This window comes from Enhydra lutris, unplaced genomic scaffold, assembly GCF_002288905.1.
Source record: "Enhydra lutris kenyoni isolate GAN:26980312 unplaced genomic scaffold, ASM228890v2 scaffoldscaffold2, whole genome shotgun sequence".
Lineage (NCBI taxonomy): Eukaryota > Metazoa > Chordata > Mammalia > Carnivora > Mustelidae > Enhydra > Enhydra lutris.
Genome location: NW_019154086.1, coordinates 2793834 through 2865922, shown reverse-complemented (window position 1 = coordinate 2865922; position 72089 = coordinate 2793834). Strand labels below are relative to the sequence as shown.

Below are 72089 nucleotides of genomic sequence, written 5' to 3'. Positions count from 1 at the left end.
GCGCCTGGGTGGCTCAGTGGGTTAAGCCTCTGCCTTCGGCTCAGGTCATGATCCCAGGGTACTGGGATCGAGCCCCGCATCAGGCTCTCTGCTTGGCAGGGAGCCTGCTTCCCCCTCTCTCTCTGCCTGCCTCTCTGCCTACTTATGATCTCTATCTGTCAAATAAATAAATAAATAAATCTTAAAAAAAAAAGATCTGTAATGGTCTATCAGCTATCATCTATCGCCATCTATATTCATGAAAGCATATCTTTTATCACTGATAATTTTGGAACATGCTCTCCTGTCCATATACTTGACCATGATTACTTTTTTTACATTTTTTTTTAAATGGTTTGAGTCTAGAAGTAAAGAATGTACAGGATGAGATAAGGTTCTAAGTTGTTTTTAATCCAAATTGTAACCATTAATCCCTACTCTCTATATTGATTGGTACTGTCTCTACTTTTGATTTTTAGTGCCCCTCTCTCTGTCTATAATGGGTTCTACTGCTGGGTAACATATTATTTTTACTGAACTATGTATTCTTTTTTTTTTTTTTTAAGATTTTATTTATTTATTTGAGAGAGACAGAGAGCTTGAGAGGGGAGAAGTCAGAGGGAGAAGCAGACTCTCCATGGGGACTCCAGTCCCAATGTGGGACTCGATTCTGGGACTCCAGGATCATGAACTGAGCCGAAGGCAGTCACTTAACCCACTGAGCCACCCAGGCACCCTGAACTACGTGTTCTTATGCTGATATCATATTGTGGCTTTATAATGTATTCTAATAATTGGTAGGGATTTTTCCTCTCTCACTGGTTTAATTATTCATAGTTTTAAAAACTATTTCTGATTTTTTTTTTCTTCTAAACAAGCTTAAGGAAAAAGTTTGCCCAAATAAGATATGGGGTTTGGTTTACCATAAGTAATAAACAAACCTATGCAATATAAATAGAAGTAGAAGTAAGCTCTAGTTAGAGAGAAAATAAGTAGAAGTAAGCTCTAGTTAGAGAGAAAATAAGTAGAAGTAAGCTCTAGTTAGAGAGACCCAAAGAGTAAAGTATCATTTGCAACTTTAAGAATTACCAGGAGTTTCCCAGGCAGAATAGGACACAGTTTTAATGAAAGTCTTTAACATAGCATGTAAGTCTCCAGAACAGTAAGGTATCAAAAACAATGATACAATGCAATTAATTAGGCAGCGTTCTTAGATATATAGCCAACTTTGATGCAAGAATTAAAACACTTTATGATGTCTCCAATAATAATTTACAATAATAATAAAAATAATTTTTTAAAAGAGAAATTGTATTATATTAAACAAATCTAAAATAATAGCACATAGAGAGATGCCTGGGTGGCTTAATCAGTTAAGCATCTGCCTTCGGCTCAGGTCATGATCTTGGGATCCTAGGACTGAGCCCCATTGCTGGGGTCCCAGCTCAGGGGGAGTCTGTTTCTTTCCCCATTCCCCCTACTCAGGCCGTGGGTAGGGTCTCTCAAATAAATAAATGAAATCTTTTCTAAAAAATAGCATAAAACTCTTACATAATTCAGTATTAGGTAAAGGAGAAAGAAGCGATTTATAAAAAATGAAATCCTACATAACAATATTTGTGATGTAACCCAAAGTACTCAGTCACACTGCCAGCTCTGTGTGTATGGGTGTGGGAGCATTGGTGTGGGTGTATATGTGTGAAAGTCTTTACTTCCAAGTCCTTAAAACAAGATTCCTTTTTTCCCTTTTGTGACAGAATACTTTCATAACTCCTAAGTGAATTTATTTTTCTATTTGCCAGTCCTTAAGACAAAGAGAAACTTCTGTGGTTAAGAGAAACAAGGTGGTTAATATGTGGGCAAAAAAAAAAAAAAATAGTATGATTTGAATTTAGTAGTTACAAACATCAGTAATTGGTTGGTTGATTTATGGAGTCAATATATATGAGTAAGAATGAAGAAAATATATGAATGGATGAGAATAAAAATATCAAACAACTTTGGGGGAAGATTTCTCAGAAATATTTTTCTATATTTTAAAGTGTGTATATACACATTGAGCTTCAAAGTGGAGCAAAGACAGTATAAAACCCATGTGAAGTACCCTGAATAGATGAGTTCAAAAGTTATAACATTCTGCTTCCCCACCTCCCACCCCAACACTCAGTATTCTCACCTGAGAGGCCACTAACTGGATGATTTTTTTATTTTATTTTATTTACTTATTTGACAGAGAGAGAGAGAGAGAGAGAGAGCACAAGTAGGCAGAGCAGCAGGCAGAGGGAGAAGGGAGAAGCAGGCTTCTTGGTGAGCAAGGAGGCCAACGCGGGACTCGATCCCAGGACCCTGGGATCATGACCTGAGCCAAAGGCAGACTGCTTAACCAACTGAGCCACCCAGGTATTCCTGGATGAATTTTTTAAAGCAAAATTCCTATGGGATATTTCCAAAATATTCCATTTAATTTTCAGAGAGAAACAGAACAAACTCTTTTGTTTACACTTGTATTTCATTAGTTACCTATTATTTAAATTACACCGAAAAGAAGAGAATCATCAACACATTGAGGAGCAATCATATCTAATTGCTAACCCCACTGGAGGGAGCTGCTCCATGCTGGTGCCCTAGGAGAGGGTCTCTAAGTGCCAGCAGCAGCCTCCCCTGGGAACTAGTTAGAGACGCAGATCTACCAAGTCAGGAATTCTGAGGAGACACTCAGGAGTCTCTGTTTAGTTTGCATTTGTATATTTCTACATGCTTATATATTTTTATTTTAACATTATCTTTTTGTCGCCTGCCTTTTAAAACTGATTAAGCTCATCCTTGCATCTTTGTATATAGTTAATTATGAATCCCTATGTGTAATGGATGCATGCTAACGTTTGAGAACCAACTGTCCTAGAGTAGCCCAGCAGCTGAGAAATCTCAGTGTGTAGCAGACGGGACCGTCTGTGGTCCTGAGGGGAGGTCCTGCTTAACCTTCCAGACATCTCAATCCCCCTGAGAGTTGGCAGACCACTCCCCCCCCTTTACAGACTGACACCAGAGGCCTCAATGTTGTGCATGTGCTTAGCAGAATTCTCCATGTTTGGCAAACGATCACAGAGTACTAGTTCCTATGCTTATCACGAGATGTTTCTCCAGGCCTCCAGGCAAGAGAAAAAGCTTCCTGCCAGGGGTTACTGTCTGCAGAAGGTCTGGGGATGTTTGCAAGGGAGCAGTTCTCGCCTTTTGGTCTCCTCTTCACACGGTCCTACCACCACAGAAGAAGCAAAGGCATCAGGCTCCTTCCCTACTCTTCTACTCATTTTTTTTCTTTTCAGGTTCATAAAGGTTTGCTAGTCTGAAATCGAGATTGCCCCTCCTCCCTGCGGCTAGAGAAGACAAAGGACACCGACATGCAGAGGAAAGGGAGCTTATAGTCTGTTCACTAGGTCAAGGTGAAGGGCAGTGCCCTGAGGCCGGATGCCCACCTTACTTTGTACTTGTTTCCTGGCTGGGATGGCTCGGTTCAAGGTGGCAGGTAACATGACTACGCACTAGAATCTCTTGAGGAGCTTTTAAGACATACTAATGCCCTGGTCCACTAGATCAGCATCTCCAAGTTGAGACCCCATCAAGGGTCTTTCTGAAAGCTTCCCCAAGTGCTTGCGATGGGTGGCTTGGGCTGAGAACCTTATTAAAGGAGCACAGCTATCAGATTTCATGAGAGGTCTTGCGTCTCCAATTCATGGATTAGCAAACTGAGACCTGGTGAGGTTCCATTGGCTCAGGCCACTAGTAAGTGGCAAGTTTGCAATTCAATGTCCCTCTGACTAAAATGCCCTGTTTCTTGCAATTCACAGAAAGGCTTACTGATTTGTGCATTCACAGTCCTGTGAGTTAAGACGGGTACAGGGATTGACTGTCAGAAAGTGTTGCATGAGCACTGAGAAAGGAGCAGTTAGCGATAAATATCAAGTCCAAAGGGAAGGTGGCATGCGCAGAGGAGAATATATTCAACGCAACGTTTCTAGTGCATCCTGGGCTTTAACTCCAAAGTCTCAAAGGAAATGGGAAAGTATTGCCCATGGGCTAATGTTCCTTAATGGCCGGGAAAATTGAGTCACTTTTAACCGAGGGCCAACTAGCAAGTGCTTGTTTGTGATCTGATTTCATTATTTCCGGAGAGGACTCTCTTAGCAAAGTATTGCCCTGAATTTCATGAATTTGTGATTTTTTGCAGAACTAAAACTCAGTGTTCCACCTCAGGAGGATTTTCTTGTAGCTTTCCTTGTCCTCTTTTCTTAATGGAAATTCTGGTTCCTGAGACAACTTATTATTGAAATAATTATACCCTCTGCCTTTGTAATCAGGGCCTGGTTTTCCAAAAATCTCCCCTCCCTGGGAAAAAAAAAAAAAAGTAAAAAACATTTTCACACTCTCAAAAGTAAAGATTCTCTCTGTCTCTCTCAAAAAAAGTTGGTTCTGAACTTGGAGTATTACACTGGAATTTCTCCAGAAGTCTATAAATCTTTTGAAGGTATGGGTTTGTTGTCAAAAGGCTGGTGTTTCTTTCCTGAATGAGGTGAGGACAAGGTATGCAAGAATGAACATTCTCAGTTCAATTTGCTCAGTGGACAAGGAATCACCTCTTTCTCCTGATTAGCACCCTTTGATGACTTCCTATTGCCCCCAGGCATCCTTAGGATTAAAGGTTTCTGCTTTGTCCTCTGTCTGCCTCTGCAGCCTAACCTTTTGGCACATTCCTTTCCCTCTCAAACTCCATTTCACTTACTGAAATCTGTACATCTCCTTGTCTTCATGTAAGTTTCTCTGCCTTTTGCCTGAATGACTTTCACCTTCACATCTGCATGATTGATTGCTCTCTTTCCTACAAAATCCAATTCAGTCATTATCTCTTCCTGGAATTCTTTCCTGCCTTTTCTAATTCTCTTTTACCTTCCCCCATGCCCAAAAAACAAACAAATAAACAAAACACATCTATTTGACTTAGGACCCCTTCTCTGTGCCTTCATAAGACCCTTACTACTATTATTATTTTTAAAAAAGATTTTGTTTATTTATTTGACAGAGAGAGGCACAGCGAGAGAGGGAACACAAGCAGGAGTTGGGGAGGGAGAACAGAATTCCCACTGAGCAGGGAACCCTATGTGGGTCTTGATCCCAGAACCCTGGGATCACTACCTGAGGCAAAGACAGACACTTAAACGACTGAGCCTCCTAGGTGTCCCGACCCTTACTACTATTATTATTACTATTTAACTTTTCTTTTTGTCTCAATCATTGTAAAGAGTGAGAGATGGCACTTTCTTTGTTTACCATTTCTTCCAGGTAGCATCTTGTCTGACACTAGCTCTAGACTTACAAAGACTAACATTGTGGAAGAATTAAGCCCATATTCCCAAAGTGTTTCACTGGCAATGATCAAAGAGCTAGACCATTCTTACTTCCACTCCTTGGTTCCTATACCCTAGTATTTTACCTACTGGTGACAGTTCTGTATAATGGTCATTCATTTAGGTACACACTGCTTCCTCAAGGATACCATTCCAACCTCACAGATACCATTTCTAACCTGGTACATTAGCTCTGACTTCAAAAAAACCACTTTACGACTCTTCTATGCTAGCAGTGTTTAGGTCATGCAGTATGTCAGAAGACCACAGATTATGTGACCATTACTGCTTTTCATTTGCTGCAGATTTGGATTCTTGGTTCTTTAATAGTTTGATGCTATCTGGGATCCTGTATCTGTGCATCAAATGCTCTATTTAGTCCTTGGTTAGTGATGTGGCCTACAGGAAAGAAAAACATACCTAAAAAATGTGTCAGTTCCAACCAATACCAATTTTTGCCTTTTCCAAGATGGAAGAGGTATAATGGAATCAAGTTATCACCAAGCAATGATTTGGTCTTCTCAAGGAGATGCAGTTATATTTGGGTTTAGCTTTGGTCTTTTTTTCTACGATGTTAGGTACTAGACAGTGACAATAGTTAGATCAGTCTTGGTGAGGGAGAGACCATGGTATTGGGTTTATCCATTGCCTCCAAGATTACTTCCACAGTTTTTTGTTGTTGTTGTTCCTTTTCCCCCCAGAATCCTTTTATGCCACTGGGCAGAATTGGGAGGGTACAATGAATGACAGTGACCTACATCAACTGGCCAGGTAATTTTATCTACTTGGTTGTTTACTGACTCTTTTGTTATAAGTACTCCCTGGAATTAACATACAATACAGAATTCTTTACACTTCTTGCCCTTTCCCCTATGCCTATCTATAAGCTTCTTCTCTAGACCTCCTCGATCTTCTATTCTGTCTCCTTCTAGGCCTTTGCCCAACCAGACAAACTTTTGCCACTGACCATGAATCTCTGTTTGTTCTTACTTCAGACCACTTTCTAGCCCTAAGCTTTGTCCTTTAGAAAGACTTTTCCAGGCATCTGGGTGGCTCGGTGGGTTAAGCCTCTGCCTTCGACTCAGGTCATGATCTCAGGGTCCTGGAATCGAGTCCTGAATCGGGCTCTCTGCTTGGCGGGGAGCCTGCTTCCTCCTCTCTCTCTCTCTGCCTGCCTCTCTGCCTCTTTGTGATATCTCTCTTGCAAATAAATAAATAAAATCTTAAAAAAAAAAAAAAGAAAAGAAAAGAAAAACTTTTCCTTACAACTGTCTTTCAGGGCTACTCCTGATTGGAGCTTTAGTGCAGCTGCTTTCCATTTTCAGCTTGTATCCACATATGGAGCCAACCTATCCATAACCTAAGCTCAGCTTTTTCTCTTTTCCATCAGATGGTCATATAAGACTCCTGTGCAACCAGTGGTAAGAGTGGAGAGAAAAGTATTAGTGCAAGAGTGGTAAATGGCATGGACTTCTGAGATACTTGCCAATGCACCTTATTCATGTCCTCTAGCCCTGCTTGTGTCTAGTCACAAGTACAAAATCTCTATGTGACGATGGGTCATTACTGAATCTAGCAGACCATATGATTTGGTGAGTCTGATGGAACCTTGTTCATCATGGGCAGCTCTGGCTGTATAATCACATGATGTTGTGTGCTCAGGCATCCCATCTTTGCCAGGCTCTAGAAGTATTACAAGAGTGTGGTCTGGAAGGATAAGTTGTGGAGTTACAAAAAGACAATAAAAATGTACTAAAACAGTAGCATAAACGTCAAGGGTATGGTGAAAGAAAAATGTTAAGGTCCTAGACTATTCAGGAAGAAGGTAAGGTAAGGGTATTAATTAAATGTAGACTTTGATATGTTAACTGTGTTATACATATTTCAAAAGAACAGAAAAATAATACATTACCCCTAGACAAGTAAATGGTGAAGATAATTTAACAAAATTCCAAACGAAAATAAAGAATGAGAGGCAAAGAATTTAGAATAGTAAACAGAAGTTTACAAATAGAAAGGATGAAGGAAGATATTAAAGTGGATTAGTAAAAATATTAAAATGTAAATGGGTGAAATTATGAAATTACAAACAAAGGTTGTCATACTAGACAACTAACTAATATTATTTGAAAGCTATGCATATAACATAATAATATAGATGGGTTAAAACTAAAAGAATGGAAAAAAGATATACTGTAAAATTACCAAATGAAAGACAATGATACTAATATCAGACAATGTATAAGGCAAAAATGATTATTAGAGCAAATGGAGTCACCTTATAATGATAAGCCTTTTATTCACTAGGAAGTTATAATTTGTTATTCATATGCAGCTAATAACAGTTTCAAAATATGTAAAGCAAAAATTCAACAGAATTGCAAGAGAAATAAAAAAAAATTACACAATCACAATAGGAGATTTTAACGTATTTCTTTGTGTAATTGGTAGATCAAGCAGATCAAAACTCAGTAAGGATAGAGTATAGCTAACCAATATTATTACAAACTAGACCTAAGGTACATATAGAATATTGCATTCCAATAACTGCTCAATACTCACTCTTTCTGACTACATATAGATATAGCTCTTTATGAAAGTTGACCTGAATTTTGGTAGCAGGTTTTAACAATTGTTGAAGGATTAAATACATGATATATGAACACAACATAATTAATCTAGGAATAATTACCTTAAAGATAACTAGAAAATATCTACTAATACTATAAAATAATATGATAAACCTAAGAATAAAGGTAGCAAAAGACATATAAAATTTCTATGGAGAAAATTTCAAAAATTGTTGAGAGACATGAAAGAAGACCTCCACAAAAGGAATAATACACCATACCCTTGGATTAAAACACTCAGTATTATAGAGAGTCAATTCTCTAAAACTGATCTGGAGCTTTAATGGGATATAGACAAAATTACAAGTTTACACATATAGAGCTTAAAAAGCAATTTCTAAAATTTGTATAGAAGTAGAATAGACAAGAATACCTAAGACACTCTTGAAAAACAAAGAATAAAGTGGGTGAACTTGTTGTACCAGATATTAAAGTCTTAATATCAGAAAAATTAAATCAGAAAGCTATAGTAATTAACACAGTGTGATAGTGGTACCTGGTTAGACAAGTAGACCAATGGAACCAACGTGTTGGGAATTCCCACAAAGGAACTAGGAAAAGATTGATTGTTCTACAGCCCTGGTAACAAATTGTCATCTGAGCCAGTTTTAAGCTTGCTCAAATAATCAACAGTAACTGGCTGCAGCAAACACAATTTTGCAAACCAATCAATCGGTATCTTCCCTCTTTTCTGAAAGTCAGCTAATCCATGCTAGACTCATTTCAATAAACACAGTTCTAATTCTGAGTGCCAATCAATGAATAACTGTTTTGTCTGAATTAACCATATTTCCAGATAATATCATTCAAATTTCTCAAAATGTGTGCTTTCTAAAACCTTAAAGAAGATCACCTATTCTTTTCAGAGACAGGTCTTGATGAGCAGACTTCTCCCTTATTCTAGTAAACAATAAATAACAGCATTGTCTATTTATTTTATGGTAAGTGGTGATCTCATCATCCTTTAATAAACAGTGTGAGGAATTAAGAAACAGATCTCCACATAAATGGATGCTTGATTTGAAACAGAAATGGTTATCAGAGGTAAGTGAGGAATGAATTGTGCTGAGATAGTTGGCTGATCTCTATCACATAACATGTTACAAAATGAATTTCATGTGTATTAAGACCTTAAATGTAGAAGTCAAAATTTTGAAACTTTTCTAACATAATGTAGAATATCTTTATGATCTCAACTGAAGGAGGGATTTCTTAAACCAGTACACACAGAAGAAGCTGGTTATCTAGTTTGGATGGAACCTGGCTGGGAGATTTAATAATTACAGACACTGCTAGGCCTAGGCATATCCAGAGTCATTGCATTCCCCACTCAGAACAAACATTCTGTGACTGGTTTTCTCTGGATGTGTTAGGATTTCCAGATGCGTACCATAAAGGACTTCTTAGCAGTGTATTCAGAAAGGCAGCCCATCTGAGCAGGGGTCCTACTCATCTGTGTAACCCTGGGCTTGTTGACAGAAATAGAAGTAATGAAGTCTTACTGGAACTGAGGAGGTTAAAAAGATGACAGTTAAGTCATCCAGGTCCCCATGGGCATAAAGAAACTGGGGACTGATTCCTAGCCTCTTTACTGTGGTCAGCTTTCTGATTTCCACTGGAATATGTTAGGACTTTTAAATTCTCCTCATGGAATCTATCTACCCTCAGGCCCTGCCCCAATCCACCACACCTCCCCTTTGTTAGAGATGTAATATAGCTGGCACTGTAACTCAGAGGACCCCTGGGAGTCAGGAACCAGACAGGGAACTGTATAAGACCAGGATCTCATTCCATCCCCATCCTAACCAACCTTGGCAAGTCAGAGGACCACTCTGCTTTGCTCACGAAGTGGAAGAAGGGACTGCCAAACAGGTTTCTTGTGGGCTACTCTAAGGCTGATACCCGGAGATCCAGCAATTGTTTGTAAACTGAAGCAACTTACACCAAACTGAAGACTAAGTTGAACAATAGAACAAATGTTTGCATTCCCCATGTAACATGAAAGTTATCTCTATTTAAAAGAAATTGCCTCCAAAGTAATAGTAACCACACAGGAAAGGATTTGAGTGTATTTGACTATATTTAGTAGGAACCAAATACCATAACAAAAATAAAGGGAAGACACATATATGTAAGAGGATATTTGCACCACAGATTCAGGAGCCAGTACCCAGAATAGATGAGGAATTCCTACAAAAAAATTTTTAAAAATGGACAACTCAATAAAGAAATGGGCAAAATATTTGAACAGGCAAATCACAAGAAGACAGCCACATTGCTCATAAATATATGAAAAGATCTTCAACTTAATTAGTAAACATAAAAATGCTAATTAAAACCACAATAAGATTACCTTCTCAATTGTTCAGCAACAATTAAAAAGTCTGACAGTATCTAGTGCTGCAGAGAATGCACTACAATGGGTCATCTCATTAACATTTAGTGGGAGTATAAATTGATATGCTATTTTCTGGGGAAAAAAACTTGGCATTTGTAGTAAAGTTGAAAATATTCATAGGCTGTGATCTAGAAACTCCGTTTCTAGGTATAGTACCTAAAAAACACTTGGGAAAGAGTATTCAGATACCTTTACAAGAATGTGGATGTGAGGATTTTATTCTTTGTCCCAAATAAAAAACAACCCAAATACCTACCAAAGTAGTATGGATAAATAAATGGTGGAATATTAAAGCAATGGAAGAGCAGGCAGCAATGCAAATGAAATAATGAAAGCTTTGCAGGAAAACATGATGGATGTCACACAGAAATTGGCAAAAAAGCCTGATAAAAATACATGAAATATGATTCCATTTATAGAAAGTTCAGAAGTAGGCAAAGCCAACCTATATTGATTAGGGAGACATACTTAGTGGGTAAAGCTATTAAAAAGGCTGGAAAGTGTTTATGACAAAATTCTGAAGGGTAGTAATCTCTAGAAGGACACAGATGGATTGTGATTTCGGAGGAGCCTCTGTGTGTGATGCTGTGAATATTTTATTTACTTAATATGGGTAGTGATTTTGGTTTACTTTATTTTTAATTTTAAAATTTTACTTATATGTTTTATGCTCTTTTCTGTGTGTATATCATAACAAGAATTAAAATAAAATAAGATAATTGGTGATCTGTGTCACCGTAGTTGTGAAGTCTGATTGTAGCGGGTCAAAGAAGGAATGCGCAGTGAGTCAGTAGGAGACATGGCTCAGAGGCCACTGTATCAGCAGGGTGAATTTGGATCAAAGTAAACAGAAGAACCTGAGGCAAATTGCCATAAACAATAAGGACATACATTCTCCAATACAGTAGTGGTTGAGTGGCTGCAGTTCCTGGAATCAGGGCTGGTTCTTTTCCTCTGTAGTTTTGTTCCCATGTTTTTACAGGTGTGGTTATTGTCACCCTCCAGGCTTTGAAGCAAGGTGGCTAAAAGTGTTACAAGCATGACATGTGCCACTCTCTTTCTGGTTGATTTATAAAGATCTAGGAAGCCTTCTCCCATACTTCCTCTCACATTGCTTTGGCGAGTTCAGCATCACCATACGCATATTGTAAACCAGTCTTTATCAGAAAAGATTGATATTGAACTGATTCTGTTTGATGGGAGGCATGTTGGTGAATGAGTCACCACTACCACTATTGAGAACTGCAGAGGGTCTGAGATTTACTTACAAGTGAGCAAATTAGCCTGCCACAGTTTATAGAGGTTGATATAAGACATGAGATTATTCATTAGAGAGGAAGGACAGTTTCTTACTCAGAGTGAGAGAATAGCCTGTGTCAGAAATTTTGCACCAGTTCTTCTGAGGCCCAGCCCCTTAATGTGCAGTAGAAAGAGGGCCGGTGACACCTGCCCACACAATGAGTACATTACAGGAGAAGGTCTCAGAGTTTAGGGAATCTGAACATTTTATCTTGGCCTATAGAGCATGCCCTCTCTTAGTTAAAACAGAAACACTATCACTATCTTCCAAGGCTATTAACTCCATGAACTTCCTTGAAAGTATATTCTAAAATAAAGGCTAGTTAGTGTCTTTGCTCAGAAGAAGAACAGAAATGTGGGAGACTTCTGGATAGCAAAGTTGTCTATGAATGAAAGCAGTTTGGAAATGCCTGATTTGGCTTAAAGGCAGGCAGTTTCCCTAAACAGTGCCAAGATATTAATCTTGCAAGGGTAAAAGCTTAATGGAGGCTGCAGGAAATCTACAATCATTGAAATTCAGAAGTCTGGATATTTCTAAAATATGTATTTACAGGTTTCGATTTTTAAAATAATACTTAAAATATATATTTACAGACTTAGATTTAAAAAAATTAATGGTATATCTCATTTAAAAAAATTAATGTTATATCCCTTGAGAGATAGTTTGCCCTGAAAGAGAGTGCTTTTAGGGCATAAAACTAAATCTGGAAGGAATTACCTAGTAAATTAGTAGTGTGTACAAATACTCACTGTAGAAATAACAAAACATAAAATAAAACAGAAATCATTAAACAAGTCACTGTCCTAAACATTTTTGAACTTATGAAATATTTGTATGACTAATTGTTACTTCTAATTCTTAGTACTTGGCTAGACTATGTGGCCCTACTTCTGTCAGTATGCAAGTATGACAAAGCACAATTCTTAATCAGACCTTCCTCTAATGAGCTTTGTTCTTCATCTGTAGAGTGAGGCTATGGGACTAAGTTATCTCAGAGACCCTCGTAGCTCAAACTGCTGTGGCTATGTTATTTACTGAAACTTCCCATTCCTAACATTCACTACTCTTTCCCATTTTACCTCTCCAGATATACACCCCAATCTAACATGTGTGAACCTCTTTAAAGGCTGCAAGCATTTTGAATTTCTCAATCTTCCTAGGTGGTAAACAAAAGTGATCACCATTTTTCAACTGCAAAACAAAAACAAAAAACCTTGTTGGTCAGAGGGATCAAGTGACTTGCGTAGGGTCAGTTTTTTTTTTTTTTAGATCAGACATATATTTAGTAAGCAGCAGAGTCAGTACTCTGCTTAGAGGCTCAGTCTGAATCCTGGACTTGCTAGTCTCTGGTGTGATTGTTTTTAGAGAATCTTCAAAATTCTTCCTGTATACGAGGAACACAGTCATCAAGGAAAGTCATTCCCTGGTTGTTGGGATAACAGAAGACATCCCAGAGCGGACCTCTGCCTGAGAGTTCAGTTGGCTTCAGAAAGGACCCAGGAATTATGAAACTAAGTGGAAACATTTTTTTCACTAAGGTTTGCTCAAGTTCTTCAAGCCTTTTACAAACCTCTCATAATATGGACAAAGTTACTATAAATGAAATCCAATGAGTAAAGATCATTCTTATATCTTCTGTGATAGTCCTTTAATTAACAGTCCTGTGGAGTCTGTCTCTGCTTTAACTTTTCTGCAATTAATTTGGTCACGTATGAGGCTGTATGTACCTGTGTGTGTGTGTGTGTGCATGCGCACATGCATGTGCTCACACAGACACCTTTATGAGAAAAAGGGGGACATATTCATTTGGCTCATAACTAGAAGAGCCATTAGACACATGATATTGAATTATTATTATTGGTTTATGTCTCTCTCCCCTACCAGATGATGCAACCCTTGAAGCAGGGATCATAGTCTCACCTGTCTCTAAGCATAGGACTTGGCGTTTGGTAAATTCCAACAAATGGTGGTTAAGAAACAAAGTGCATGAATTAACCCGTCCAATCTGCTCACTTTATAGATGAGAGAAAATGAAGTCCAGGAAGATGAGAAGCCTGAGTGCATACAACTAGTTAGTAGCAAAGTCATGTAGCAAACCTAGGTTTTGACTCTTATGGTACACTAATAACCTAAACACCTTACCATTTTCAAACTATACAAGAAGTGTTTCTTTAAAACACCATCCCATATGACAGTGATGTTAACTGTATGTAGTTAAATTAAGGTGTGGTACACACTAGGTGCCCTTAGTCTGGAAAAATAGAACCACCTCATCTAAGATTAGCCTCTGTGAGTAGGATGGGATAGGTTTGTGAGACACACCGTAAACTGATTTTGTATTGCTCTTTATCTTCACATTGGACTTGAAACTGAACTGTAGTCCCAATGCTGCTTTGAAAGGTTGGTGACTACATCAAAGAAAAATAAAACTCCTACTCAATTATGAGAGAGATGGATTAAACAGACCGATAAAACTTCGTATTTCTGTATGCTTTTAGCAAAATATTCTCACTTGCATCCCATTATCTCCTTTGATCTCAAACAGCCTGTGGAATGGGCAGGGCAGCTCTTAACAGCCCTCATTTAAAGATGAGGAACTTGAAGATGGGAATAATTAAGTAATCGTCTTACCTTAAGTTCTTATAAATAGTAAGTGGATCTCTAACATTAAGATCGGATATTGCATCTGGTTCTACTACTAACTAGTTGTATGACTTTGGACAAATTCCTTCTCAACTAGACTCAGTTTCCATTCCTTGTCTGTGTTGTCTGTGTGCTGATATCCAACTGTGAAGATTAAAAGAGAATTGCCTGAAATGCACGGGGTATGCACAATAAAATGTGCTCTAGTTTATGTCCTTAGTATTGAGTGAGGTTATATTGTTCTTAATAATGTTTGCAAGAATATTTTATGTTCACCAGAAGAAAGATGCCATTTTATCAATTGATGGTATTATTTGAGATGGAATTCTCACAAGTACCTTCTGTTAGGACAATTGTTTTTGAAACAAGTACATTGTGGGGGTGGAAATGGTAAGAGTGAGAGCAGAGGATTGCTGGTGGCCCAGATGATGAAACTACACATTTGCATAAGAACACTTGAAATCAGTTGCAAAGTTAAAGCAAACTCATAAGGAAGAAAAATGAAGTTTGTAGCACTAGCAATGGCCTTCAAACAGTGTTTTTCATAACGTAGCTCCCAAACTGAGCTCTATGGGCAAACAAGCAGAAGACAGCAGGATTTGCTAACATTTATTCATAGTGGTAGATGGGTCATGGTGACCAACTCAAGCAACACGAGAAAATAATGCCATGGAAGACTGCTTTACTTCATGATCCTGGGGTGAAAGTAATTCATTTGGACACATCCTGGTTCTCTGACTTGCCAGATATACGATCTTAGCTGAGCTTATAACTATCTCTGAGAGCATTTCTTCATTTGTAAAATAGGAACTAGTACTTCAAACTTAGAATCTTTTTTTTGAGAATTAAATGCAACAAGGTGTGCAAAAATACCTGCAATTCCTGGTAGACAATGGTTTCTATAAAACGTTTCCTAAAACTGCCATTGTCTGTCCTTAAATTTTATACCAGTTGCCAAATCTTTGGATATCAGAGATCTTCCTTTTTCACTCATTAGTATCAATATGAAAAGTATATTTATAGTCATTTAATTTCTACCAAATGTTAATAAAAATGTAGTTTTAAAAATTACTCATTACTCATTATAACAAATAAGATATTATATCAACATATATATTATTGATACTTATTAATTATGGTATATAGTATATAACAATATAGCCTTTATATAGTGAAATATATTCCATAAATTTATATTTTATAATACTTTAATAATATAAATTTTATTTTACATATTTTAATAATAGACTATTTTGATACATACATTATTTTAATGTATTTTAATAATACAAATATAATAGAAGATTAAAACTTATTTAAAGTTATAAAATCATGAATGAATACATTAAAATGAATGTTCCAGTACAAAATTTAATGAAATACATGGAAAATTATGCAGAGCTGACTAATGAGCTAAGCCAACTCCTTGGCTCTTAGTAAATGTCATAGAAAGCAGACAATTTATTCCCAGATGCTGTGATCTCTGTTACTTAATTGTTGGAATAATGAATTTTGAAAATAAGGAAAAGACAAATATCTAAGAAATAAAATATGAAAATGATCAGTGTAATTACTAAGCTGAATAACTAATCATGGGTGATCAAAGATCTAAAGCTTTTCTCATTTGTATGAAACATTCTCTAGCAAATAACAGTAGTATAGGATAAATAAAATCATTTAGGGGCGTCTGGGTGGCTCAGTGGGTTAAGCCTCTGCCTTCAGCTCAGGTCATGGTCACAGGGTCCTGGATCAAGTCCCTCATCGGGCTCCCTGCTCAGCAGGGAGCCTGCTTCCCCCTCTCCCTCTGCCTGCCTCTCTGCCTACTTGTGATCTCTCTCTCTCTCTGTCAAATAAATAAATAAAATCTTAAAAAAAAATAGTTTGGAGCCCTGTGTAATCTAGAGCAAGTGAAAAAGAATCTGACTCAGTTTTGCTTTTAATCTGGTGTGGTTTGGTTTGTTTTTATGGGAAAGCTAGAGAAAGTAATATCAAACCTACCAACTTTTTATTGAGCTTAAAGTACTGTGTATGAATAAGCTGGTAAACTCTAAGGAGAATACAGTAATTATTGTCTTCTCCTGCAGTAGCTCACACTTCTGTGTCTTATGAATCTCATATCACTAGAATTTGACAAATTTTCTCACTCTTTGTTGATACTTACCAAACATCCATGAAATAAGACCAAGTAGAGTCCAAGTTCATTGTTATAAGTGGTGTTACCTCAAGATTATTGTTGCCACTTTAATTCTATATCGTTTAGCAACTTGACTTGACCTACAAAGAAAGAAAAGCCTAGTATCCTCCCATTTTCCTTCCTGAAACCCTGAAAATTATCTATTTCAAAATATGTTGACCCTTGCTACTTACATAATTCCTTGAACAACTGCTTATTCACCATTTCATGTATCAGTCTATCATTAATCTAACCAGATTATAATTCCTGGAGTTTTGCTTAAATGTTAAATGTCTTTGCACCCTCCATGAGACTTTGGTTGCCCATGTTTTTTAAATAAATTGTTGTTCATGACAACGAAAATCTGGGTCTTGTCCTTTTCCTAGTTTGAATCAACAGAGGCAAGTCACCAATAACCAATAATCCTTGCTTTCTGTAATGGAAGACCAATCCTCTTGTCAGATAGTTAGTTTACTATTTGCCAGCCTCCTCAACTAGTTCTACTTCTCAATAATGGAGATTTTCGTCTTCAATTCATATTCCCTCTAGGAACTAGCACAGTGTCTGGCTTGTCCAGCTTCAGTAAATATTTGAGGAATGGTTAGGTGATGGGACAAACATTGCTAACACTCAGCTCTTCATCCTGACCTGCCAAATAGAATCCTGTACTCCCCTTCCTACTTTTCTTTCTTCCAGTGAGGAATGATTCTTCCTGCTAGGAAGGAAATTAAGTTGATCTACATACTGAAGAGCCTACTCCTGTTGGAGTAGCTGCAAGATTAAGGAAAGTGGCTAGAATTTTTTGAAGTGTTGCTGCGTATTGGTTATTCAGGCCTCTTTTAAGTCCATATGGATAAGTCCATATGGATAAAAATTAAGAATGAAATGCCTGTAATTACTTTCACCTGTTGAATGATGTTGGTGAACTTGACGTGGCTCATGTACTGATCCACACAGGTCTCTGTGCTTTAGGACTGTAATTAATGGGAGGAATGAAACTATGGATCAATTAAAGTCCGAGAAAATCTTGGGGTCGGTTGTTTAATAAGCAGAGATTTTGACATCAGTAGCCTGTAGATTCTAATAAGCCCCGAGGATGGGTGGTTGCCGTAGTAGTTCTTTATTTATCCCCAAGCTGCCCAAACCTCCCACAGTCCAATCTTAGTCTATTGGCTAAATTTGAGAATCCAAACTTGGTGTCATATCTCACAAAGTGGAAAGGGAGCTTGGTCTAAGAAAATCAATATGAATATACACAACAGAAGAAGATATTGTACAAGTTATTTATTGCTGTGTTGTATATAGCAAACAGGAAATAGATCCTAATGTCTAATAATGTAGAACTAAATACATGTTTTGGTCTATGATGTGTCATTATGTGACCAAGTAATCAGGCCGTGAAAGAAAATTTACTAACATGAAAAAATATCTGTACTATAATGTCTAGGTAAGAAGTTGTAAATTGTTTTTATCAAATGATCCATTGAATATGTGCATATTTATATAATGTACACATATATATATATGCAATATAATTTCCAAAATTTCTAAAATTACAAAATTATAAAATTCAAAATTACACAAAATTGCTTTTGTGTACACACACACACACCCCCCTCGAGTTTTTTTTAAAGGGAGGGGGGAGGGGCGCCTCAGTAGCTCAGTTGGTTGAGCTTCCGACTCTTGATTTCAGCTCAGGTCATGAGCTCAGGGTCCTAAGATAGAGCCCCCAGTCGGGCTCTGCACTCAGTGGAACGTCTGTTTGGTATTCTCTCTCCCTCTCTCCCCTCCCCACTGTGCTCTCTTTCTGTGTCTCTCTGTCTCTCACTCTCTCTCTCTCAAATAAATAAATCTTTTTAAAAAAATCAAGGGAGGGGGAATGCACTGCATCTTTATTTCTAAAGATCCAGTGGTGAGAACTTGGTATTGAAGAAAGCCCATGTTATTGACATTAAATCCATTGACTCTGTTAACAATCATTTTACCCTCCAGAAAAAACAACGGTGCCTGGGGCCAGGAGAAAGAGAGGTGAAAAGAGGAAAGGAGGCCACTGCTCGTATGTCCTGTTACATGGAATCTGCCTGAGCATGCTGTGTGGAAGCTGCCAAACATCTTTTCTCAGAGAAATATTGATGCCGGCTGCTGGCTGATGAAATCTGCCTGACCCTCTCTTTTTGTCTGCCTTCCTCCTCCGCCTCCAGTGCATTGTGCAAGAGAAAGCTTAAACCATCTTCCTGTCAGGTGGGACCAGAGGGTAAGGACCAGGTGGCCTGCTCCTTTGGCTCAAGTACAGCTGCTGAGGTAGCGGGCCAGGCCCTGGCCCAGGGCACACACTGTCCCTCAGTAAGGGCTGGCTAGTTAGGCACCATGTGCTCACTTCATGTCCCCAAGCCAAGAGTTTCAGGGTGGAGGAGCCAGATTCTTCTGCTAAGGGGTTGAATGACTATTGGGAGTGCATGGAGCAGATTAATTCATTTGTAAGGGGAATCTTGCCTCACAAGTTCTGATCAGAGACCCTTTAGCAATTATAAAAGCTGGGGCATAGAAAAGAATTGTGGAACAGCAGGAGATTATAGCAATTCCATTGATAACTTACTGGATATTTAATAAGGCAAAGTACTTTCTAGGTGCTATGAGATGAACAGGGCAGTCAGAGTGCCTCCGTCCACCAGAATCTTCCAGTTCCTGCCCGGGTGGACACACGTATAATTAAGAGTCGTATGACTTGTCTATGGTAGGAGAACCTGGGATGAGCTTTGGAAATCCAACCAGTTATACATTGTCCCAAGGTCAATATTACTTAAATATAGACACTCTGGCCTTCTGCATTCTGGTGCAGTTAAGTTGGTAAAAGATAGCTAGAAGATAACAGTAGATAGAGTACAGCCTAGGTACCAGGATAAATGGTTCCAGTCCTAGTTCAGCGGCTTACTGAAATTTGTGGTTTGAAGTAAGCAAACTTGCACCAAACTTCATCTTTTCCTAAGTTCCACCAGTTCTAGCGTTTTGTGATCCTCATAAAAACATCATTTCTGTGGAAGTCAGCGAAGGGTACCCATGTTATAACTGTATCCTTCTAGCTGAAATCATGGTTTCAATCGCAGATAAAAGACCACGATGACTCTTGATGACTTTTTTCATCTCTTTCTTGTTCCTTATCTTTTTGATTTCTCGCTGCAACCCCACTCAATCGAAACTGTAATGTGCTCTTTGCTGTGTCAAATTCCACAGCAGTGCACACTGACATGACACCTGGAGTGACCACAACAGCAACAAAATTTGGAAGTGAGCTCTCACACAGATGGCCAGATAATGAGGCAAAATAAGATTAGTGCCTTGTCTTACAAAGAAAAAGACAAGAAGACAGCTTCAGAAGATGGAGAGGATACAATCTGGCCTGAGAAAGGTGTAGTAGGAGAGGGGCCATTCCAGCTGCACCTCAAAGAAGGCGGAAACATGGAATTTTGTGTTAATGAGAATGGTGGGGAGAAGAGGGCTGGGCATTCTGATCAACTTTACAACATTACAGAAGTATGGGCATGGGAGGGCGTGCATGGAGAAGAGTGCACAATTCACCGAGTCGCAGGACCTATGTCTGCAATCGCTGATTACACCAGATGACAGAGGCCTTGAACACTAGTGTTGAAAAAAAATCCACTGTGCGGTGGGCATTTGAGGCCCTCTAAGTATTTCCGATTAAAGGTGTGGCATGATTAGAAACGAGTGTGTGCTGGCTTCATGGCCCAGGCAGAATGGTTTCAAAAGTTAGGACTTTGTCAAAAATTAGAGAAATAAAATAAAATAAAAGTTAAGAATTTGTCTAAGGAAGCAATGAGGAGGCCTAAGTAAGATGGCGGTATTGGGGGGTGGGGTGGTGGAGGCAGAGGGTAGATACAGCCAGGGAAAAATCTGCCGGACTCTGCCGCTGAGTAGCAATAGAAGGACATGACAGACATCAGAGCTGAACCAGAAATTTTGAGCCAAGTTCAGCAGGCAGGTGCTGCAGGAGCCACGGAGGTCAGGAATAGGGGCTGACATGATGGAAGTCCATGAAGACAGAGTGGATCACATCGAGCTTCAAGGACTCAATACTGACGTTGATTAGTTAGAAAAGTGGGTCAGGGCTGAGACCCCAGTCCAGGTTAGCCTTCCAGGGTTGGTGATCATCACTGGTAGGTGATGACTGAAGCCTTAAGTGTACATGAGAAGTAGGCAGAGAAGACTGAATAAGGGAAAAAGAAGAGAGGAGGGTCTTCTGCCCCATGCCTTCCTGGAGCTCTGGTTGGTGGGTCTGGCCAGTGCACAGAGAAGCACAACTTTGTGGGTTTCTGGGATGCATTCACAGCAGTGCCTAGTCCACTCCAAAGCTCCACCAATTGGTTTGGATCAGAGTGTGACCACAGAAATCTGATCTAGGCCAGACTAAGCTCAGAGGTCAAGTCTGCTTCAGAGAGGGCACGGACCACGGGACTAGGTAGCTTAACTTGCTCCCTCTTCAACAGATATTAGAGAATGATGAATCTACAAACGCTTTATAAGTCTAGTATTATCAGACCACGATTATTGCTGCTGCAAATGTGTAGAGAATAGTCATAATTAAGATGATAGATCACTTAAAATAAGTGAAGTCTTGGCAATCAGCCTGCTCAGCCGTGTTGTCTCTCAGCTGAGAAGGTTGAGGCTCAGGGAGGGGAACCACATGCCCGCAGGCAGACAGAGTCAGGGCAGAGCTCAGACCTCTGGGCTCTCGCTCAAGTCCTCTTTCCCTTTTTTATCCAAGTTAATTCCTCCCCTCACCCTTGCTTTTTTGCAATCTATTTTACACAATGCAATATTCAGTAGAGAAAGGTCTCATGTATTCCCTCTCACTTTTAACTGTGCGTTTGAAGGTATTTTGGAAAAGTTGCCAGCAAGTTGGGAAATGGGAAAGAGTTAAAGAAATAGCAGAAGGGTCAGTTCAAGTCAGCTGAACTTGAGTGGTTATTTAATGTAATAAAGATTTCCCTGGGTGCTGTGGGAGCTGAGGTGAGTCAGAGGGCTCTGTCCTCCAGAACCTTACAGTCCCTGTCGGTGAGACAGACCTGCAGACAGCTAAGGCAAGGCTGAATGAGATAAGAACTACCCTGGAAAAGTAAACGAATTTCATATATTTGGTTTTGTTCACTTCCTGAATGGCTAGGAAATGGGGAGGCTCTGATGTTTGCCACCTTCCCACACGCTTGGAAGAGAAAAGAGATGTCACCTTGAAATAGCCGTTTTTCCACTGGGCCAGGCATTCTAAGATCCTATTTTAAAAAGTAGAACAAAGCTCTCTCTCTACCTGTCTTTATTACACTCTCCAATCCAGGGGCCTTCACAGTAGACCCAGGAGAGGCAGGGGAACATCCTATGACCCAGCACACCCAGGACAAGAAGCTACAGGGTTTTGGGACCATTGCCAAGCCGTGAGATGAACCTGATAGGGTTCCTAAATAACAGCATGGCCTCAGCCTCAGGCCTGACTTCATGCTATTCCAGTCGTGTGACCTGTCTCCTCCACTGATCTAAGATAACACTTATCACATTCTGCCTTGGAATCAGGTTACTCTTGTGTGTGCCTTCTTCCGCCACCAGACGAGAGAGCAGTGACCATGCCTTACTCAACCCTCTCCCCCAGAGCACTTGGCCCAGACACTGGTACTTTTTGCACACCCCTAAGTGTGCAGGGTTGGCTGGAATTTTGGCAGGCCTTGTCATTTTTCGTTGGTAAAACCTATGGCTCTTCTTGCCCGGTTTGAGGAGGATAAAACACACATTGTGTCGAAAGCCTGGATCTGATTTCAGAGACCAGGGCTCTGAGAGAAATACTGACTGCAGTTGACTCCCTGTGGAACTCGGGGCCAGCCTTTTCCTTCCACACCTAGATTTCTGTCAGTAGTGAGAGGGATTCACAGGCGTTGTTCTTACAGTACGTGCTTTTTATGATTCTATGATTTTGTAAGGTAAATTCAAATGGAAAAATCCCGTTTGGTTCTGTTTCTCTTTATCTCTGCTGATCCTTGACCTAACAAGATGTATTGCGGTCAGTCAGTCGTTCTGATTTGAAAAAGATTTATTTTATTTTTAAAAAAGATTTTATTTATTCGACAGACAGAGAGACAGCGAGAGAAGGAACACAAGCAGGGGGGAGTGGGAGAGAGAGAAGCAGGCTTCCTGCTGAGCAGGGAGCCCCATGCGGGGCTTGATCCCAGGACCCCAAGATCATGACCTGAGCCGAAGGCAAATACTTAAAGATACCCAGGCGCCCCGAAAAAGATTTATTTCAAAGGAAGAGCAAAGGCAATGAGGCTGTAAGAGCAAGCAACTGCACCGTCCCTCAATGAGAATAACCATTCATTAACTGACTGCTCCCTTTCAAGCTTGGAACAAAAACTCCTTTATACAGATCGAGGTATTTATTGCTTATTACAACCCCGAGGTGAACTTTGATTGGCGGGTGAGGAAGCATCTTGGGATATTAGGAAATTCTCTGACATAACAGAACCCCTCAGTGGTAGAGTCAGAATTCCAAATGAGACTGACCTTCTTTATCTACCACTCTGCTCTTTTCCATCCACATCGAGCACATCACTTAAGATATTAGGGTCTCAGTTTGGCTATCACATGGAATTAATAATATCCCATAGCATTCACGGAAAAGTTAAATCCTATATCTAAAATGGAAACAGCTTTGGAGACCTGCAGGACCTAAGCAAATCTAACAGACTATTGAATGGCCGAGTAGTCAGACTAGTAGCCCAAGTAATCAAGCCTGCTTCCTAGTGACACTGCGATCCGCAAGCTGTTGATCTCAGTAACAAAAATCTCTTCGTCCCGGTTTTGCTCAGTGCCTCGTCATTTTGTATCCCCAGATCAAGGTATTAAATCGCGTCTTTCGTGAGTTCAAGTTTATGTGCCTACAGAATTAGAGGTTAGAATTAGAGGTTAGAAAACTAAGGAAATCTAAGGGCGCCTGGGTGGCTCAGTCGTTAAACGTCTGCCTTTGCCAGCAGTCTCGTCTGGTCATGATCCCAGGGTCCTGGGATCGAGCCCCATATGGGTCTCTCTGCTTGGTGCGAAGCCTACTTTTCCCTCTCTCACTCCCTCTGCTTGTGTTCTCCCTCTCATTGTGTCTCTCTCTGTCAAATAAATAAATGTTAAAAAAAAAAAAAAGAAAAGAAAACTAAGGAAATCTAAGGATTATTCCTTGATTATTCTTTGATTTTAAGGTATCAAAAATTTTCAAAATGATATTGCTTACAAGGATACTGTGAAACCAGTGCTGTCATTTATAGGGAATTATTTTACAATTCAATTTGTCAATATTATCTGATGACGTTCATACATACATACTTTCGACCCACTAATTATTTCTCCAGTAACATATTGCAAGAGGGAGTGATAATTTGGGAGATACATGGATATGCTTGTCTCTTCTGCATTTTTATAGGCCTGACTTCCATCCAAGTCAGCACAAGCATTCATTTACTGTTTGGGGGGGTGCAGGGTGGGCAAGCAGAAAAAGTAATTAGGATAGGTACAACAGCAATGCAGAGAGAGTAGAAGTTAATATTCGGTTTCTGGCAACCGAAATAGGAATTTTATGTCCACAGGGAAAGAGTGAGACGTAAAGCAGGCTCACAAAGAGAGAGAAAGTTTTCAGCATTCCCTTTCCCCTACTCTAGCATTAAGTCCTGGAAGACTCGGCAACAGATTTTTATTTAAGGAAGATAGCGGTCATTTAAAAAGAGAAAGAGGGGAAACCCAACCCTGCCAGCCCCAATGGCTGCAAGAAGAAGAGGGGACCCAAGAGCAGATACCAGTCTTCTCTTACCCATCCTGGAGCCAACGGTATTGTCCTGTGCAAAGAGTCGTGGGGGATTACTTTAGAAAGGCCCAACTAAGCAGGGGAAGATCCAGAGACAGCTGGAATCCTGGTCTGCTCTCATGTGCAAAGCATCCAGGAGACTAAAGCACTAGAGATCTCCAGCCCTCAGCTTGGTGCCTCTCCCACCACCGTGCCCACAGAGAGGTTGAGACGGCCCAGGGAGGTGGAGAAACGTCCACAAAGCTTACACATCTTATGATGAAGAAATGTTTAATTGAAGTGCCCCCTCTAGACAGAGAATTTTGTGAGGAAGCTGACATAGAATCTAAAAAAAAAAAAATACGGTGGCATGAAATTCTGAGCTTTTCTCTTTGCACTGCTTGTTACCCCTTGATTTTTGGAATGTTTACATTTTTAAGAACTATAGTTTAAGAAACTATTAAGTTTATTTTGCAAATAAACTAGTGTCCTGCAGTGGCATTGAACTTTTTATAAATGAGGCCTATACATTTTTTTTTTTTTGCACTTCATTCAAAATCAGTTTGAAAATTCCTCATCTAAGTATGCAGGGAGGGAAGCTTTAAAAAACTTCAGCTCTGAAACTTTTGGAATAATGTAATTACAGAAAATAAAGTTTACAAAGGGGAAGATGTTGAAATTTATCCTTATAAGAGCAAAACAAACCAAGAAAGTACAAACTTTATAAAAAAAAATTGACTCTGGGATTAGGTAATTTTGTTTTAGAATATGTAAACTTGTGGAAAGAGATTTTTATTTTTCAGGAGGCTCTTAATTACGTTGAATACATTTACATTCTGTTTTAGAATAAAATGAACTCAAGAAGAAACTTTATTTTGTTGTATCTAAGTTTGGTGAAACTTTCAACCAATAAAGAAAGAGGCCACTTTTTAATAAGTCTTGGCTTGTAAAAATATTTATTGATGAAAGGTATTCTAAATGGAAAAGACAGTATTTTTGAAGGTATATGGCTGAAATGTTAACATATTTTTATATGAAATAGAATAGAATCTGTCTCCTATTTTGTGAGTTTTGCACTGAACTCATGAAATATTTGAAGTGCTATGAAGAGTGTTTTGTCCATAAAAACTTGTCTGTACAGAAGATCAATTAAAAAGCCAACAATTTCAACTGTATTAATAGTTAATTGCAACTTTGAAGAAATATTTTAGCTAATTGTCTGAAAAAGTTAAAATAATGTCATATTGAAAATAATATGTTCTTTAAGAAACACCAGTATCATGTATTAGAAGCAGATATAACTAAAACATTAATAGTTTGTGAACTTGCAGAAACAATAATCAATTATTAATTATTATTTAATTAATAAAATGAAAATTGATAAATAATAATAATTATTGCCTTTGGCTCAAGTCATGATCCCAGGGTCCTGGGATTGAGCCCTACGTCAGGCTCCCTGCTTAGCTGGGAGCTCGCTTCTCCCTCTCCCACTCTCCCTGCTTGTGTTCCTGCTCTTGCTGTCTCTGTCAACTAAATAAATAAAATCTTAAAAAAAAAATTATTCCATAAGGTTGTTGAATTCAGATAATATGAAGAAATTAAAAAAAAATTTCAATGTAACTTTAAATGCTTCAATGTACGTAAATACATGTTACCTAAGTTTTTTAGGGTGAATTTTATTTTTGAAAGTAAGTTTTGAATAGTACTATTTAAGGTACATCTATATCTTAGAACTAATTTCTCTGTCAATAAATAGAAATTTCAAAAATTTGTATAATGAATTTTAGCTCCCTTTTACTCTCAAAATTGTCCTGAATCAAACATATTCTATGATCCCTCTAGATATCACATAGACATTTTTCCGTATTGCTGTTTCATGTTCAGAACAAAAGCTAGAGATAAAATAAAATTTAATTTTTAAGAACATAGGGAGAAGACTGTAAGGGTTTTTTGTTTTTTTTTTTTTTAAGTGCTAATAGGACTGTGCTAGGTGGGAAAGATGATGAATTTCTTTCTCTTCTTCCATTTGCATTTTAACAATTGAGATCTTGTTATTTTAACAGGGAACAAACTACACTAGAGGAAAAAAACAACAGAAAGTGTTGGGCACTTCCTGGGGCAAGAGGCACCTGCCAGCAGGCCTGTGAGGGCAGCAAAGGTGAAGATGCAGGCCGGCCCAGCATGCCATTTTCTCCACATCTCCAGCACACATGGCTCTCCCGCATCTGCTGGAGCATCAGCTGGTCAAGATGTTATTTCCTTGCACTCCAGACCCAGCCAAGGTAGCACTGACAAATGAGGTCAGATTTGGGGGCCGAGGTGAGTGAAGCATTTTATATTTATATCCATAGACACACACTCTTGTGTATGTTCCAGTGACTTCAGGGGACTTCCCACAGCCATGGGTGTCCTGTGTCTAGTGTGAGCTTACTGGCTGGCCCACTGAGTTCTCTGGACACCAATCCTTGGGTGAGGCGGACATTTCAGGGCTTATGGATTGAGGGGAGAAGCGTATCTTTCTCAATGTCATTTGGCTCTCTTCTGTACTATCTGTTCACTATCATGGTAACATACATGCAGGATTTTTTTGGCAGGGTGTTTGTTTTTCCTCTCTCTGATAGTAAGCTCCAAGTTTAAGGACGCACAGAACACAGTGACTCCACAACATCCAGGCCGGGGCTTTTCTGGTTGATACTCTGATTAATTTAATGCGGGGATGGGGGGGGATAAACATACAGTATAAATAAAATACTTAGGAGAGTGCTTGGTACAAAATCAGTGCTAGAGCAGTATTGGTTGTTACTCTGACACTTTACAGAGGAATCAAGCTTTCTATCTAAAAGGGAGAATTTCAGGGGTGCCCGGGTGGCTCAGTTGTTTAGTGTCTTCCTTCAGCTTGGGTCATGATCCTGGGGTTCTGGGATCAAGCCCATATCGGTCTCCCTGCTTGGCAAGAACACTGCTTCTCCCTTTCCCAGTCCCCCTGCTTATGTTCCCTCTCTCCATGTCTCTCTCTGTCAAACAAATAAGTAAAATCTTAAAAAAAGAAAAAATAGAAGGGAGAATTTCGGTGGAGACAAAAAGGAAGTGATGAGAAGTGGTAAGAAATAACAAGATTTAATAGTGTAGAAGACATGTTGAACACATATTACATGCAATACACTGGCTGAGGCTCCAGGAATAAAATGATGGACAGTTTAAACTCACTGCTCTCACAGAATTCACAATCAGGGGATGAAATTTAACCGAGCTAAGAGAGTGTGAATGTCTCCCATTCTTATGCAGAATTCTAGCCTAGCCCTGCTAGTATGTATACAAACTGTTGTGTTTTCAAAGGGGCTAAAGAAAGTTGAACAAAATTCAAGGAGTTCCAGGGAATGGTGCATATCCTCTCCTCATTAACATTTGCATCATGGATTTTTTTTTCCTACCTTACCGGGTCACTTAGCACAAAAGATGAGTTTACGTAAAGTAAAAAAGTACATTGGGTCATTGTGGAGGACACTGTGAGGTGTTCCCCTAAAGGCCATTTCTATTTCTTTATCTGTAAGAGAATTTGTTTTGTTTTGGTTTGAGGTAACAGTGTGCTCAGGAAAAGTGGCTTCCAACATGCAACAGAAAATGGACCTTAATGAGTTCCGAGCTAAGATTTTTGCTGGTGTCTCTCCCTTTTGCCAGTGATTGGTTTGGAGTGGCATACAACCCTGTTCTGGCTAATGAAAGGTGAGGGAAAATGTGTTGGGACATTTCACATGAAGGCGTTTGAGAATCAAGGTCAATACAAAAAATGTATTTGATCTCTCCATGGAGAAAATAACTTGTTCTGTGGCCTTGGGCATTTATCACTTTACCCCCAGGGCTCAGTTTCCCCACCATACGTATCATATAATAACCTGTGTCCTACTAATTAACAGGGTTATTGTTAATGATATAGAAAACCATAGATTTTAACACAATTTCCAAATTTTAAATACCTGTAAGATGTAAATAATTACCATTAGTTGTAAATTACTTTGAAATCTTTAGATGAAAACTGATAATACAAGTACATCAGTAATGCATGAAAGTGTATGCTAATACGCCACCTCTGGGAAAATATGCTTCTTTACTTCAAGAAAATTCAAGTAAATATAATAGTGTGTAAAAGACCTGCAATGCATTCATTTATGCATACATATTTCATTTTCATTGTCTTCATTTCTCTCAAAATCTATGTGTAATTAGAATTATTTAATAAGTCTCAATGAACTTAAGTTTATAAAGAAAAACACTGATACTTTCACCTCTCTCCTTGGAGAGCATAATGGCCAGCGCGGTAAGTAGAGTCAGGCATTTTGTGCTGGGATCCCCAAAAAACATTCAATTCTTTTCATAAAATATTCGAATATATGGAAAATAACATAATAATCACCAAGAACCCACTATGCATATTTAATGAATGTCGATTCTTTGTCATATTTTCCTCACTTAAGGATGAAGAAAATAATACAGATACACTTAAGGTGCTCGTCTACCCTTTCCCAATTACGGTTTGTGGTGGGTGTATATTTCCGGATCACGTTTCTACTTCGCCTATGTATCTGTTTCTTACATAAGATATTAACTAAGCCGCTCTAACCAAGAGTTCCCAAACACAGTGGCTCAAAGGAGATTGGAGCTTATTTCTCCCTCAAAGCAGTTCGTAGGATGGTGAAAGGGACAGGGTAGACAGTCTGCTTTGAACTGTGAGATTTGGTTGTTTCACCAGCTTTTAAAGGAATAAGTTTTAAAAGTGCAATCTCAGGGCTCCTTGGGTCACTAAGATTCTTTCAAGGTGCCTGTAATCTCCTCCTATTTCCAACTATGTATCTGTGTGAGGCCAAATTTTCTTCATGTACAGCAATAAGAACAATATTAATAAGGACTGTTGAAGCAGACGAGACTCCTACTTGTCTTGAATCAAGTCATACATTAAAAAGATTTTCAAAAATGTTTTTTCACCAAATTTATTTATAAAGTTATTTATCATCAAAGAATATATTTATATAAACGAATATTATCCTTTTATAATGAAATTATATTTTAATGCCTCAATTTTAAATTTGAATTTGATAAATATCAATGGATATTCCAACATAAATAAAAGCTCTTTGGAGTCCTAAATAGGGAAAGTAGAAAAATGTAGTGTCTAGTTGGAAGCTATATTCAACTAAAAGTCTTTCCACTATGAGGAAGGGAGAATGAATTTGGAGGAACAACTAGCAATTCAGTGCAATCTGTGTGTTCATAAGCAATATATAATGATTGTGTAATTTAAGAATTTACATGAATGATATCTTTCTGCATGAATCCTTTTACTGCATGTTACTTTTTTGTAACTCAAAATTATGTTTCCAAGATTTATATATTCTAATACATACAGATCTAGTTCATTCATTTTAACTGTTGAATACTATCATACTGCAGGATTATAGCATAATTTATTTATATATTTCTTTGGTGAATATATAGAAACTTTCCAATTATTTACAATAAACATCTTTCTGCATCTCTCCTCACATCAATATGAGAGTGTTTCTCTAGAGAATTAAAGATTAATTTGTGTGTTGTAGGATATACATGACTCCAAACTTCTTTATTAAATTGGTGTTAAACTGTTCTCCAAATGGTTGTGCCAATGTGTAAACCACCTGCACAGCATGAAAATCCCTTTGCCTTTTCTGCCTCTCTCTTTGGAATGATCAAGCTTGTGAATGTTGTCAATATGGTGCCAGGGGAATTGAAAGTTACTGTTGTTTAATTTGCACCTCTCTTTTTAGATATTAGGATGGTTAGAAATAGGTATGATGGCAATCAAAAGAATTCTTGATAACAGTGATTACATAATTGAGGTTTATTTTTTTTTTTCTACATAAGAAATGTGAAATTAAGCAGTTGCTAGCATTGGTTTTGCAGATCATTAATGTAATCAGGAAAATTAAGCTCAGGCATCTTTCTGCTGCATTATCCTAAGTATGTTGGCTTTTCTTCCTCATGCTTATCATCTTAAGGTTGCAAGATGATTGCCGCTATATCACTTAAATGTTCAATAGAAAAGGGGACAAGGGGAGGGATGGCTTATAGGACTTTCCTCTTGAATCTGGTCCCTTTTATCAGCAAAGAAAAAGTGTCTAATCCCCACTCTAGTGACTTCTTCTACCATAGTTTTTGCTCAGAATTGGCTTAATTAACCAATACTAACACGTTGTTCTTGCAGCTTTAAATAAGCTGGAAAAAAAGATAGGGTACGTCTCTCACACTTCTTATTTCAAACTGTCGTGGCTTTTCAAGGCTCTTTATATATATATATACATATATATGTATATATGTATATATATATATAATATTTACATATATTTACATTTGGGATAAAATTAAACTTTATAATGTTGTAAACTGAAAACAAGGTATCTTACATTTTAAATTCAATTTGGCAATCTGCTTTTTTAATTGACGTGTTTATTCCTTTAAATCTAATATAATTATTGATATAGATGTGCTTAAGTCTATTATCTTTGTCATCTGTTCTTGATTTTCTCAATATTTTCATGCCTTCTTGGGGAGAATAAAAGTATGTGTTATAAAACCTACAATACATTATCATTATTTTGGCTGTATAAGAAATGATAGAAGAATAAGTTCTTCAGGAGAAAAGAGGAAAGCTCAGATCTTCAGGAGGGAATAAAAAACATCAGAAAGTTAAATATCTAGGAAAATATATAAGATCTTTATTATTTTTATTATATAAACATTTATCTTTAAATTTATTAGAGGACTATTAACAGTTTAGACAAAATTTACATATATTGCAGTTTAAATAGCATATATATGTGTGTGTGTGTGTGTGTGTGGTGTGTGTGTACACACACACATCTCCTCTTGGTTCTGGTTCTCTGGAAACCATGACTAATATACTTTTTCCTTATGCTGTTTTATAGAGTGGGAAATTATGTGCTATTCTATATACTTTCATCACCCAAATTCTTTTGTTCCAAGCAAAATCACATAGAATGTCTCTTTTGGTGATTCTTTTAGTTCCTGGACACAATTCCAACATGTGTTGGGCGAATGGTCTTCCCACAACACACTGAATATTTCTTGGACACCAGAAGGGTATCCAAGAATTCAACTCAATTCTGATACCTATCTACCAGAGATCCCACAGGGTAAGGGTTGCAGGACTACCCTCCCCCCATCCCATCACTCCCTCTTTGTACTTCAGATCTCATTCTCAAATCCAACTTCTGACCACCTGGCTAGAAATTAGATGTTTCCATGACCCTCTCCTTGGCTTTGATTAATTTGCTAGAGCAGCTAACAGAACTCAGAGAAACATTTTACTTACTAGATTGGTGGTTATTATAACAGGATATAATCCAGAAACAGCCAGATGGAAGAGATGCTTAGGGCAAGGTATGTGGGAAGGAGAATGGAGAATTCCATTCTGACTCCAAGCTTGCTGACTCCAAGCTTGCCACTCTACCTCCATCTCCATGTGCTAACCAACCCAGAAGTTCCCTCAACCATCCTTCTAGGTTTCTATGGAGGTTTCATTACTGAAGTATGATGATTAAATAATTGGCCTTTGGTGATTGAATCCGATCCTGGGCCCCTCCCATTGCCACCCACCCCTCCCTGGAGGTCAGAGTGTGAGACTGGGAGTTCTAACTCTCGAATTACCATTTGCTTGCCTAGCAACCAACCCCCATCCTTTGGTGTGTTCTAAAATCACCTCGTTAACATAACAAAAGATATCTTTGTTGTTCTAAACACTTAAAAAATACCAAGGGTTTTAGAAACTCTATGCCAGAAACTGGATGAAGACCAAATGTATATCTCTTATTATAAGTCACATTACAGCCACCATTCACCTTCTGAGCGCCATGCCATAATACATTGCAGCTTGTTACCAAAGACAAGAGACAGTACCCTAGATTTGGTGACTGTTATTTCACTGGCCATTGCCAATATTTAGCAAATAGAATTGGCTTTGCCATAGTTATCAGGGAATCAGTACCTATGGATATCCATTTTAGGTTGGTACTTGCTACTTTACAGCATTTCCTGAATAGCCACCTCATGTAAGGTCATTTTTAATTATTTTCTAATTGATTTTTAAGAGAAAGCCAGAGAAATGAAGGCTTTCTGGCAGCATACTATTTTTATTTTTCCAATAAAAATTTAAGCAGAGTGAACCCATGAGTAAGTTACCTCAAGGTAGTTTCAATAGGCCAAAATACTGGGGCGGGGTGGGGGGGGGGTTCTGTGCACCAGCTCTTTGCCATTACCTGTGAAGGTGGACTTTCCTCAGACCCTCATTTCCTCTTATACTGTTAGTTGCTAATCTTCCTCAAATGTTTAAGGTGTACATAAAAACCATATTAATCAGTCTTTTCAATAACCCTCTAGTGTAGGTGATATTTCCCCCATTTTACCAGTGATAAAACTAAAGATAAGAGAGATTAAGTTATTTCCCCTTAATTATATTGATAATAGGTTTCAGAGCTCAGACTTCCCTTTATAGCATTTGATAAGTTTATGGTTATAGGGTATTTTGACTCTGACACTGGCATTTGAATTTAGCTAAATTAGCTATTGTAGGCAAACTATTGTCATAACAATCTCAAATCTCAAAGGATTAAAAGAACAGGAGCTTATTTCTCCTTACATAAAAATTCAAGTCTAGTAATCTTCTATCTAGTCATTCAGGAATGTAAACTTCTTCCATTTTGCACCTCTACTAGTCTCTATGTCCACAAAGTCCTCCCTTTCAGCGAAATAAGGAAAAGAGGGAGCATGGAATTTATCTGATAAACTTTTATAGGCCAGCCTGGAAGTGGTACACATCACCTTTCATTGACTAGAACTCAGTCATATGGACACACTAACTGCAAAGGAGGCGGAGAATATGATTTAGCTATGTGACTAGGCAAGAGATGTTTCAAATATCTACATTGGTTATGGCTACTTTGAGTTATATACTTCAGTGTGGAAATATTGGGCTTAAAAATATTGAACATTTTAAAAATTGGCAAGTATATTTTGCAGTAGATATCTCTAGCCTATATATGATTCTCAGTCATCTCTGAGTCTTATCATAAATCAGCTAGAATGAAATTCAACTATAAATAACAACAACCACAAAGTAATACTGGCTTAAAAAAGGTAGAAATTTATTTCACTCTCTCTCTCTTTTTTTATGTGAAAAAAATTCAGAATTCAGCTTGGAATTAAGTTCAGAACTGGTGTCTCCACCATCATTAAGAATCCAGCTCTACTGGCATGCCTTCTACACAGGACCTACTCTCATCAAGGCAGTCTCACAGCCAATGGAGCTGTGAGTGTTTCCACCTTCTAACCATATTGTAGGCTGGGGGGAAAAAATGGAGAAATATGGGATTTTCACAGATTTCTGTCTTGCTCCCTTTATGAGAAACCTCCAAGAAATCTCAATAACTTTTTCTCTCAATAACTTTGACTCATACCTCATTGACTAAAACTTATTCACAAAGCCACTCCAGCTGTTACGCCAATTGGAAAATTTTATCTTTAGGCTGGGTGTATCGTCAGTCCAAATGTTATAGGAGTTCTATTAGTAGGGAAGAAAAAAGGATATAAGTTAGATATGTAACTAGCTGTCTTCATAACTTCTGCCCCCATATTTCAGACTTACTCCCTTTCTGATTATTTTATTTAGAGCATACCAGAGACAGATGAGGTTCAGGACAAAAGTAAGGACCTAGAGTAGAATAAAGTAAGAAATTGTTCATATTATTTAGTAATTAGTACTAGGATTTTGGATTTTGGTGAACTCTGCCACTTACGATTGGTCAAAAAGAGCTATATTGACATGTTCTACTAAACAACTTATACTGTTACATATAGCTCCTACTTTTTCTTCTTTTTTCTATTGTTTCCTTTCTTTCTTAACTTCCTTTAATATATATTTATTGAAAACTGTTATATACCACACATTGCACCCAGGACTTAGTGATGAACAAAACATTCATTGTTTCTGCCCTTGTGGAGCTTATAGTCATATCTTCATATATCCAGTGACTGCTTAACACCTTTCCAGGACAAATTATCCTAAAGAATAAGTTGCATGGTTCTCTCTCACTAAAAAAAAAAAAAAAAAAAAGGTAATATTTAGAAATATAATATAATGGTTGAGAACAGACAGGCTTAGATTTGGCTTCCAACTCTGTCCTTCACTAATTGAATAACCTTGAAAAAAAAAATCTTCCTTTCTTTGTATTTCAAATTCCTCAGTGTTAAAATAAAGATGTTTAATTGGTGGAGGTATCAAGATCAGAGTTATAAATAGAACAAAATACATAGACTTTATCCCAGTGAATCATTCTGCAGAACAGCTAGACAACACATACGTATGTTCACTGGCATAGAAGTAACTGAACTTGGCATCAAATTAATTAAATTGTCAAGAATGCTATGTTAAAATACAAAGCTATTGTATGTCTTACATGATTTATAATGCCTGTGCATGAGACATATCATAAATATCTTCAATTCCAATTATATAATCTTAGACAGACAATAATTTAAGCATTCTTTCTAGATAACTCAGTGTTTGCTGGAAGGACTGAGGAATATGCTTAGTTCCTCAGATTTCTAGTCTGCCACTCCCACCCTGACTTCTCCCCAAAATGATATGGATATATGGTGGGGAAAAAAGTAGTGTAAGTAGCCTCATGGCTATAAGGATGATGCAACTTGATGTGGCATCTTCTATGTATTCCACTGATATGGTCAGTGAAGTCAGGTGGCTTCTGCTTCTCCTTGAACAGGTGATAAGTGAAGTATAACTTGTTCTGTCTTTTTCTCTCTCAATTGGGAAACAAGCTAGTATCTGAGGATCAGGACTCTCTCTGTTTAATTTTCTTTTGATACTTTTGGGTCCTATTCCCAAGGTAGGCAGATTATTCCCACAGAGACTAAAGAAGCAAGATCATTGCTCAGGACCTTTTTTTCTTCATACTACCAGGCCCCAGTTCCATGCCATTGCTCCTATGCCTATATTGCAATTCTGAAAGTGGTGCTTAACTAAAGGCTAGGATTCTTCTAGAGATCTTTAGCCCTCCTTGTTCTTTAAAGACATATCCCAGGAGTTACTATGTTCTTAGGCTCCTCTACCTGAATGAAATGTTTCTAAAACCTCTAATAATTATCACTAAGTTGCAGGTTCTGATAGAAAGTAAAACCAAAACCAAACCAAAACAAAACAACAACAACAAAAAACAAACAAAAAAACCCCAAGAATATTGTCCCCTGAACTCATACATATTCTGCTCTTTCCCCTCTTCTCAAAATTCTTCTGATTGAAATATTTCTCCTTTCTCTACTATCTTTCTTCTAAGTAGGACATTATATCTCAGGAAATAGATGAAAAATTACTTACCCAGTACTATAGAAAAAAATTGTCTAGGCCTAGTCTTGATGTTTGTTGGAACTATCAAATGAATCTTTAAAATTTTAATGTTTTCTTTAAATATGTATAAATTTACTACTATTATCTTGCCTGAAAATTCTATTTTGGAGACTTCTTTTTCCAGCTCCAAAGAGGTAATTAGTGCATTTGCCCTTCTTTCATAAACAAGTATAAAACCAGATAAAACACATGAAGCAACTCTTTCTAGTCATTAGATCTTAAACAACACAAGTGTCTAACATAAAGATAGACTTTATTAAATTAAAAATGTATATTGAGGGGCGCCTGGGTGGGTCAGTGGGTTAAAGCCTCTGCCTTCGGCTCGGGTCGTGATCTCGGGGTCCTGGGATCGAGCCCTGCATCGGGCTCTCTGCTCAGAGGGGAGCCTGCTTCCCTCTCTCTCTCTCTGCCTGCCTCTCTGCCTACTTGTGATCTCTCTCTCTCTGTCAAAACAAATAAAATCTTTAAAAAAAAATGTATATTGAAACTGCCGGGACAACTATTAAAGCAAAGAAGTAGAAATAGAGGTATACCTACCAAACTAATAATACAAATAAAAAGGAATACAATTAATCCAAAGGGAGTATACAGATAACAAGGTAGATGTAAAATTATCATATTAATAATGTCATCAAAGCAAATGATGTTAATACTCTAATTAAAAGGCAGTAATTGCCTAATTAACCAGATACAAATATAAGAACCAAGTATATGCTGTCTATAAGAAATACATATTCAATGTAAAGACACATGTAAGTTAAAAATAAAAATATTATAAATGAGGGTGCCTGGGTGGCTCAGTGGGTTAAGCCGCTGCCTTCAGTTCAGGTCATGATCTCAGGGTCCTGGGATCGAGTCCCGCATCGGGCTCTCTGCTCAGTAGAGAACCTGCTTCCCTCTCTCTCTCTCTCTGCCTGCCTCTCTGCCTACTTGTGATCTCTCTCTGTCAAATAAATAAATAAAATCTTTAAAAAAAATATTATAAATGAATAATTACAGATGTATGTGTATACTTGGGGCAAAAGATACATGTATTGCCTAGCTCTACCTACTGAGATGACCTACAGCCAATGACACCCCAGTAGCAGTGAGCATGCCTAGCATTCAGATCTTGGTTTCTAAATAGCTTTCTCAACTTTCTGTTTCATTTTTGATATGTAAAGAGCTTGAAAGTTCTCATTCTATCATTACCACAAGAAAAATATATGCAAACTGGACATCAGTAAATATTCTTGGACATATCAAAGAAGTGGGTAACAAGACAATCTACCACTCTGATATTTGGAGAGACATGTGCATATAGAGACATACAGCTAAAATCCATTTATTTAAAGGGAGGCTCCTGGAACCATAAACCTATAGGAACACTTAACTGGTAACTCTGATGAACTGCTAGAGATTGACTGTGGAGTAGCATGAGACTAAGAAACTGCTGAGCTGTGTAGTCTTAAGGAGATTCCCCCCAAATTTGTGAGCTTTACATCCAGAAACTACCAGATCACCATGGTGAAGTTTCAAGTAAGGTTCTTTCATATCAGGGGAGGGGAAGAGTAATTGTTAGTTTTCTAGGGATGCCATAACAAAGTACCACAGATGAGTATGGCTTAAAACAACAAGAATTTATTCTTTCATACCTCTGAAGTCTGGAAGTTTGAAACTAAGGTGTCAGCAAGGCCATGCTCCCTCTGAAATATGTAGGGAAGAATACTTCCCCGTTTCTTTTTAGCTTCTGATGGTGGCCATCGGTTCTTAGTACTTCTTGGCTTGTGGCTGCATCCCTCCAATCTCTGCTCTGTCTTCACATGGCACTTTTATGCATACCTGTGTCCAAATTTCCTTCTTCTATGAGGATACCAGTCATAGAGGATTAAGACTTACGCTAATGATCTTATCTTAATTTGGCTGAATCTACCAAGACCATTTTTTCCAAATAAGGTCTACGTTTTCAGGTCCTGAAAGTTAGGAATTCAATATCTAATTGGTAGGAGGGGCAAAATTCAATTCATACCAGTATGAGTATATTCATTGTGGAATATACTCAGAACCTTTATGACAAAAGACTATTATTTAGAAAAACGGACTTTTCCAGAGCCATATCCCAACTCAGGTAAGGGAATCCCTTCCAATCATTTTCATTCCAGCCTTCTGTCTCAGCTAAGAGAAAAAGTAATAAAACATACTTAATGGGGTTAGAGAAAAACGAAAACAAAACAAAACAAAACAAAACAAAACAGAAAGCAATTCTGCACCTGGAAACATTTGTGGAGCTTACAGTTCTGAGACATAGGTCCACTAAAAGACTGAAATTTTAATCAGAGGATTATAAACAATTCCTTTACCACACACTTAACCATCACACCAATAGGGCTCCAGTGTAATGACAGTGGATTAGAGCTATAATGGCTGCAAGACACAGACTCTTTACAGAGGACTTTTGAAGGAAGCCTATAGGACACTAAAGGCATTTGAATCTTCTGGCACTTACAGATACAGCAAACGTTAAACATAACCCAACTTCTAGCCAAATTAACACAAATTCTCACACTAAAGACCTACTTATGTCAGTCTCTAATATCCAATAAAATATATCTATCTATCAGATCATGCCAAAAAGCAAGAAAAAAACATAGCCTGAAGAGAAAAATCATCCACAAATCCATCCTCTCCTCAAATATGACATGGATACTGAAATCAACACATGGGAATTTAAAATAATTATCATTAATATGTTAAGGGCTTTAAGTTAAAAATAGATAACTTGTAAGGACAGTTGGGAAAATGTAAGCAGAGAGATGAAAATATGAAGAATCAAAAGGAATTTCTAGAAATTAAAAAAAAAAAAATCACTGTACCAGAAATGAAGAATGTCTTTGATGGGTCATCAGTAAATTTGACATTGCTCAAGAATCAGTGAGCTTCAAGATAGGCAAATATACACATTTCCAGCTGAAATCCGAAAGGGAAGATTACAAAAGATTGAAAAAGAAAAAGAAATAAAAAAATAGAACAATGAAGAGTTATGGGATATGATCTGGAATACCGGAAGGAAAAGATATGATAGAAAAGAAAGAAAAAAAAAATGAAGTAGTAATGACTGAAAACTGAACCAAATTAATGTCACACAACGGAACCACAGATGCAGGAATGTCAGAGGATGACAAACAGATATATGACAAATAAGCAAACACACATGCATCTATATGTATATCTAAGCATGTTATATATAAACCCAGAAAACCAAAGAGAAAAAGAAAATCTTGAAAGTAGACAGAGGGAAAACAAAACTTTATCTATAGAGGGAAAAAGGATAAGAATTACAGCAGACTTGCCATCAAAAACCATAAAAGCTAGAAGAGAGTTGGATGATATTTTTGTGTTGAAAAGAAAAATGAGACAAAAGAAAATCAACAACTTAAAATTTTATATCTAGAAAAATAAAGCTTCAAATGTGAGGGAGAAATAAATATTTTCCCAGAGAAACACTGAGGTAATTCACTATCATCAGATCTTCCTTGAAATACAAAAAAAAAAAAAAAAAATTAAAAGAAATTCTTTAGGCAGTAAAAAAATGACATAGGTAAGAAACTTGGATCTACATTAAAAAAAGAACCAAATTTCCTAAGCAGATTGTTAATTCTAGACCTAATTCAGGGAACACGAAATAAAACCAGAGCACCTTACAGTACCATGAAGTAAGAAAGTGCTTAAAAAAGAGGTTGTGGGAGCATTTCAAAGTGACACAGGAGCCAGTATGAAAGAGCTCCCAATGGTCCAAACTAGAATAATATGAGGGAAAAAAAAAAAACCCCACAAATACTGTAATACTGGATTATAACTGAAAGTATAAAGATGCTGAGTGCATACTGTTATGTATAAATGATTAAACCAATAAATAAATGGGAAAGATGGAATAAATCTTCTTTACAGAAGAATTCCAAGTAATACATGTAGATGCACCTCCTTCTAGAAATTGGAGGTTAATTCCCTTCTTCTTGACTGTGGACAGGACTTAGGAATTTGCTTCCAAATAATAGAGTATGAAAGGCAAGATATGGTAACTTAATGGGGGGAGTATCTGAAAGACTCTAACTTATTCAAAGTTAACAACACCAGTGATAAGTCATTGCTGTTATTAACCTCCTGATATAATGTGAGGAGAATACTCTAGACCTCTGTGGTATTCCTCCCCAAAACCAATAATCCTTATAATCATAAAAAATAACAAAATCTTTTAAAAAATAAATTAAGAAAAAATAAAAAAATTAAAAAATCATTAAAAAACCATATAACAAATACATATTGAAAGATTTTCTATAAAATACCCAACATGTACTTTTCAAAACTGCCATGGTCATGAAAAACAAAGAGTAAGAAATTTTATACTGCAGAAGAAACAGAAGTGTAATGATTAATAAATGCCATGTAATGGATCAGATCCTGGAATTTAGTTAATAGTAATGTGCCAATCTTAGTTTTTAATTTTGATAAATGTACCATGATTATATAAGATGTTAATATTGGGGGAACTAGGTGAAGGGTGTATAGGAATATTTTGTTCTACTTTTACAACTTTTCTCTATATCTAAAATACATTCCAAAATTTAAAAAATATCTACAAAAATAAAAGGGTGAAAAAGAGATCATGTAAACACACATCTTAAAATTTTTGAGCTGGCTATATTAACTTCAGACAGGCCTTAGGAAAAAGACTATTACCTGGGACAACTGGAATATCTCATAAAGATAAACAGGTAAATGCATCTAGAAGACAGAACAACATAAATGTATATTTACTTAATAACAGACCTTCAAATACAAACAACAACAAAAAAATAGAACTAATGCCAGAAAATAAAACTACTAGTAGTAATTAGTGTGTAAGTTCATATTATTGCATGTCTATAATTACAGTAGATGTTAGCATTCCTGTTCCAATGACTAATAAAAACATAAATAAATAAGGATATAGAAAAACTGAACAAAAATATTATAAATCGATTTGACCTAATTGATGTTTAAATACTTTTCCCAGCGACAGCAGAATACTTACCCACCCACCTTCACACCAACAAGTATGCATGGAACATTCATCTTGATATACTGGGTCATAAACCAGGTGTCAAAAAATATAAAAGGAACTGAAAGCAAACAAAACATTTTCTTTGGCTACAATAGAACAAAATTAACAATCAGGAACAAAAAAAAGATATATTAAATTTTCCCAACTGTTTAGAAATTAAATTATATACTTCTATACAAACCATTAATTAAAAAGGAATCACAAGGAAAATTAGAAAATATTTTAAATTGGATGAAAATGAAAACAAAACATAAAATGCGTGAGATTTAACTAAAATAGTTTTAGAGTGAAATTTCTAGCACAAAATGCTTTAATTATAAAAGAAGGAGGAAAAGTCTAAAGGCAGGTGTAGGTTTCCAAAAGAAACTGGAAAACAATAATAGTGAAGCCAAGACTAAGTAAAAAGTAATAAACAGTGGAAAGCAGTGACATAGAAAACAAACAATAGAAAAAATCAATGAAGACATATTGCCTTTAAAAATATCAATAAAATTGAGCAATTTCTAGTACCACTGATAAAAAGAAAGAAAAGTTACAGCTTGCAGATATCATTTAATACTAAATACTAATACTAAACATAGGGCAATACTAAGTTAGGACAGTAAGTTTAATAAGTTAATGAAATGGACAATTCTGGTTAAAAAGGCTTGTAAATACAGTGTTGGTGAGAATATGGAATAACTGGCATTTTCTTATATTGCTTGTGAGAATATAAAATAGTACAGCCTCATTGAAAAACACTATGATATTACCTTATAAAGTAAAATATATATAAATATTATAATTATATATAATTAATAATTATAATTGCATTGCAATTATCTATTTTATATGTGTGTTTATAAATGTTTATCATGACTCAAGAATTTCACTCCTGGGTATATACCAAAGGGAAATAAAAGTATATGTTCACACAAATAACAAATACACATATACAAATGTTCTTAGCAACATTATATATAATTGCCTCAAACTGGAAACAACTTAAATTTCCATCAACTGATGAATGAAAAAAACAAATTATGGTATACCCATACATGGGATACTGTACTCACCAATAGAAAACCAAAATATTAATACATAGAACAGGAATGAATCTCAAAACATTATGCTAACTGAAAGAAGTGAAATATAACACTGTATACTTTATGATTCCATTTTTATGGTATTCTATAAAAGGCACATTTTTAGTCAGGAAAAGCAAGTTAGTAGTTGCTCGAGACCTGCTTGGGTGGGGCGGATGACTTGGCACTAGGGAACTTTCAGTTATGTTGGAAATAGTCTGCCTCTTGAAGATGGTGGTGGGGACATGAGACTACACATTTGTCGAAACTCATTGAATGGTGGAGGAAAAATGTATGAGTTATTACTGTTATCAGGTTATACCTCAATAAATAAAATAAAATTTTATTTTAGAGGTCATAATGAGAAAACAAAAACAAAAACCTCTCTTTGTTTTACTCTTCTGGTAATTTCATAACTTCCTGAGGCAAATGAATGTCCCCAACAAACTTGGTAAAAAGATCAGTGCATTAAACAAACAAACACACAAATAATACCAAAGAAAAAAGCATCCTAGTATACTGGAAAACTATTTTCCCCATTACATTACAATTATAATCCCTACTTCTATTTTCATTTTTACAATAAACTTTGTCTTCTACATGAACAGACATTTCGGCAAAGAAGACATCCAAATGGCCAAAGTGCTCCACATCGCTCTGCATCAGGGAAATACGAATCAAAACTGCAGTGAGATACCATCTCACACCAGTCAGAATGGCTAAAATTAAGAAGTCAGGAAATTATAGATATTGGCGAGGATGTGGGGAAAGGGGAACCCTCCTACACAGTTGGTGGGAATGCAAGCTGGTGCAGCCACTCTGAAAAACAGCATGGAGGTTCCTCAAAAAGCTGAAAATAGGGCTATGACCCAACAATTGCACTACTGGATATCTACCCTAAAGATACAAACGTAGTGATCCGAAGGGGCACGTGCACCCGAATGTTTATAGCAGCAATGTCCACAATAGCTAAACTATGGAAAGAATCTGGATGTCCATCAACAGATTAATGGATAAAGAAGAAGTGAGATATCTATATCTATATCTATGTATCTATATATAGATATATATACACATCTATAATGGAATAATATGCAGCCATCAAAAAACCACCAAATCTTGCCATTTGCAATGACGTGGATGGAACTAGAGAGTATTATGCTAAGTGAAATAAGTCAATTAGATAAAGACAATTACCATATGATCTCTCTGATATGAGGAATTTGAGAGGCAGGGCAGGGGGTCATGGGGCCTAGGGAGGGAAAAAATGAAACAAGATTGGATTGGGAGGGAGATAAACCATAAGAGACTCTTAATCTCACGAAACTGAGGGTTGCTGGAGGTGAGGGGGTAGGGATAAGGTAGCTGGGTTATGGACATTGGGGAAGGTATATGCTATGGTGAGTGCTGTGAAATGTGTAAGCCTGATGATTCACAGACCTGTATCCCGGTGGCAAATAATACATTATATGTTAATAAAAAAATCGAAAAAAACAAAAACAAGAAACTATGTCTTCTACCTAATGCTGATAAACCACTGATACCCGTTATTAAATTCTTATAGACAATTTAAAAGAAAAGTATTCAGAATTCCAGGTGCAACGAGTAGTCCAATTTCTGTTCATAGTCTTTTGATTGGAATTGACAAGCCACCTCATCACGTAGGTCACAATTTCCTCATCTGCACATGGGGGATGGCTCTTGGTAACATCTAAGGTTCTTTCTAGATCTGATTTTCTGCAACTTCATATCAGTGTCCCTATTAAAAACAGTAGAGAGGAAACAACCCTCAGCAAAGCAGCCGAATATAAATTCCTTCTCATATTTACGAGATGACTAAAGGCGATTGAAATGAACAAGAGCTAAAGCAAACCTTCAAACCTTACATATGATCAATTTTTTAAGAGAGATTTTTTTGTTTTATTTTATTTAAGTTTTTGCTTTTTTTTGTTTGATTGAAGGGATTCATACCATTTCAAAATCAATCCTGGTATACCTGCCCTCCAAGGTTTTTCTGAAGATGTGGATGACAAAAAAGGCATCAGCGAAGACTATTTCCAAAGGTAGTCACTATGCACATTATTCTGGAAATATGTGATTTTGTTATTCTTTGTGCTAAATGTTTCAGTTGTTTCTTTTATGTCAGGGATGAAAGTTTCAAGATACATCCAGTGACACTACCAAAGATTTCATTTACATGATATAAAATTATACCAACAAACAGGAATGACTCTCACAAACAGTTATTGAGTGAAAGAAGACAGGCATAAGAAGGCATATGGATTATCCCATTAAGTATCCTACAAAAGCAGAGAATACTTACTTCTGCTGTCAGGGAAGTGGTTGTCCTTATGGTAAGGGGCTAGTGACTGGAAGAGAGCTCAATGAGACTTCCAGAATTCTGGCAACATTTTCTTTTTCCTTCTGGTCACTGAGTGTTTGTTTTGCTATAGTCCTTGAGTACATTTATGACACATATACTTATGTGTATGTCTGCACATTATATATAATAGCACAATAATATATCCCACACAGTATCACAATTATATATTTTAAAAACATGCTACTAAACACAGGATTTCATTTGAGCCTCGTAACAACCTGTTGGGACTAGTGATACAAGGACCATTGTCACCATTTTAGAAATGAAGGAAATGAGGCTTTGAAAATACAGGTCAATTCAACTCAACGAATATTTCTTAAGTTCCTAATGTACTCTAAGAAGAGAAAACATACTGGGTAGTAAGATACAAAGAGTCCTTACAGTTAAAAATAAATGAAGTCATTTACTCCCAGAGCACATAGCTAAAAAGGGTTATGCCACTTTGGACATAGAAGGGACCCCAGACACCAACAGTGTTCTACTCTTTTAGATGAGGGCGAGGCAAGAGCCTGGGCTTTGTCGTGGGCCTGATTTGGGTTGGATTTCTAGTTTCAACACTTCATCACTGGGTAACCTTGGGCAAGTTACCTACCCTCTCTCTGCCTCAGTTTGTTGATCTGAAATGTCGTATTAAAAATAACCATCTTAAAAATAGCTCTGAGGTAAATTGTAAAAATCTGGGAGCAATCCCAGCATACCACGCAGCAACTAGTAATTCTAAGTTACATCTGTTCCCTTCAGGTGATTTGAAGTAAGTGGCTCAGAATCCAGCCCCCTTCCTAGCATGCTTTTCTGCTTCTCCAAATATGTACAAATGAGATGTGGAGTGTTCAGTATACTGGGATGTGAGGCACATGCTGGACCAGCCCTGTCTACTTTCCAGGGAATCTATGTGTGGAGCTCCTGGGTTTCATAACCTGTGGTCCGAGGGCCTTTGGCCCAGTGGGGAGGCAGAAGCTCTCCCTGGTGTTGATGGCAGGGCTGTGACAGGGCATATGAGTAATCCTTTCTGGGAGGAAAGCAGATACGGCAGCCTGGAAAGCACACGTTCGGGGAGCCTGAGCAGGAGAATGAGCTGAGATGAGCAAAGACCACCATCCTGGGTGTGTGATGTAAAGCCTCGGGAATGTGTCTGAATCCAATCCAGTGGCCGTCCTCATCGTGCTCTGTAGCCCTCTGAGCCCCGGCAGCTGTCACGGTGACTGATGTGCAACACCCTAACCTTTGCTGACACTGTCCTTCCTTCTTGTCTTTCACCCACGTCTGTCCCTGTTTTCCACATCACGCTGGCTGATGGCAAATAGGTCTGTGGAGCTGCTTGGAGGAAAATCCCATTCTCTGTATCCTGGTCCTGGGACTCCAATTTCCCATGGGTATAGGTGATTGATGGGAACTCTCATTCCAGTAAAATACTGTCTGCTTCTCTGCAAGGGTCCCTCCCCACACTAGCGGTTCTCCTGGTTTAAAGGAGGGCCAGACTCTTCAGAATACATTCCCCACCAATGAGGGAGCTCCCATGTATCTTGTGAGGCAACTTCATGTCCAGTACTTCATCTGTTTCTCATGACAGCCCTCTGGGGGAGCCAAGCAAGGGTATTATTTCCTTTTCAGTAGTGAAGGAAATGGGGTTCCAAGTGGTCCCTGAATTGTCCCAAGTGACATGGTAAAGTAGGTGGCCATCAGAATTAACGTTCAAGTCAACTGAAAACCAGCCTATTGAATATCACTCTATTGGCTCTCAATTCCACATATGTATTTTAATGGCTGCTACTGCTTAGCGATCTGTTCTTCTCTAATTTGTGTTTGTTCCAGAAAAGTTATGATCAAGAAGAGCTCTCTCCCATACTCACCATATTTCATGAAATAGAAGAAAGGGCATACACAATTCAAATGGACAATCTGAGGTAGCTTCAAGAATCAGTTTGTATGTCATCTTCAGGAAGCTATAATCAATAGCCTCAGTCTGAGATTGTCCCCCTCTCTTCTTTATGCTTTGACAGCACCCTGCATGCACATTTACAATGCATGTAAATCACCTGTTTATGCATTTCTCTCTCTTTCCTATAGACCCTTGAGCTCAGGGACCATGACTTATTCATCTTTGTATTTTCTGGTGCCTGAACATGGCAAAGACAAATGATCAATTAGATCATTGACTGAATATAAAATAATGTAGTCGATGGTATTGAGAGTCAAAAGGTATCTAAAGGTGATATACCTTGGCACTCATTTGCCTGAGGAGGATGCCAAAGAGGACACATTCAAGGTCAGAAAGAGTAAGAAGCAGGAACAAGACCACTTCTCCAAAGGGTGGTCTGTGCTACTCAGGTCCAGATTCCTAGTATAGTGTGCAAGTTCTCTATCCTTTCAAATCATCCTGTTCAATTATAGCTAAAGATAATAAAGGATACCCCAATCAGTAGATGAGTCTCCCCCTCCAGAAGTACCTCTGAACATACTTTAGAAAAGCTTCCATTTTCTATTATCCAGGCTGCAGCCATCACCAGCTCTTTGGTTCACTCTCTGCTGTCTCACAGCCTCTTTGGTGGGCTACTTGATCTTGCTTCTTACTGATTCCCCTAAGCACGGACTCTCCTCTTCTGCCACACCCTGAGCATTGAGCATGAGGCTTAAAAACATCTATCAAAAACATGAAGATAGCAAAAGGGAATTGCTAAGCCAGAGGGGGAAAACTAAATATTGGCTGTTAGACAGCAATGCTTCCTCGAGCCTACCCACTAAATCACATCACAAGGGAGCTGGGGCGGCTGTGTTCTTCTTCTGTCTCTGGCTTCCCAAGACGCTACATGGGTCTACTCTTCAGAGCTGCTTCTACCAGATCTTTCCCTTGAGTATCAGTCTCTTACTCCCAACTCTGGTCTTTAGTCTGGCAAGAAAAAAATCTAAAAGGATCTTTTAATATAGAAAGGAAAAATCTTTGAGAAGGTAGAGCTCACTCCCTACTTTGATGATTCATTAAGCAGAATCTGTCAAGGCAGGTCTGAGGAATTTGCATTTGAATCCTTTCACTGGTGCTGGCTACCCAAAGGCCAAAATATAGGTACTTAATGTGCATAACCAGAACATTCCACAGAGTGAACTCTCCCAGAAAAGCAAGTGGTATGCCTCGAAGGAAATTCTTACTTCTTTATTAAACCATAGGAATAAAATTCACAGTAAGCTAAGACAACCTATTTTGTTCCAGTGTCTATCAGTCAGACATTCAGGTGTTCAGCCCTAAAGCACTTTTCCCAAAACTTGGGAGCTATCTGATCAGGTACGAATAGCTGATGGCAAATATTTAGGATCTGTGTGTATTATTAACAATAATTAACATTTATTGAGTGGGTACTATATGCCAGGGACTGTGTTTAGCATTTTACATGCATTCTCCTATTTAATCCTTCCAAAATCCTATAAAAAGGCACAATGATGCATTCTGGGTGTGGTTTAGGGTGCGGCTGGTTCGTTGCCCAAATCCTACCATTCAGCCCTCCTCTTCTCTGGAGTTCCTAGCCAAAGAGCATATTCACCAAAGGATCAGCAGCCAAATGGGAAAGAAAGTGCTGATATTATTGTCTGGGAAAGCCCACAAAAGAGAACACAACTTAGGCCTGAGGCTTAGGAGAAGCAACCCCAGCATCCACTTATCCAGCCTTCAGCTTGCATAGAGGCTAGGATAAAGAACACAGCGTGCTTCCTAAAGGGATAGCCAGGGTAAAAAAAAAGGGGGGGGGGGGTCATGGAATCTAACTTTAAGACACTGTTGTTTCTCAAAATCACCCTCTTGGGTTCTAGTCAATTAGATTAATAATTCCTACTCCCTTAGAGAGTTCCAATGAGGTCAGAGAGAGGAGTGTGATGGAAGGGGGAAAGCTGAGGTCTCAAGGGGCTCCAGAGGCCTGGAAACTTCTTGTACTAAATTCGTGTTGGCTTCTATGCAGAGGTTCAGAGAATCTCTCTCTTACTGTTTCTTTGAGATGGGTTCTAAGGAAGTTTCATAGTGTCCTTAAGAGTTTTAAAAAAATCTGTTCCTTCAGTTTCTGTTGCAGAGTCAGACACAGCCTATGGGGCAGATGAGGAGGACCATGCATGAGGAAGTGTACTACTCAGCCACCGCCTTCTATTTTGGTGTCTGACATTTTGAAACAAATGTCCTTGTAATTTATTTCTTGTGCTCAACCCCAAGATTTCAAGATTTTACGAGACATTTCTGAATCCCAAGAACAGACCAACTTTAATTCAACTGGAAAGGTTCATTAAGTATTGAAAACAGTTTCACTTTAGAGAGAGCTACGTGTGTCTGATTATTAATATGCAAGGAAGGGAAAATAAATGCAAAGGAACCACATTGTTACCAGTTCTACAAGTGCTTTCCCCTATTTATCATGTCATGGGAGCATGTGAATGAAAGACAGCCATAAGCAAAAACGCTTCTTTCACATATTTGCTGAGGTTTGGACTTTTGACTTACCAGAGTCTTCTACCAGTTATTCCTCTCTAGTCTCTGTCACTCAGCTCTGTCCTCTGTCCTTATAATGCTGACATGCTCAGGGTGCCTCTTTGGATATCCTCCTAGTGCATCCTTCCCCCAAACACACAATCAACTCTCATTCATACTTCTGATTTAGAGATGTCTTCTATCAGTTTTGGCTTCACAAAATGGACTCAATTCCTCATAGCCCTCTAGCAGGGAAAGGAGTATTGTACAATGCTGGTGTTTGAAAGTTCAAATATGTAACTGTTTGCTGAGTCAAAAAAAAAAAAAAACAGAAGAAAATTAACAACCTAGATTTTTGGTATATAAGAACAGCATGACTTAGAAAAGAAAATAGTTCTTTAATAATTCCTTCCAGTCTTCTCTAGCTAGCACCTACTGTATGCAAGCATCCACCATATAATGGTGACAGTGACTCTATACAGCTGGATAAGATACAGAACTTCAAAGAGTACTAGTAAGGAAATACACATATACTGAATTCTATTCAAGATAATTTATTTGGATACATAAACATGTACATTAACATAAATGACTATAATCGAAGGTAGTATGATTTAAGGCCATTAAAAGATATAACAAGTTTACTTATTCCAGTAGAGGTAATCAGGAAGGGTCTAGGAAATTTTTATTACATTTTCATATGAGTGGGGACTGATGTTATTAAAAAACAGGATTATTTTTGCAAGGACTCAAGTCCCTGCAAGCAGAGAGTTGAGTTTAGTATTCATTTTGACCTGAACATAGAATTTGTTTAGAGAAAAAGTGAGTAAAAGCACAGACATACACTCAGAGTCTAGAAATGGAAAGCTTAGTTGCTGATGTCCAAAATTTCAAATTTCATTTCAGAGGTGGTGAAAATCATTGAAGCATTCCCATCAGGGGAGCCCTGTGATTAGAAAATGATAGAGAGAGATTCTCAAGAACCTGTCAGCAGTGTGGAGAATAGAATGAGAGACAGACAAGCAAAAAAGTGGGAAGAGAAGTTGGAATTTTCTTTGAACAGCCTAGAGGTCATGTGGCCATGTACCAAACAAATAAACAAACAAAAAATCCCCAACAACTTTCTGGAGTAAACTTTTATAATGAATAACATCTACTTCTTGTTTACTTCTTATAAAATTCACTTTATTTCATTGCAGAAAATTAGAAAAATACTGAAGAAAATAAAGTGAATTGATGACTTCCCAATTAAGAACATAGTAGTTTATATTTGTATCTATTTACTTCTAATTTTTTATCTGTGTAATTAAATTTTTCAGGGTTAAGGTTATAACACACACTTAAATGTTTTTTAAAAAATTTAATGTCATAAACATTTCCCATATATGTTTATTATTATCTTTGTGTTAAAGATTTATTTATTTATTTATTTATTTATTTATAGCATAGGGGCTGGGGAAAGGCAGAGAGGAAGAGACAGAATCTCAGGAGACTTCGTGCTTGAGCACGGAGCCTGATTCAGGGTTCAATCCCACGACCTTGACATCATGACCTGAACCAAAACCAAGAGTGACACTTAACCAATTGAGCCACCCAGGTGCCCCTATGTTTTTTATCTTAATCATCTTTTAGAAACATGATAGAAAATTGAATAGAAAAATGTTAAGTGACTATAACTGTCAATCATGTTCAAAATGAAAATATAAGGCAAAAGGAAGAAAACAAAATGCAGCTATAATACCAAGATTTAGAGATAAGTGCAGTGAATATTCTTGAAGTATATTTCAAGTATAGAAGAGCATTAAAAAGTGGCGTCCAGGTGGCTCAGTGGGTTAAAGCCTCTGCCTTTGGCTCAGGTCATGATCCCTTCCTCTCTCTCTGCCTGCCTCTCTGCCTACTTGTGGTCTCTGTCAAATAAATAAATAAAATCTTTAAAAAAAAAGAGCATTAAAAATCGGTATAGTATCATATAACATGCTTTGTAACTTTTTTTGCTTGTGATAAAAATCATTTAGAAGTGTTTTAAGTATAGGGGCACCAGGGTGGCTCAGTGAGTTAAGCCTCTGTCTTCAGCTCAGGTCATGATCTCAAGGTCCTAGGATTGAGCCCCGCATTGGGCTCTCTGCTCCGCAGGGAGCCTGCTTCCTCTTCTTCTTCTGCCTGTTTCTCTGCATTCTTGTGATCTCTCTCTTTGTGTGTCAAATTAAATAAAATCTTTAAAAAAAAGTGTTTTAAGTGTTGCATAATATCATATAGTTATACCATCACTTATTCATACCTGACAGTAACTATAGTAATTTATTTATGATTTGGAATCAAAACTATACTCAAAGCAGACTATTTCTTAATGCTCTCATTATCAATCAAGAAAGAAAGTCACCAAGCATAAACGATAAGAAGTTAGAAAGACACCTATAAAATGAACTTGAAAAAAAAGTAACAGAATGGATTAAATGAAGGTATAATCAATTACCAATGGATTGGGAAAATATGCAATTTGTCTTGGAGATTAAATAAATATAATGAGCTTTTGAAAAATTAAGATGTTGCTATTTCAACATAAACATGTTTTAAACTAAAGTACGTTTTAGGGTAGTCAGGTCTCACATATGTGCAAGATATATCTTAAAAACCCAAGAATACATTCCAGAGTTATAGGTTCTTGAAGAGGCTTTAAGTTTAGTGAAAGGTCTTAAGCTTCCTTCTTCTATTACTTCCATGAGAAACAAAGAAAACAGATGAATAGTCTTGTTTTAAGAGGGAGGCAATGGAAAGCGTAGCTTAGGCAAAGCATCATAACAAGAGTCCAGTGTCAATCTCCAACGTCAAACTCCTGCTTTCATATTGTTTCTCCACCACTTACTGTTCCCTGTACTTGGGTGAGCTAATCTCTCTGCACCTGTTTCTTCGACAGTAACATGAAACGCTGAGGATGCTGTACTTCCAAAAGACTCTGAGAGACAGGAGGAGAAAGTACCATTTTTGGAAAACAATTACCAGCAACCACTTTTAATGATTTTACAATCCAAGAAGTTCATCTTTTCTTCATATCTTTAAAAAAATTCTTTATAAGCCTAGCTTACTGAATTTTTAAAATTAGTTTTGGATAAGACACCCAGAACCAGCAGAATTCTAAAAGCCCATTTGGAACCATGAACGTGGTCCATTGTTATGAGGTGATTTCTTGTCTCTTAATGTTTGTGACTTTATGATATTTCCCCACAACCTGACTTGAATCTTCTTTATTGAGATTACACTTGGAGTCAGGAGTTTTTCTATGCAGAAAAGACAGCCATGCCTAAATCCTTCTTATGTTTAACTGCAAAAAATCTCATTTGTTCAGTCATTAAGATGTGGTTTCTAACCTTGAGGCTTTTACAATTTGTAACCAGGGAACTCAACACAAAGCACAGAAACAAAAAATAGAGCTATTCAGAAAAAGGTTTCATCTAAATTGAAGCTGGGATGCTTCTTTGGGAAAGTGATAATTGAGATGTACCTTGAAGAATGTAGTCTTGTAAGTGTTTAATGGAATGAGGGAGGGTGTTCAAGCTAGAAGTGAGGTAGGCCTTAAAAGCCTCATTTCATTTTCTAAGCAGTGAGTGTGAATTATTTTAGATTCATATGAAAACTTGTGACATGATACAATCCATGTTTTAGAATATGTTTGGGCCCCGAATTGAGAGATAAGTGGCAGGAATATCAGGGCTGCTGTTGTGGCCTCCTTGCTTGGACAGAGGTGGGAGTGCCTAGAGAGCAGTGACGTTGTGGAGGGGAACTGCGAGGCCTCTGGGCCTCTCTGTATGTAACAAATGCTACCAAAAGAAAGCTTTGTCTTTCATTAATGCCATCTCAAAGATGTGAAACATGCTTTGCTGGTGTTGATTTGCTTTTATTTACCTTCTCTAAAATAGCTGGCAGTTTCCATACAAATGATATGTACTTGGCATGTTAAATTGCTGAAACGTTTTCTTCCCTCGGTGGGTAAATAGGCATGCCTGACTAATTCTGGAAAGCCTTGCTGGGTGACTCTAAGAATGTTTTCCAGAAAAGCCTTACACTTGGCCATGTCCTTGTATCTTTGTAATTGTTGTTGTTGTAATACACTAAAAATGTGGTGCTCACCATGAAACACACCCAGCCCTCTGCCTGGATGTGAGTTCATGCAAGAAAACATCACTACCTATCCTGACAGAAAGACTGCAAGTCTATTTTGCTCCAAGATTGGAATACAACTAATGCTGGAGCAATTTAGACAAAATGGCTATTTTTAACCATGGTATCACAGTAGAGATGTTTCTTTTCTTTCTTCTTCTTCTTCTTCTTTTTTTTTTTTTTCCATCTTTTACAAGAAAATAGTTGCAGTTTATTTTAGAAGTAATCAGTTTTATTACAGGGAGTACAATGTTTCTGAGTACAAATTATTTATTTTTGAAATATAAGCTCTGCTCTTTTGTAAGCTTTCTTTCTCTGCCAACCCCTAGTACTGGGTAATATTTCGTGATTGATTTTGCTACATCCCTCTCAGATCTAGATTTAGACATGAGAATAATAAAGTTAAAATAAAAATATTTATTCATTCATTCATTCCAAAAGGCATTTAATGAATACCTCCTGTGTTCTAGGCATTGTACTAAATGACAGGTGTGGAGTTAACATGGCCCTTGCCCTCCAGAAGCTTACATTTTCACAGGAGTCTAAGCTATGCACACAAATATCTCTATTATAATTTATAATATTATGTGTGTCTATAAGCAAAGTACTGGAGCACAGAGAATGTTTATTCCATTAGAAGAAAACAAAAAATATTCACAGAGAATATGACATTTTAGATAAGTCTAAGGAATAAATGGGGAAATGGAAAGAACATTCTAGAATGATAAAAGAGTATGTGCAAAGAAATGAAAGTGCAAACTGTCTCAGGAAGAGAGGATGGGCAAGTAGAAAAAGCACAGAGAGAAAGACTTGTGTCTGTGCCCCACTCACCCCTCTGAAAACTGAGGAAACTTGGGCAAATTAGTCAATCTTTCCTGAAAACTGCTATACTAATACCTGTCTTGAAGAATATTCTTTAATCAAATGAGCTATTGTACATAAAAGCACCTGGCTCCTTGAGCATGCTCAGTAAATATGGTCTGATTTTATTCAAGAGGAATACACGTTTCCTTGAGGTAGAACATAGAGTGTCTGGGTAAGAACGTTGTGAGGGAGCTGAGATCCAAAAGATAAGTTGGGACCAAATCATGTGAAAGTAAAGCTAAGTAGTTTAGGTTTTATTCTGAGGGCAATCAGGAACCACTGACTTTTTTTTTTTTTTTTTTAGGATGTTGTTTATTTATTTGACAAAGAGAGATGACAAGTAGGTCCAGAGGCAGGCAGAGAGAGGGGTTGGGGAAGCAGGCCCCCCGCTGAGCAGAGAGTCCAATGCGGGCTCCATCCCAGGACCCCGAGACCATGACCTGAGCTGAAGGCAGAGGCTTAACCCACTGAGCCACCCAGGTTCCCGAACCATTGACTTTTGAAGCAGGTCTTAGCTGTGGTCAGATTTTTGTTTTAGAGAAATCAGCCTGGGACAGGGATGAGAATAGACAGAGGAAGAGGGAAGTTAAGTAGAGACGAAAGCTATTGTAGTGACTCAGGTCGGGCAGGCTGAGGATTTGAACTCTCATTGGCTGTGTGCTAGAGGGAAGGAATGAACCCCCACAAGAAATGTAATGCACAAGCATACACCAAATTGGGAGGGTTTGGGGACTACCAATACGTGTGGAAGTGAAAAATCCTAAATTATCTCTCAGCCAAACAGGAGTACAGGCGGCTTGGTGTTTTCTTCTGCAATAGCACAAATACATCTGCTTACCCGTCCAGCTGCTTGGAGTTGGAAGAAGCTAAACCCACATTGAGAGGAACATGGTTATTTTCCACTGCTAAGTCATTCCTCAGCACGTGGGAGTGTAGAAGGAATTTAATTGTGCTGTCTCCTAAACTTTTTGGTGTTTATCGACAGATCCTTGACTTATCGGGAGAGGGGGATGAATTATCTAGTAGATTCCACCTTCTTTTTACAGATGAAGACAAAACTCAGAAACAGGAAGTGACCTATCTCAGAAACAGAGGGTGTGCGAAACACTAGAGCCAAAATTCAAACCCAGGATTTTCACTGATCACCTTAATTCACGAAATTAAGTGAATTGTTTTAACTTTCCTTTTAAAGCTTAAATGGAAGCTGAAGATCCATCAAATGGAGCTAAATGTAGTTTCTACATAATTTAATAGTAAAAATTAGTTGATTTATATAATAAAATATAAAAAAATATAAAATATATAAAATATAAAAAAAACTACAAGGGCACATTACTAGAGTAAACTCAGGCAAAATAATTTTTAGTTTTCTTAGCTCTGATTACAAATTCCTGGGGATTTTTTTTTACAAAACAATGAACGACAGGCTACCAATTAGAATTAACCCAAGAATCATTCCTAATGAATAGAAAATGTTAATTCCATCAAATTTGGAATATTTAAGCAACAGAATTATTAAAACACACTTAAGGTTAAAATTCTCTGTCCTTTATAGACATTCATCATTTATACTTTTTTCTTGGGAATAAAATATTGTATAAAATGTAATTCTAAATCATTGACACTTATCTTTTTAAGGACCATTTAAACAATCAGTTTGGATATAACCATTTTAACCTATTTCCCTTCCATCTTATACAGTATATTTGGGAATCATTCAAGAATAACTGGGTTGGCATCAAAAGAAATGAAATCTTGCCATTTGTGATGACATGGATGGAACTAGAAAGTATTATGCTTAGCGAAATAAGTCAATCGGAGAAAGACAACTATTATATGATCTCCCTGATATGAGGAAGTGGAGATGCAATGTGGGGGGTTTGTGGAGTAGGAAAAGAATAAATGAAACAAGATGGGATCGGGAGGGAGACAAACCATAAGAGACTCTTAATCTCACAGAACAAACTGAGGGTTGCTGGGGGGAGGGGAGATTGGGAGAGGGTGGTGGGGTTATGGACATTGGGGGTGTGTGTGCTATGGTGAGTGCTGTGAAGTGTGTAAACCTGGCGATTCACAGACCTGTACCTCTGGGGCTAAAAATACATTATATGTTTATAAAAAAAATAATAACTGGGTTGGAATCATCATTAGTAATAAGAATCACAGAATGTTACCTCTGGAAGTGTCTTTGGATAGCATCTGCTGTTTCTGATCCCCCATGTGATGAAATATCTAGAGTGTGGTCATGAGATCTTCTAGTAGGATAGGTAGAATGAATGCAAACCTACTGGGGGGCCTCTGGTTTAAAGTTGGAGCTATATATCTTATCCTCAGGGACCCAAAAGTATTTATTGTAGAAGGAAATTTTAAAAGTGGGCCAGGGGCACCTGGGCGGCTCAGTTGGTTAAGAACTGGACTCTGGATTTTAGCTCAGGTCATGATCTCAGGGTCCTGGGATGGAGAGTCCCACATCCTTGGACTACCAGCTCAGCAGGGAGTTTGCTTGTCTCCTTCCTTCTTCCTCTGCTCCTCCACGCATGCACACACACATGCGTGCTCTCTCTCTCTCTCTCTCTCTCTCTCTGAAACAAATAATCTTAAAAAATAAAAAATAAAAAATGGGCCAGATGCAAAGTGCAATAAATATCACTGTCTGGGGCAGAGAAGAAAGCAATGGATTGGGGAAAAATTGATCTGGGTTTAAACTGCAGTCTTTCACTGCCCTGGATTAAGTCTCTCTGTCCCTGCTGATGCTGGTGGTATTTTGCTTCAGTTACCTCATTTGTAACCAGGTGATCACTATGAATGTCCTTTAAGTTCTGACCTATGATCGTGTGGTTCTTCCATCGAGGGTGAGATACTTGAAGCAGAATTCAAAACAGGCTGAATTATGAGTGACCCGATGTCACTCAGAAAATCAAACATTCAAATTCACTCTCATTTCAATCTGGTTTTTTTCCCCCTCATTTTAAAAATTGACATTTAACGAGTACTTACTAAGTGCCAGAGTATGTGCGAAGCACATTAATAAATGTGTTCACTCATTAAATCTTTCAACTCCATGAAGTAGGTACTATTTGGTCTTAGCAACTTCTTCACATCATAGGATATTTTTGTCTTGTATTTAATAGGAAACTTAAGCAGCCTTGCTAGTGTTACTGTAGGCAGGATGTGAATCCAAGACAGCCATCTGAAAGCATTACCAGAGCATCTCTTCTGACGGGAGAGAGCTCATTGGCCATGAATGTTTTTTCCCTGACCAATGATATAACCTCCTGCCCAAAGTTACCAGTATCACTAGGTTGGCAACAAGTCTTTGGAAGTTTACATCATCCCTATATTTTTGAAGTTACTAAATGTGAAAAATATCATGACCTCAGTGTTCCCTTGCTGAGCCAGATTCATAACATTACCACCACCTGCTCTTCCAAAGGTTTCCATTTAATGCAGGTTTAAAAATAAGGACTCTGCTCTCTCTTGCTTTCTTTAGAGAAAAGGTGTAAGTCTGGCTGGAGTGTTTAAGAAATTCCAGGGTGATACAGTGGAAAGAACTTGTCTCAGATCTTCCACGTGACCTTGGGCAAGTCAACCTTACCAATTTTCAGTTTTCTCCATCTCTGTAACAGAGTGATTGAAGAAAATAATTTGTTTGGAGGAGAAGGGAGCTGAAATGGATTACATATAAGTCTATTGGTCTTTAAAATCCACACAGAAACTTTAAAAACTAAAATGTACAGTAGCTGGTAAAACATGTCCTGGCTCCTGAAATGTTGAAAGAAATCTTTTAACTCCTTTTTTGATTCTTCTTCCCTTCTTCCTTCACTCCCTTCCTTCTCCCCTGTCCACCTTTTTTCCCATCCAGATAGTAGTTTAGGTCCTGGGCAGGTGTTGTAAATACAATAGACAAGTCTTCTTTTGTCATGAAGCACACATTCCCATGGGGGAAAAGAAAAAGGTAGTAACAAATAACCTAATAAATGAAGTAATTTAAAGTGGTAATAGGGGCTGTGGGCAGAATACAGTGGGGAAAGAGCTTTAAAATTGGTAGTTGCAAGTAGAGGCATTTAGATTTTAGAGAGGGTGATTGGGATGAATTTCTCTGAAGAGGAAATATTTTATTGGAGATTGGAATGACGAACTGGGGCTGGCTTTGTTCTGGGGGAGAACATCACCAAGAAGATAGGGCATAAGCGAAGGGGCTGTGGGAGGCATGAGTTGGGCTGGTCAAACAAAACAAAACAAAACAAAACAAAACAAAACAGAATGAAGGCCTGAGGCCAGGAGTATGGTGAACAGGGAAGAGAGTAGAATAATCTCTTAGCAGAGAGCTGGGCATCAGTCAGGTCATGCAGGGCATCTTAAGGAGTTCAGTTTTTATTCCAAGTATATTTGAATGTCATTGAAGTGTTTTAAGTAGAGGTATGGTATTATTCACATTTTTATTTATTTTTATTTTTTATTTTTTTAAGTAGGCTCCATGCTCAGTGTGGTGCTTGAGCTCATGACCCTGAGATCAAGAGTCACATGCTCTACCATCGGAGCCAGCCAGGCATTCCTATAGTCACATTTTTAAATGACTGCTCTAACTGCAATGGATTATAAGGGCTAGAGTAGAAGCAGAAAGATAAGTTAGAAAATATAAAATAAGAGATTTAGGGTCATTCAAAGCCTAGGATCCAGGGAATGGGAGTAACCTAAAGTCTGATTAGAAGAAGTGGAACTTGAACATGAATCTGGTTTGAATGAATCCCCTAGCATGTAACCCATTATCTTTTCAGGTAACCTACTTTATTTTTAGACAATCCTATCTCTGAGAAATTATATGCTATAATCACAGAATAAGTAAGTGCCTAATAAGTGTTATAGATTCATCCTTTTTGGTCATACTCAGAAGAGCTAATTATAACACCTTGCATGTATGGAAACTGATTGAACATCCTCTTTTCCTTTAATTAGTCTAGGTGTGCACAACTTCATACTTACTTAGTGACAGGACAACAGCCATTGCCCTGCCCCACAGCCTAATTATTGTAGGTGTACAATTCTCATTACACATATGCTGGAACCATACTGTGACTAAAGTGTTATTGGACTTTGCCTAACTAAATGTACTGATAAGGGCCTAGGTGTTGGTGGTGACTTAGGCTAGGTCAGTGCTTTATCAACTATCAAATCCCACTAGCTGTTAGAGAAACGGGTATGTCCTTCAAGCTAAACCAAGTAGGCTACCCCTAAATAGCTTTAGTCACACAGTGACCAGAAGACAGCATAGGCTAGGGGAATGGGGACACATCCCCTGTTCCAGCCATAGGGAGGGATGGGGCTCTGTCTGGAAAGTGAGGAATCAGACAAAAGGCCTAGGAAGTTCCTAAGGACCCACAGCTATGATATAGCCCTTTCGGGAGACTGGCATGCAATTGCTCAGGGCTAGAGTTTTTTGAAACCTATTTACTAATAAAATTGTCAGATATTTGTACTATGTAAGCTAGAATTTTTTCTGCTTCCTGTTTTTTGTTCTCTTCCAGCTGAACTTTAGTATCGATAAAGTAACATTTTTAAGATATTATTTATTTATTTATTTATTTATTTATTTATTTATTTATTTAATTTTAGAGAGAGCGTGTGCATGAATAAGGGGAAAGAAAAGGGAGAAGGAAAGGGAAAGACTCTCAAGCAGACTCTGCACTGAGGCATGGAGCCCAACATGGGGCATGATCTCACAACCCTGAGATCATGACTAAGCTGAAACCAAGAGTCTGATGCTTACCAACTAAGCCACCTAGATGCCTCAATTCTGAACAATTCTGTCTTATCTCAGCTATTTTCTGGGGAACCAAGAGATGGGGTATGGAATCACATCTGTCCTAGAATATTAAAGGGTAAGCACTTCATCTCTGAGATGCAGCATTATGGGCAAAAAATTAATCAGGAGTCCCCAGGGGCATGTTGGGCTAAAGGGGAAAGAATCTGGTGATCCTTTTCTCTGTACTTTTTGAGATAAAGGTCTTGCTTTGATTTGTATATATTATGTTTTATTTTTGAAAAGTGAAGGCATTTCCCTTGCATCCTTACCATCCTGGTCTTTTCTGAACAGGTGCTCTAGTTCAGTTGTTTTCAAAAGTATGGTCCTCAGGCCAGGAACATCAGCAACATCTGGGAATTGTTAGAAATGCAAATACTTAAACTCCAGCCAGACATGTGAATGTGGTACTCTTAGGTTAGGGCCCAGAAATTTCCATTTTAATAAGCCTGTCAGATAATTCTGATACATACTCAAGTTCAGAATTTCCCTGCTCAAATTGGTCCAAAGTGAGGAACTCAGAAGTGTCCCACAGTTCACCTGAGTGAGGCAGAGCAAGAACTCCTGCTCCTCCTATAGGCTGGAGGTCAATTTAGGGTTAGAAGCCAATTCTCTTGGGTTCTAGGCTATAGCACTTTACATCATATCATGCTCTGAACCTCAATCCTGGTAAAGAACTACAATGCTAAAGATCACCACTCACATTATCTTTCTTTTAGTTTTGTAGGTTTACCAAACTAAAAAGGAAATAGTGGATGGTAATTTCATACCTAGAAGTAGAACTTAAGAAAGTAATCAGACATTGACAGACCACCTTACACCAATTAGAATGGCCAAAATTAGTAAGACGGTAAACAACATGTGTTGGAGAGGATGTGGAGAAAGGGGAACCTTCTTACACTGTTGGTAGGAATGCAAATTGGTGCAGCCACTTTGGAAAACAGTGTGGAGATTCCTTAAGAAATTAAAAATAGAACTACCCTATGACCCTGCAATTGTGCCACTGGGTATTTACCCCAAAGATACAGATGTAGTGAAAAGAAGGGCCATATGTACCCCAAAGTTCATAGCAGCAATGATCACAGTCGCCAAACTGTGGAAAGAACCAACACAAGAAAGAACCAACTTTGGCTTAGCCAAAGTTGAGAGGAATTTTTTGTTTTCATAACTTTCAAGAAATGGTATGTAAGAATTGCTGTTCAATAACATATAATAAGAATTAGAATAATAGCAATAATAAGCATTATTACCAGGAGAAATGATAAGATCTTACAGCTACACTTCAGTCATACTTTTATAAACCTCATTAAAGGCAAGGAGAAAAAAATGACAACTATGGGCTACTGGGAATATCATTAATTCAAAAACTACTTATTGAGAGATAGTATTAACTGAGAATTCGAAAGGCAACATGAGTGTGGGTCCAGCTCCAGGCCCAATGCCCACCTTGTCTCAAAGCCTCCAATTCTAGGGGCTCTTCTCCAATGCCTGAAATGTATGGCCTTGAAGAAAATTATACATCCTTGCAAATGTCATCAGCTGAAATACCCCACTCAGGGGCTATCTCTCTTCTTCCTCCCTCCATGAATCTGCTAATTCAGGGCAGCCCTAATTTTTTCACCAGTCTCAGAGTAAAACTACTACTGTCTTCTATAGAGGAGAGCATGGTGAAGCAGAAAGACGCAGCCCAGGTCAAGAAACAGATCAGAACTCTGTTCTCTTGTGGCACTTGGGTGGCTCAGTTAGTTAAGTGTCTGCCTTTGGCTCAGGTCATGATCCTGGGGTTCTGGGATTGAGCCTTGTGTCAGGCTCCCTGCTGAGCAGGGGATCTGCTTCTCCCTCTGCCCCTCCTGCCCTGTTTGTGCTTTTTCTCTCCCCCTCTCTCTCTTGAATAAATGAATATAATCTTAAAAAAACAAAACAAGCAAAAACATGTTCTGTCAGACCCAGCTATATGTCCTCAATGCTAGATTACAGAAACAGAAATACCTCAGTCTCCAGAAGATGTAAGAAATTTCCAACATTCTGAACCCTAGTGATAAGAAGGTTAAGACCTGGTTCTAGTACCAGAGAATGAAATGTAAGAGGTTGCGAAAAAACAACTAGCCCAAAGAATAGCAAGACTATGACTCAGAACACCTCAGCAACTACAGAATACCCAGGCTTCTGTTCTTCTCACCAAGATACCTTCTGGTGAGAAGAACAGAAGAACTTCTGGAAACCTTCCAATATAGAGCAGCCAGACCTGGAAACCTTCCAATATGGAGCAACCAGACCTGGAATAGCCAGTCTTAGAGCAACCTTCTCTGGAACAGTCAGACCTGCTGCTCCCAAGCCTGGAAAAGCTAGACCTGGAACAATCAGCTCCACAACTGTGGACAGGAATCCCTGCAGTGCCAGATACTGTTCCAGCAAAATTCCGCCAGAGATTTGGAGTCCATCTTAGAAACTGCTAGGGATAGCCATAGGATAACAAAATAATCCACTAAGTACTTTAGTACCCCGCAAATAATGGATTTATTCCCATATTACTCTGTGAACCTATAGCCTATAGATGTGTGACAGTGAGTATATTTTTCAATCTCAATTTAGTCAGTGGCTGTAGTACTTCTAGGATTTGTATTTTAGGGTCCTATATCTCTGCCTTGACAGTCTGTTTCTCATTATGTTTCTTGTATCCATTGAGGGGTTAAGATTAGAGTCTAATCAAAGATGTTTCAGTAGCATTGGCTTCTATGGACAACATGATGAAAGATGTTGGCTAGAGATAACTAGATATAATATTAATTTGGATATCTTTAGATTTTAGAATCTAACCTCAAGAATAGGAAGTAAAAATATAAGGACTTGTGATGAAGGATTATTTGTATTTTCTGAGACTGTGAGGCTTTACTTGTTAATAACCTCGATTTTTATGGTAAAGTGTTAAACTATAATGTGCTTCATTGATTTCCTCTACCCCTGTGCTGATTTACTACAACTGCTCATTTGTCCATCATTCTGGTATTTGTAGAAAGATGTTTCGTATTTTAATGTATCATGATAATAGTACCAGTTTGGTCGGTTGGTTTGTAGGTTTAAGTACAAATAAAAAAAAAAAATACCCACTTAAAAAATATTCATCGAGGGCGCCTGGGTGGCTCAGTGGGTTAAGCCTCTGCCTTCGTCTCAGGTCACGATCTCAGGGTCCTGGGATCAAGTCCCGCATTGGGCTCTTTGCTCAGCAGGGAGCCTGCTTCCCTTCCTCTCTCTCTCTGCCTGCCTCTCTGCCTACTTGTGATCTCTCTCTGTCAAATAAATAAGTAAAATCTTAAAAAAAAATTCATTGAGTACCTGCTATGTGTTCTGTGGTAAGCATTGCTATAAAATTACATCATGAAGATTGTAGTATAGTCTAGCAGAACTTATAAAACATTATGAGACTTTGGAACTCAAATGAAAGTAAAAAAAGAGATTAGAAAAGAAGAGAACTATAGGTCAGTGTTAAGAGCATTTAGAAGAGGAATGTATTCCCATCAAGATTTGAAATTTTTGGGGGATTCAGGTGATGAAGAGGAAGTCTTTCCAAAGGAAGTATAAGCAAGAATTTGAGGTGGAAAATGATGCCATATACATGGAAAACATGAGTAATTTTCTTTTGTTAGAGAATATATCCTCCCTTAGAGTGCCATTTTGAGGTTTACCAATACAGAGGAGTATGTAGTAAACCCTCAGGAAACTCTTTTGATTGTTACACTTGGAATTAGTCTGTTTTTGGAGAGAAGAGGAATATAGTTTGGTTGCCCTAAGGACAGCTTCTGCCCATCCACATATTTTCCCAAACCCCAAACTAACTAACCAACTGAACCAAAAATCCAATGGTGAAGAAACCTTAAAAAATAATGCAGTTATAGACTACATTCTCTTGAAGAGGACATAGAGGTATTACCATAGCCCATCACTCTCTCACTCTCTTATTTCCCATGTTCTCCTTCTTTCTGTGATGTGGCTCATCCTCACAAAAGAGTGACAGTCAATGCAGTCAGCTTCCCCCTGTGGAGTAGGAATGTCTCTCTAGGAAACATTCTCACAGCACTCTGGTGAATAAAAGTATCCATCTTCTCTGGGAAAGGATCTGCAAGAGAGGTAGAAGAGGGGGAAAAGGGAAATGAACAAAACAGTTCCTCCTAGAATGTGCTATGTAGGGTCCCATGGGCTTACAGTGTGTTACTCATTCAGTCTTTCCATCATGTGGTGGCTGGTAGGGCTGAGAACCAAACTCACCACCAACTTCTTGCTGAACACTTTTTTCCCTTCATGATATCATTCTGCCTAGTAAATCAGGAGAGGGCAGTGTTAAAGTTGAAGAGTAAGAGTTTGGGGGTGGAGAACTTGACAGGAAAAAGCTGTGAAGGAAAAAAGAATTTGCAAACTAATCAATTTTTAAAGATTATTTTTATTAACATATAATGTATTATTTGCCTCAGGGGTACAGGTCTGTGAATCATCAGGCTTACACATTTCACAGCATGCACCATAGCACATACCCTCCCCAGTGTCCATAACCCAACCACTCTCTCCCTAACCCCCCAACCCCCAGCAACCCTTAATTTCTTCTGAGAGATTAAGAGTCTCTTATGGTTTTTCTCCCTCCTGATCCCATCTTGTTTCATTTTTTCCTTCCCTACCCCCCACAACCTCCCCACCCTGCCTCTCAAATTCCTCGTATCAGCGAGATCATATGATAATTGTCTTTCTCTGATTGACTTATTTAACTCAACATAATACCGTCTAGTTCCATGACAAGATTTAATTTCTTTTGATAACTGCATAGTATTCCATTGTATATATATGCCACATCTTCTTTATCCATTCATCTGTTGATGGACATCTAGGTTCTTTCCATAGTTTGGCTATTGTGGACATTGCTGCTATAAACATTGGGGTGCACATGCCCCTTCGGATCACTACATTTGTATCTTTAGGGTAAATACCCAGTAGTGTGATTGCTGGGTCGTAGGGTAGCTCTATTTTTTAAAGTGAAATATACTGATACGTGGTAACCTGTAACCTTCCAAAGACCAGTGATAAAGAAGGAAGGATATAGAGGGGTCCAGCAAAGGAGCTAAGGATTATAGTTCTGGATTATAGTTCAAGGATTATAGGCTTTTCCAGGAGTTTTGAGCCTGAGGAGAGATTGGTTTGGCCACACAGCAGGTCTGGAAGGAAGGTTTGGCACCACTGTTTTCAGATAGGAAAGATGGGTTCCTTTTGTAAAGGATTCAGTCCCTCTGAAGCAGGGCTTCCTGAACTTAGATGTAAATTAGACTCATCTGGAGAAATTTTTAAAATGCAGATGCCCAGCCCTCTGTCAGCTTCTCTAGTAATTGATCAGGGGTGAAGGCTGACCTTCAATTCAATCTGTTGCTGAAGCTCCCCAGGTGATTCAAATGTATAGTCGGGGGTGAGAATCCTACTCAGAAGAGGTTGAAGAACCCAAAGAAAGTGGAAATAATAATAAAAAAAGCCAAATATTTATTAGCAAAATAATCAGTAATTTTCTCACATTTATCAGAAATTTCATATATATCTAAAACACTTGTTTTTATTTTTATTTCAGTAGTATTCCTGATGGTAAAAATTGTTTAAAAGAGAAAGTGACAAAATAACAGATGTTTGGGTAGTTGTATATAGGTGGAATTTTTTTCTCTTTTTTTTTTCCTGTTCCTTTGTATTTTTTGTTCTTCCCAAACAGATTTAGAACATGCTAATTTTATAATTAGAAGATATAAATAAGACCCAGAGCAAATATCTGCATGTTGAATCATTTTATCTATGTTATATAGAAATATATACCTATAATTACATGATAATTTGAGAGAGATATTCATATAAGAAAAGATTCCTAAAATATAATAGCAATTCAAACTTTAAGACCATTTTTACCATTGGCTTTAAATATCATTTGCCTTTATTAATAAAGAAAATCCATTCACAGGGTCACCAAATGCTAGTGATCTCTGAGTATTTTGTATTCATCCTTTTCACTCACTACAGCTGCTTGTATTTTCATTAGCTCCATCTTACAAAGGCACAGATGGGCCAATGAACTTGTTCAAGATCAAGAGACTAGAAAATGGCAGAGGCAAGATTTGATTTCAGCCTTGCCATATGACCTAGATAATGTGTCTGGTATTGATGTGCTCACTTGATTTTTGGATCTCACATACATCTGGAAGGTGAGTTCTCATTTCATCAGGAAGCCTTCGTAACTTACTTTAAGGGCCAGGCAGGCCCCAAAGCTATGCTTTTTAACAGGTACACAGGTATATGGGAAAACTCCTTATTTGAAAGAATCATAAAAAAACAAAAACAAAAAAAAAACCCAAACCTAAAATATTTAATGAATCTTACACCAATCACACATTGGAGAGTCAATGTAGAGGGTGAAGGGTTATTCTCCACTGAAAACAACAGTCTCAGGAGGTGGTGGTGATCAGTCCTCATTAGCCCCCACTTCAGTTTAATAGTCATTAGTGACAACAGAGATAAATTTTATAGGTGCTAATTGACCCTGTAGGAAGACTTTGAAGTTCTCCCACTAGCTTAGGATGTCTTTGAAGTTTAGTTTTAGCTAAAGTGCCGGGTCAAAGACCTGAGAAAAATACACAGTGGAGAAAGAATTGCAGGTACCAAATCTTTGCACTATATGAGTGATCGTCAAACTGTGGTTTAGAGTCTGTGACCAAAACAAACCCAAGTAGTATTGGGCAGGGGAAACCAAAACAAAACAAAACCCTCACCAAGTTGCTCTAAAATTTTTCTGAGGAAATATTTAAGAAGATTTTGTATGTGTCGCCACTCTGTTCTCATAATATTAGGGCAAAAGGAGAAAATAGCCGACATATTTTTGTACATACAGCTTTCTCAATTCATTTGAGTTACTCGTTGAGTAAATTGGAAGCTCAGAGAGATAAAGCAACTTGCCCATATTCTCTCTATCAATGAATAGAGAAATTAGAACTCATCCTGACAAGTAGTGCGGGTATCATTCTTGACAGCATAGCTGCCTCTATTTTTGAGTGGGAGAAACTGAGATAAAATAAGGAGGGAAAGGAGATACCAGTCTAATAATGGATGATATAAGGAGGGAATAAAGAATTTTTTAAAAAATCTCCCTAGTCCTAAGAGTTTATATTCTGGTGAAGCTCCACGTTGACTAATATCCAATCAAGAGCCAGGCACAATGAGAACAGAATGAAGACCTATGCAAAAGTCTGCAGTAGGACTCAGGAATTATTCCAAGTTTGCTTCCCATCCGTCTGCAGGCCTCCATGATCATTAGCTCTACATGGTCTTCACATCAGTTAAAGGGTGTTGAATTTGGAAGATGGCAAAAGAATGCAATCCTAGGGAGGTTGGTATGCTAAGAGATTTACAAAGACCAGGCACGAGGCGGGTGACAGGGACTCAAGTTCTGGTGCTGACTGGGTATCAGGGATGAGACAGAAAGCAAGTTCTAAACATTAAGGGCTCAACGTCTGGGTTAGGTTGACAATGAATGTCCTTTGAGATACTACTCCAGGGTATTGAACTAGGTTAAATTAACTACATAGCTAAAGTCAGGCTCAATCCCAGAGCTCTGAGCGGGACTGAATCTATACTTTTCAGGTGGGTGTCGCAGAGGCTAGGGACAGGCTGGGCAAACGTGTGAGTGCAGAACCATTCAGGCAGCCTTTACAGGCCATCTCCTTCTTGCAAATGCCCTTGTCTTTTATTTTATTTCTTTCTTTATTTTTCTATTGTCCTTGTCTTTTAAACAACAAAATAATCCTTCATTAAATGGAAAAATGGGATTCTTTTCTAACACTTTTCTTGTAAGGATTCCAAACTTAATCTTGTTTCAATTTTTTCACTATTAAAATTAAAAAAAAAAAAAGAAGAAGAAGAAGAACAGCCTGAGGGAAAGGAGTGCAGGAACCTACTGAGTTCCATCTAGCTGGGGAGGGGGCCTGGCTCTCTGCATTTGTGCAGGTGGTAGAGCAGAATCATGTGATCTTGAACACGAATATCAGAATTATGGGGTAGGGATAGAAATATATATTTTTAAATATTAAGGCTATCTGGGTATTGCTAGGTCTCTAAGGATAACAAGGTACTCTTTCCTAGCATCAAAAGAGTTCACTCTTTAGTGGGATCGTGGGCATTCATGGCAAAGGAGGAAACTGAGTACATGGGAAGAATGGGGAAAAGAGGTGGCCAGGCTGAAGGACGTTAACCTGCCTAAAGCCCACACTGGCACATGAGTGTTAGGAGATACTGCATTACAATTTCATCCCAGCAGAATGATTACTAGTAGGAAGTCACCTGGAGAAAAACAGAGTGGGTGGAAGATGATACTCTGGAGTGGTGGAGAACTGACGCTGCCAATGGGAGGGAGAGAAAGGACTTGGTTTCTCTGTAACTGCACCTGAGCCCAGAATAAAAGAGTGGATGGCCCCTCAAAGTCACTTCTACCTGCCTGACTTTATATGCAGGCTCCTTCCTTTTTTATCCCTCAGAATGTTGGAAAACTTTCAAAAGACAGGTGATGTTAGCACATTCTGTGTCTTTTGAGAACTGTGGATGAAAGGGACACATAAATTTCGGTTATTATTACTTACGTGCAGTAATTTTAGTTGGATTTCCCTGACACACCTTCTCCTTTGTAATATTTTTCTGGGAGTATGTGTATGTGTGTGTGTGTGTGTGCGTGTGTGTGTGTGTGTGTGTCTAAGTGGCTTTGACCCTAGGGCTTTCTTTGATTTATAGACAGCTCTCTAAGTTGTGCTAAGGTGGTTTCAGAGCCTGTTTGTTCTGGCATCCCAATAAAGCCTTGCTTCCCATGGCAACTCCAGCCTACGAAGCAAGGCCTAAGGGAAAACACAGTTTTCCTTGCCAGAATGAGGCAATAGCACTTTTGGGGTGCTATTTGGCTGGGTGGTGTATTATTTCTCAAGCAACTTCACTCAAGAAAAACTAAAAAAAAAAAAAAAAAAGAAAGAAAAAGAAAACTTTAAGATTTGAATATTACCATGGGAAACAGCTATCTTGGTTTTCCTCAAACACGTTAAGTGATCTTTTGAGACTTTAGTTTTAAGGTTTTCAATGATTGGTTGATTGATTATTTGAGAGAGAGAGAGAGAGAAGGAAGGAGAATCACCAGCTGACTCTATGCTGATCTCAGAACCTGATGCAGAACTCGATCTCACAACCCTGAGATCATGACCTGAACGGAAGTCAAGAGTCAGATGCTTAACCGACTGAGCCACCCAAGCGCACCAGTTTTTGGGTTTTCAACTTGTCATCTGCCCAGTGGCAAGATTCTGGAACATGTTCCCCATGAGTAGGCCCAACAGATGCATGTCCACTTCCAAATACCCTTATTTTTTATATGCTAGAGTTCAAAGTTTAACTCCAAGGTCGATTCTCTCCTGTCATTGATGCCCTCCACTGCTTGCCTTGAGAAGAAACCTGTGCCTCTCAGCCTTGGCTGCACATCAGAATCCCTGGGGAGCCTTCCAAACACACCAATGCTCGGACACCACCACCATGGAGTCAGATTTGCTAAGGGTGTGGTGTCAGGGCTGGGGCATCAGCAGTTCTCAGAGGTTCCCAGGGGATTTTAATGTTCAGCACTCCTGGCCTGGTTCAATCCCTTTGAGACCCTGAAGAAGGAAGTAACCTCATCAAGGTAGTTAAGCAAAGAGACTGTCTTTCGACCACACATGCTGACTCGTGGTTGATTAAAATACCTCTGCGTAGTTAATTGTGCTCTGTTATTATCTAAATCATTTTCAGGCTGCTCACATAATAAATAGCTAATCTATGGCAGTTAGGTCCTAAAATACAGGATGCTGACTTCCGTTGCCCTCTACAACAAATCAGAATGTGCCTGTTTGCCATAAGGAGTGAGATTATGGCTGGGAGAGGAGAAAAAAAAAAAAGTAGAGAAGTAAACTATCCTGCCACACCCTTCTCCATAAAGAACACTTCCCAACAAAATGCATCTTCTATACTGGAACGTGACTTATTCCTGTGCTGAAGAGCACTCCTAGATAATCTAGTGTATTTATCCTGACTGGCCTGGTGATAAAAATTCTCTTAGTATGCCGGGTTCCTCTGCCCCCATTTCTCGATGGTTTGGTTAGGTGTGTATGTGTCACCAAGTGTGAGACTGTAGCAACTTTCTAAGCAAACTAACCTATGTCAGTGTCGACCTCGTGCCCAAGAGCCCTCAGCTTATCGGCATGTGCTTGTACTGAAGCCAGAGACCAAGACAAATTTTATTTGTTGCTTTTATGTGATGTTCATTAAGAAATAGAGTTTTTTTGGGGTAATAAGTTCTTCCATATTTTCAAGGTACTTTAGTGGTTTTCTGTTAAAAATTATATTTCAGAGGCACCTGGGTGGCTCAGTGGGTTAAAGCCTCTGCCTTCGGCTCAGGTCATGATCTCAGGGTCCTGGGATCGAGCCCTGCATGGGGCTCTCTGCTCAGCAGGGAGCCTGCTTCCCTTCCTCTCTCTCTGCCTACTTGTGATCTCTGTCTCTCAAATAAATAAATAAAAACTTTATTAAAAAATTATATTTCAGTACCACAAAGCTATAACTCAGTGTATAGATATGTCTTTACTAGGCTTTCCCATCTATGTTTTTCCTTTATTAAAAAATCAATAAGTCATTTAGCTAAAATCACTACTAATGTAAATGAATTAATTTGTTTAAGTTAAGAGTTCATAATTTTTAAATTCAGAGTTTGTAAAGTTATTGCTAGACCCTAGAAGAATATGGCTTTCTCTGACAGTAATTGTGTTTTAATGAAGAGCACCAACTATGCTGTCCAGGCGCTTTTTGCCTCTAAAGCAAACCAGATTCAGATTATAGGCGGAGTGAAGCAGAGTCCTAGGAAGAGAAGGTTCACATTAACACTGGCTTCTTTCTGCCTCCATCATGCTCTCCTTGCGTTCTCAACAAATACTCATCTTCATCAACCAAGGAGGGAACTCCCTGGAACATCTGTTGTTACCATCTTTCTGCCTTTTTTGTACCCCCACTCTTTGCCTTTATGCCCAAATAATCTAGATATTTCATATATAAAGACAGGCATATTTAGAGAGTTAGATCAGATTTTGCTGAATGGTAGAACTAGAAGGACGTTTGGAGAAATGCAGTATAAAATTTCTCCTCTTTCCCTAGGTAGATATATCCCTAGATTGGTACATCTGCTATCATTTCACAAATGAAGTCATTGAAACTTAGTAAAGGTAAGTGACTTGCCTGCAGTCATACAGTAAAATTAAATAGAAATGCTAGAGTGAAACTAAGACTCAAAATTCTAAATCAGGATTTCTCTTCATTTAACCCTATAGAATAAAATAAATCATAATATAAAATTAATTAAATGTTAAGGCAATATGCTTTTAGAGATTATCTTGTGTGCATAATACATGTATATTAATCCTGTGTGCATAAATACACTCATTTAACTCTTGTTTATCCATGCCACTAGAGATAACAATCACCTTGATAATTATCAGTCATTGAGGGCATAACCCAGAGAGAATTAATGCTTGAAGGCACATTCAGTATCCCTGCTCCTCTGGTCCTATTAACTGAGACATATAGACCTAGAGAAGGCCAGTGCATTCTCAAGATCACGCAACTGGTAAGGAAGATTTGCAATATACCCTGAGCAATTAGTTCTGCTTTATCCTAGGCTTAAAATCTCCAGAAGTCCATGATACATATGGTTATTACCATGAATACTAAGCATGACACAAAAGACATAACAGTAACAAGAGAAAAAGAGAAGACTAACAAAAGGTGGGTAACGAAACGAGCTTTTTTAAATATCAGACAAATCTCTTCTCTCTGCTTCTCACTCTGCCACCTGTCAAATGTGGCATTTATAACAAGGGCCTTTAAGCTCTTTTTCTGAAGGACCTTCTATGAAACTAGCAGCTTGAAGTCTAAGAAATTGACCGTGATTATTTAATGAACAGAAGGGACACTCCTTACCAGCCCAGGCTCCATCTCAGCGACATTTTGAGCCGGGTTGAAAAGAGCCATGAAAGAAGCCAGTTGGAAACAGAGATTGATTCCCTAAGGTCCTTGGAAATGTGTGGGCTTCTCGCGGTGCTTCTCTAGATGGAAGATACATGGGTCTCCAAAGTACAGGAAAGCAAAGTAAAGAGCAAGAGAAGCTTCTGAGGTTAACAAAGTCATACACATTATACACAAGTTAATTTTCTAGGGAATATGTTGTTTCCTTAAAAGGAGAGAATCTTAGGAAAGATTTTTGTATGACTAACTTCTTTGGAGGAAAAGGGTTACAGGAATGCACAAAGTTTCCAAATGAAAAAGTAACCTGGAGACTGTGTTCTCACAGGATCGGCTTACCAAGGTAATGAGGAAATGCTTCCTAATTTTCATCCTAAGGGTGATTTGGACCCAGAGCTCTTGAGACAGGA

General features: G+C 38.1%; 1 pseudogene; it reads left to right on the top strand.

Moving 5' to 3' along the window:
* The first annotated feature begins 26557 nt into the window (after positions 1-26557).
* Positions 26558-62148, top strand: LOC111149203 (annotated as a pseudogene).
* Positions 62149-72089: the final 9941 nt, after the last annotated feature.